Here is a 60948-nt window from a genome sequence, read left to right as displayed (position 1 = left end):
GTGTCTGTGCATATTCCTACATTCTTCTATAACTCAAAGTTTATTTAGCCATTTTACGTTATGAAACATTTTCTGCATACCTAAATAAGCTGCCTATTTACATTTTAAAATTAAGTTTAAAGATATTATTCCTCCTTCGATACTTCGGGTTTTCCTGAATCCAAACTGACTCTGATAATATTATGTCAACTGTTCGAAGATTCGATGACAATGGAAGCCTTTATTTTATGAGGCACTTACCACTAAGCTAAGACTTCGGCAATTTTAGTATTTTAAGACATTCCTCCTTTTAGGATTAATATTATGATGTTTCTCTAGAATCTAAGGACAGTTTTCCCTCTTCACATATGTTACACTTAGGAGTATATAACACACTTCTGATTTCGATTCCTCCGGGTTCGAGAAATTCAGCAGGAATGTTGTCTTTCCCTTGTGCTTTCTTGTTTCTCAGGATTCTCAGAGCTAGTTGATACAAAATAACTGCAATAAATAATAATCATTTAACATGTCATTTAAAGGATCAACCTGATCGTCTAATGTAGTAACTGGAACTATGACTATCTTCAGCACTAATTATACCGTGTAATAAAGAACTTATATCAAGAAAGATTAGTTATCAATACCACCTGGAACAATGTGGTAGCATGACATCAGTTATGAAATGATGGCAAATATGTTAGTTGAAAAGGTGGCATATTCTCCATAACTGGCCCTGACATATCGCCCTGCAGTAATAGCTTCCAACCATAGTACCATAGTGCAACCAGATACTAGCTAGGACTTGCAAACACATACACACACACCAAATCATCATCTTTACCGATTAACTGAACTTTACAACGAAGAATATTTTCTTTGGTAATTTTTGTTTCCCAAATGATGAAACATAAATTATACTCAGCTTTTGTAGACGCTTTATTAAACCTCAGACTAATGAGTCAATGACACAATTTGCACTTCTTATTTGTAACAACCATTTTTCATAGACTGATGTAGCCTTTCTCACTGCATTTACTACTCCTCAAAAACGAAAGTTAACTAACGGTCTGCACTGACGGTATACACTTGTTAGAAAACATGTTTCCTCTACACCACTTCTCTCTCTCATGACAGTTGCTTCACCCTCTCGCTGCAGCCTTACTTAAAATGGATGAAGCTAAAATCCGCGCACTATACTTACTGCTTCTAAAGCACATGATTGCGGGAAACCTTACTTCTGAACTGTTAGAAATCGAACGATTTCAACTTGCCAATGCTTTTCGGATGAAGTGAGAAATGAAGAAATTTCTGGTGTATTGCAAGAACCTTTATGAGATATTTAAGCATACATGATTTATATGTCTCGATTTATCTATCACAGGTGCATGGTAAAAAGTACAAACTATTCTGTATAACAGGAGGATTATGTGTGGAAGATGAGGTTCATACATTCATTTGACTAGCTCTGTCTTCACCACATTGTGTCATTCGTTAATGCTATTATTTGAAAGTAAAAGTTAATTAATGGTAACCTATGTAATAACTATTATACTTTTATGAAGCAGTAAGAATAAGCGCGACGTTTTTTTAAATAATTTAGTATTGTTATCGAAACACAGATAGACACATTTGTCTTTATCCCTCACGAAATTTAATTTTATGCATTGTGAGTGGGGGTAGGGGGTGTAACGGTGCCACTACTGTACACAACGTTGTGTGTTGTGATATTGGACTATGTCAGAAGCTGCCATCCAGCAATGCCGCCACCTTGATGTAATGTTTCTAGAAAGTCATTCCAGACTGTGATAGCAGTTAGTTGATCCCCTGTGGGTATCAGTTCCTGCAGAGAAACATGCTGGATTGGCGGTTAAGGACAGTGTGATACAGATTTCAGGCGTAAAATATCATTTTTTTCTTAAATAACTTTAGAAATCGGAACTTTGTGTTGAATAAATTACGAATTCAGTACTTTCTGACGCTCTTAGTAATCTGATAGATCTCCATTTTGATATTCTGAGCAAATAATTGTAGAAAGAGACTAACGATAAGAGGTCTCTATTCCTTCTGGGGCTTTTTGTACTAGCAAATAGGGAAGTTTTAAGGGGAGATTTTGGTCCAAAAAATCGATTTTTCAAAAATATCATTCTGTTGATCTACACACTTTAATCTATGTTGTGTGCGAATTTTATCGTGATAGCAGTTTTAGAAATGCCTTTATACTGTTAAACTGATTAAATCTGCACTGCAGGCCACTCCCACCTCTCCCGACAATTGGGGAATTGGTGGCTTCAGCGGAATTTTTGTCAGTGTTGAAGCTATTTTCTTTCGATATCTTTGGTTGACATCTATATCTTTGCCTGAAAACTTGGTTTTATGTGGTTTATTTACGTTTTGACAATACTAACACATATTAGTAGGTGGAAAGTTGAATTCGCAAACCTTTATGTGGAAGTCTAGATTTATGCACAATGGGTGGCGGAAAAATTGTGTTTAGCTGATGGAAGTTTCATGGAAATCGGTTCACCAACAAAAAAGAATAAATAGCTAGAAATGAAGAATATAAGCTCTCAGCTTATCCACTGACCAAGCACCAATGCACAATCTGTGTCCGAAAGGCGATTGGTGTAAGTTAAACAACAGAAATGAGACGTATTTACGTAAACACTGATAACCAGAACATGTTATGAATGCATTTAAACCCACATTCAGGTTTGTTGTAAAACCTTCTTTATTTAGGAAGTGTCTTCATGGAGAGACACAAAATGAAAATGAAAGCCTCAATTATTTAATTTGGATTAGATGCTCAAAAGGGACATTCTGTGGACTTGAAGTACTCAAAATAGGTGTCTATTATGCAGTTATATGTCACAATAACGGAAATAATGGCAGAATTGAAGTTCTGAAGAGTGTTGGTATATATCTTGATGTGTTTACAAGAAAAGCATTTTACACCATCGAGAAAGCTAACAGATCAGTGTCTTAGCTGCAAATGCAGGCCAGGCAGATTCGAAGAGGAGAGAAGAGAAACCTGAAGGATGAGGAATATCAGTATGGAGGATTTTAAAATTGAGGTAAGATTATTGCATGTTTAAATATGAGAAGATAAACGTTGAACATCATTTCCTCTGTTTCACAATTTTTACTTTATTAGAAGCCTTTTATCAAAAAGTATATGCTCTAATGCTTTGAAATTTTCGTGAAGTGTTCGCCACGTACTGCTGTCTCCTCGGAACTAAAAAATTCGAGATCCTCCAAATACATTCGTAATTTTAGATGATTATATGTAGAAAAAGTTAATTTTGGATGTGCAAGATTAAAAACTTTCTTAATGACACAGTTTGTGCCATAGATTAATAACTGCGGTTCAATGGTCTTATAACCTTCTTAGAACACTACAATAAAAGTTTCAGATTAATTGCATGGTTAGAATATAAGTTATGGCTTTTTATAAGAAAACAATAAAAATAAAAAATTCAAATTAATTGCAAATTATTAATCCTTCTTATTTCAATATATTTTTCTGTTAAAACGCTGCTCATTTGCTTTATGCACGGTAAATTTTAGATTTCTACATTAATAAATGTGGGTGTAATGATTTTTTAAATAAACATTTTCTGTTACATACCTACTGAAACAGTTTTTTTAATGATTTGCATCTATTAGCTTGTGGCATCAGTCTGACACAGAAAGTATATCATATTGTTGCAAATGGCGTGTGATTGGAAACAGATCCCAACTGGAGGTTTATACAGATTTGATTGTGGCTCATACAAGTATAGAGGGTACTGAATGAGGGCAAAGGACTGCTCAGTGACACCGTGTTCCAGAAGCCCTAACAGTGGGACGAGTTCATGAAGCTGAGGAGGCCATGGCCGTGGATCTGGGTGCCCTGCTGGACGCCGGGGACGGCGCTGTGGTGACTCTGCTGGCCGGGGACAATACGCAGCTGGTGGCTCACAGGGCTATCTTGGCCGCCAGGAGCGCTGTGTTTGCGGGCATGCTCCGTCGTCTCACCTTAGAGGCCAGCAGCAGCCAGCTCGCACTCTCCGACATAGAGGGCCCTGTGCTGCGGCAGGTGCTGGCACACCTCTACACCCTCCAGCCCCCACAGCTGCCCAGCATGGCGCCGCAGCTGCTGGTCGCCGCTGACCAATACGGCTTGTCAGTACTGAAGGTGCAGTGCGAGCAACAGGTGGCCGCGCAGCTGTCTGTCGAGACTGCATCAGCCACAGGTGTTCTCGCGATTAGGCACTCCGCTAACATGTTGAAGCAGGCTGCCGTCGCCTTCATAAAGGCCCACTTGCTCAGTGCGATGGCGACGCAGGGCTGGGATGAGGCTGTAGTCAACGACCCACAAACTTTTATGGAGTTGGTTCACCTGATTGCAGAGACACCGACAGACACCAGGTAAGCATGAGACAAGCTGCTCATCTATGTTACACAGCTCTACGTGTGCCTACTGATAAGCCTAAAATGTCCACGACTAAGTGTAATTAGATGTGCCTGCATCGTAAAATACACTACTATTGATATTGAAACGTCCCCTTAGAAAAATTATACATGACTGTGCTTAAACTGACACACAATATTTTTTTAGCGCAACGCAATCTGACTTTCAAAAATCCCTACAAAAGAATGGCCCTGACTAACATTAACCTATACCTTTCACAAATCACTTACCTCACAAAAATATTCGTTACTCGAACTACTGCAATACAGCGAGCGCCACTACTGCCAGCTAAATAAAAGATTCAAACTACTGAAGGCACTAACTACTGATACGCATAGTTAGCAAATGAAAGATTTAGATAGAGAACAAACAATGTATTTACCTCATTAGTGTTCAAAAGTCATAATGTATATAGCAGTTCATGATATCCAGTATTACAAATTTCAAAACTCCGCCATCTCTCTCCCCACATCCACCACTGCTGGCAGCTCACCTCCAACTGCGCAACGCTACGCGCTGTTAACAGCCAACTGCCCAACAGTACAATGGCAGACAACAATGCAAACTAGCCACAGACTGCACACAGCACAGCCAGTGATTTTCATACAGAGCGCTACGTGGCGTTACCAATATAAAAACCTAAACAGCCTACTTACAATATCCAGTTTCTTGTATACGCTATGTGATGAAAAGTATCTATACACCTGGCTGAAAATGGCAAACAAGTTCGTGGCGCCCTCTATCGGTAATGCAGGAATTCAATATGGTGTTGGCCCATCCTCAGCCTTCATAACAGCTGCTGGAAGGTTTCTTTGGGCCCATTTTTCACGGAGTTCACGGCGTTCCAAAACATCCCAAAGGTGTTCTATAGCATTCAGGTCAGGACCCTGTGCAAGCCAGTCGATTACAAAGACGTTATTCTCGTCTAACCAGTCTGACACAGCTCGTGTATTGTGAGCAGGTGCTCGATCGTGTTGAAAGATACAATCGCCATCCCTGAATTGCCCTTCAACAGTGGCAAAGGTTCTTAAAACATGAATATGGGAGTGTGGTGTGATATTGCCACACAAAAGAACAAGGGGTGCAAGAACCCTCCACGAAAAACACGACGACACCATAACACCACCGCCTCCGAATTCTACTGTTGGCGCAACACACACTGGCAGATGACGTTCACTGGGCATTCACCACAGCCATACCCTGCCATCGGGTAGCCACATTGTGTGCCGTGATTCGTCACACCACACAACGTTTTTTCCACCGTTCAATAGTCCAACGTTTATGCTCCTTACACTAAGCGAGGCGTGGTTCGGCATTAACCAGCGTGATGTGTGGCTTATGAGTAGCTGCTCGACCATGAAATACAAGTTTTCAAACCTCCCACATAACTGTCATAGTTGTCCGCCCCAGTAGCTGAGTGGTCAGCGTGACGGATTGCCGTCCTCTGGGCCCGGGTTCGATTCCCGGCTGGGTCGGAGATTTTCTTCGCTCAGGGACTGGGTGTTGTGTTGTGTTCATCATCATTTCATCCCCATCCGGCGTGCAGGTCGCCCAATGTGGCGCCGAATGTAATAAGACCTGCGATATGGCGGCCGGACCTGCCCCGCGAGGGGCCTCCTGGCCAATGACGCCAAACGCTCATTTCATTTCATTTCACTGTCATAGTACTTGCAATGGATCCTGATGCAGTTTGGAATTCCTGTGTGATGGTCTGGATAGATGTCTGCCTATTACACATTACCATCCTCTTCAACTGTCGGCAGTCTCTGTCTGTCAAGAGACGAGGTTGGCCTGAACGTTTTGTGCTTTATATGTCCCTTCACGTTTCCACGTCACTATCGCATCGGAAATAGTGGACCTAGTTATGTTTAGGAGTGTGGAAATCTCTGGTACAGACGTATGACCATATTCGAAGTCCGTGAGTTCCGCATAGCACCCCATTCTACTATCTCACGATGTCTAATGACTACTGAGGTCGCTTATATAGAGTATTTGGCAGCACAGTGCACCTGATATGAAAAACTCATGGTTTTGGAGGGTGTCTGGATACTTTTGATCACATCATGTAAGTAATGTATTTACAGCTGCAAGTAGGATGAGACTCCAGCTGTACAGTTCTCTGACGACATATTAGAATTTGTGTTGCAGTGGAGCTCGAGCTTAGGCTTGCCACTTTATGGAACAGCTTGCCTCAACCACTTCGGCTGTCCAAGCACGCTTCCAGACCTCCTAACTTCACCATGTGTCCACATCCTGCATTTGCACAAATGCTTTGATTCTCACTCAGAAAGAGACTTACTTATTATTGTCATGGTCTTTCCTAGACATGTAAAAATTTTCCAGTCTCTTTATTTGTTATAGAATATCCTCCATATCTGTGGGAACACACACTGCTATGACCGACAGCTGTATGAAATACAAGAAATGCATTTGCAACTGCTAATACAATGACACGCCAAGTATACAATATAGGGTGAATCACTGGAAACTTGCAAATGATGTAAAAATAGAAAGCACAATTGATGTGCAGTTTCACAAAATTGATTAATAGTGAGGGACTCGTGTTATTCACTTATCAATAGATTGTAATAATACATAGAATGGGTTTTCTTGGTGAAAACATTCAATTCCTTAAAAGGAACAATGCCAGTGATACTAATCAACAAAATATATCAATAGATTGTAATAATACATAGAATGGGTTTTCTTGGTGAAAACATTCAATTCCTTAAAAGGAACAATGCCAGTGATACTAATCAACAAAAAGTAAGGTAAATTAGAATGTCGATGCTGTTTGGTGTAGGATTCTATGTGACTCAATTACGACATATCGTATTTTGAAAAGTCCCCACGCCAAAACTTATAGCTGTGGTCATCATCATCATCATCATCATCATCTTTGGGTTGTCTGCCTTGCAGCGGGTTTTAACTGCCTAGCCCTCCATGCTTCTCTGTCTGCTGCGTTTCTCTTCATTCTTTGGTACCCACCTTGTGGCCCGCAGACATCATTCGGCATCTGAAACCTTCTTCTGCCCTTCCTTGTCTTTCCCAGAAGGAAACGTTCAGTTGTCTCTACTAGAAGGCAATCTCTTCTTAGATTGTGGCCTATCCAGTTTAGTTTCCTGTCCTACATCGCTAGAAGCATCCTCCGTTCTTCTCCAACTCTCCTCAGTATATCTGAGTAATTCCTAACTTTATCAGTCCAGCTGATCTTCGTTCCACGCCATATCCACATTTCACAAGCTTTAATTCTCTTCTCATTCTGCTTTATCAAAGCCCACGTTTCTGCTCCATATAAGGCCATGCTCCATATTAAGCACTTAACCAGTCGCTTCCTTAATTCCCTGTTTAAACAACTAGTTAAGAGTCTTCTCTGCTTTTGAAATGCCTGTTCCGCCCGAGTCATTCTCACTTTGATATCTTGTTGTCAGTCCGTATCTTCTTTAATCCAATTTCTCAAATACTTGAATGCTCTTACCTGTTCTATGATTTCTGACTCCAAATTAATTTTTACTTTTCTTTTCTTTAGGCTTATGGCAATGCTTTTGGTTTTCTTTTTATTAATTGTCATACCATATACTACATTGACTTCATTCAGGTCATTTAGCACTTGAGTCAGCTTCTCTTGATTTTTTGTGAGGATCGCCATGTCATCTGCAAATCTTATACATTCAATATTTTGTCGACCTATCCTGACGCCTCTTGTCGCCTTTCCAGTACTTCCTTCTGACAGATGTTAAATAAGATCGGCAAGAGACAACAGCCCTGTCTAACAACTCTCCCAATCCTGTTGTCTCCAGACATCTCATTATCTATTCGTACCCGAGCTTTCTTATCCAGGTACAGATTTGCCATCAGTCTTCTCACATTCCACTTTACTCCTTTCTTTTTCTAAAGACCTAACAGCTTATCGAACTGCTCTCTATCAAATGTCTTTTCAAGGTTTATGAAGACAGCATACACTTCTATGCTCTTTTCTATGTATCTTTTGCTGATGGTTCTTAGAACCCCAATGGCATCTCGTGTTCACCTTTCCCCTTACGAAACCATAGTGTTCTTCACCAAGTGTTTCTTGCAGTGTTCCATATAGCCTCCTATTTAGAATCCGAAGAACTACTTTTGCTACCTTCGGTATGAGGCTGATTGTCCCATGGTCTTTACACTTTTTAGGATAATTAGTCTTTGGAATTGGGACTATTATACTTACGAGAAAGTCTTCTGCCCATTCACATTTGTCGTAGATGTAGTTGCAGAGAGAGGTCAACTCATTTTTGCCTGTTTCTTTTAAACTCTTTAAGATTTCCGCCGGAACGTCATCTACACCGCATGCTGTGTTGCTTTCAAGTTCTCCCAGTGACTTATTTGGCTCTGAACGTAGGATAAAATCTCCTTTTTAATTTCATTTACTCATTCTTCCTTCTCAATCTACAGATCAGAGTGTCTGTGGTAGCACACAATAAAGAAAAGCAGAAGTGCATACAAAAGTTATGTGGATTCTGGTCAGCAACGAGGCAATTGACCATCACAGGTTGGGTTCAAAAGCAGCACCAGCAACGGCAAAACACAGTTCCGGTCTGGTTTCAACGACCTTTCCATACATGCTAGCATTTCAGCGGAGATGTCCAAGAAGGCTGCAGTAATACGTCGCTGCATATCATCGACTGTAGTCTGTATGTCCCCGTAGACAGAGACTTTCTGCTTTCCACACAGAAAAATGTCTACAGGCGTAAAATCTTGGGAGTGGGACAGCCAAGGTACAGGTCCTCAGCATCCAATCCGGCAATTTGGAAAGAATTCGTGAAGATATACTGCAGTACTTCGTGCGCTATTGGTTGAACAGCCATCATGTTGGTACCACAGGTTCCTCCTAGTCTGCAGAGGAAGAGCAGAGCATCCATGGATGATGGCAGCTGTAATACTTGTTCGCATTCAGATTGGCGTATATGAAAAACGGACCTGTGAACTGGCAGTTCACTATCCCACTGTATGTTTACGTTCCATGGATGCTGACGCTCCATCTGACGAAGCCGACAGCGATTGTCAACAGACCACAGGGTATGTGTCGATGATTTACTTGGCCATGTTTATTAACTGTGGCTTCATCACTGAACAAGATACAAGATACACCTGGAGTATTCTGTCTTAAGGCCCATGTATAGAAGGTAACACGTTTGTCATAATAATTTCCATGCAGTTCTTGATGGAGAGAGAGATGTGATGGTAATGGAACATATGTCGAGGGACAATACATACGACAATTGCCTGACCCATGCCACGTCCTCATGCGATTACACGGCAGCTAATCTGGAACATCAGGAAGCACATGAAATTGCCCCTCTTCTGTCGTCACTTTTTTCTTTCTGTTACGTTGTCTATGTGTTACATTACCTCTTTCAGTTAATGAACTTGGAGGTTGATAAATAATTGCTAAGATGCAAATTAAATTCCTTTCGAACAGGCCACGAAAGCCCAACGGTACCGACCGGCCGCCGTGTCATCCTCATCCCACAGGCGTTACTGAATGCGGATATGGAGAGGTATGTGGTCAGCATACCACTCTCCCCGGCCGTATGTCAGTTTCCGAGACCGGAGTCGCTACTTATCAATCAAGTAGCTCCTCAGTTTGCCTCACAAGGGTTGAGTGCACCCCGCTTGCCAACAGCTTTAGGCAGACTGCATGGTCACCCATCCAAGTGCTAGCCCAGCCCGATAGCATTTATCTTCGGTGATCTGACCAGAACCAGTTTTACCACTGCGGCAAGGCCGTTGGCCCTAATTGCTGAGGTGGCTGATGTTTATTGGGATATCTCTCCACATACACTGAACGAGAGAGAAATGCATTCTTCCTACACTCTCCATACGTCATACAGATGCCGGCATTATCTGCATTGGTAAATCCCGTTATTCACTCACGACCTACTGCTTGGATTCTCAGACACTACCTGAACAGCAAGTCGAAATGCACTCAAGGTACACACAAGCACTCAGTAAGCAAACTTAACAACATTGTACCTAGCAACGAAGCAGGTTGAATATCACAAATAAATGTCAGTGTCGAAACTTTTCGGAATATTGTATCTCGAAAACGACTCGCACCATAATCCTCAACAAACACCAGTGACATCTGATTTGTTCTACTTCTAATTTGTTAATGTCAATAGGCGTTGATCTACACTCCTGGAAATTGAATTCATTGTCCCAGGAAGGGGAAACTTTATTGACACATTCCTGGGGTCAGATACATCACATGATCACACTGACAGAACCACAGGCACAGAGACACAGGCAACAGAGCATGCACAATGTCGGCACTAGTACAGTGTATATCCACCTTTCGCAGCAATGCAGGCTGCTATTCTCCCATGGAGACGATCGTAGAGATGCTGGATGTAGTCCTGTGGAACGGCTTGCCATGCCATTTCCACCTGGCGCCTCAGTTGGACCAGCGTTCGTGCTGGACGTGCAGACCGCGTGAGACGACGCTTCATCCAGTCCCAAACATGCTCAATGGGGGACAGATCCGGAGATCTTGCTGGCCAGGGTAGTTGACTTACACCTTCTAGAGCACGTTGGGTGGCACGGGATACATGCGGACGTGCATTGTCCTGTTGCAACAGCAAGTTCCCTTGCTGGTCTAGGAATGGTAGAACGATGGGTTCGATGACGGTTTGGATGTACCGTGCACTATTCAGTGTCCCCTCGACGATCACCAGTGGTGTACGGCCAGTGTAGGAGATCGCTCCCCACACCATGATGCCGGGTGTTGGCCCTGTGTGCCTCGGTCGTATGCAGTCCTGATTGTGGCGCTCACCTGCACGGCGCCAAACACGCATACGACCATCATTGGCACCAAGGCAGAAGCGACTCTCATCGCTGAAGACGACACGTCTCCATTCGTCCCTCCATTCACGCCTGTCGCGACACCACTGGAGGCGGGCTGCACGATGTTGGGGCGTGAGCGGAAGACGGCCTAACGGTGTGCGGGACCGTAGCCCAGCTTCATGGAGACGGTTGCGAATGGTCCTCGCCGATACCCCAGGAGCAACAGTGTCCCTAATTTGCTGGGAAGTGGCGGTGCGGTCCCCTACGGCACTGCGTAGGATCCTACGGTCTTGGCGTGCATCCGTGCGTCGCTGCGGTCCAGTCCCAGGTCGACGGGCACGTGCACCTTCCGCCGACCACTGGCGACAACATCGATGTACTGTGGAGACCTCACGCCCCACGTGTTGAGCAATTCGGCGGTACGTCCACCCGGCCTCCCGCATGCCCACTATACGCCCTCGCTCAAAGTCCGTCAACTGCACATACGGTTCACGTCCACGCTTTCGCGGCATGCTACCAGTGTTAAAGACCGCGATGGAGCTCCGTATGCCACGGCAAACTGGCTGACACTGACGGCGGCGGTGCACAAATGCTGCGCAGCTAGCGCCATTCGACGGCCAACACCGCGGTTCCTGGTGTGTCCGCTGTGCCGTGCGTGTGATCATTGCTTGTACAGCCCTCTCGCAGTGTCCGGAGCAAGTATGGTGGGTCTGACACACCGGTGTCAATGTGTTCTTTTTTCCATTTCCAGGAGTGTATTTCGAAAAGTGTAATTTTTCACTAACAATACACATCCTAGTTTCTAATACAATCTTTTGTATGGCTAACAATACGAGCCCCGCAGTTCCAGTCCACTGTATGAGAGCAGCACATGAATAGCACTTCCAATATCCGCCATTCTTTTCAGTCGAAGTTTTAGGCGATTCATCCTGTATATTTGCGTCATAGTGAAACTTCTTCCAGACTGAGACTCGAACCCGGAACCTGGAAGTATGCTCGAATAGCAGAGGTCGTTAAGGCGACTGCTCGCATGAAGTGGGATATCCATGTTGGGATCCCAGTCTGGCACAAATATTCATACGTCACCAATAAATTACAGAGCTGGAATGTGATCGTATTCTCAACTTGAACACATTTCGTCTGTTGCTTCAGACATTAATCCTTGTCTGAAGAACATGCTATAGAAGGTTTTTAAACACAGGCACTGTGAGTAGTATTTACATGCCCAGGCAAAGGGCGCAACAACAATAAGTGTGTTTCTTCCTGTGTGAGTGTTACAATGACTGTTCTACAGCAAGACATGGAAACTCACGGTGATGTGTCGAGTTTTGGGTCGGTCACTGAAGCACGCTCGCATAGACAAAGTGGTTACGGCGACCACTCATGTACAGTGGGAAATTCTGATTCCAGTCCAGGTCTGGTATCAAGTTTCATACGTCAACAGTAAACTGTGCAGTTGGAGTGACGTATTCGCCATTGTGAATAAGTTTCCTGTACTTTACACAGCTGTAGATCACAGCAGCATCTGTTTTTTCAGACATGCATGCATGTCTGAAGGACATTGCATAGTAGGCTCTTAAACACAGACACTGAAATTAGCAATAGCATTTTCTGATGGCTCACGTTGCTTTCGTAAAATTCTCGTAAGAGTTTCATCAAATCACCGTACTAAACTGAGTATGTCAGCACGTAAGTTAGCCTCCAAAAATCCTGCAATAGCCAAGACGTTCATAGCTTTGTGAATTATTTTGGTCTTATTTGCAGTCGTCATTTGTATTAAATTGCATGTGTACAGCAAGCTGTTATTTACGTTAGCCTATCAAGTGGTTGAAGAAAGATGAACATTAGCTGTGGCCGCAGCAGGTTCCGTTCTAGTGACGGACACAATGATGGGCTGCTCAGATCAGAGACAGACACAGTGACATGTGCCGCTGACAGCTAGGGCAAGCACGATTTGTTCTTTGAGCTGTACATGCTACCCTAAACCTCTTTATTCAAAGTAACCTTATGAAGCAAGTGTCGATCAAACATGTGCCCCACTCCCCTCCAAGGTCACGGAACGGGGGCCTACCGTGACCGGTTCAAGTTTTCTGGCGTCGCGATGGCATCGGCCTCTGAGTTAGGTGTAGCTTCCACTGTGTGGAGTGTTGGTGTTTGATTACACCGCTTAGTATCCTGTGAGGCTTTCGACTGAAATTCTCTTTGCCTCTGAGCGTTATTCAGCATATTTGCGTTACATTTCTGGCGGCATTCCGCTGTCTGTGGGTTATTTGGTTGTCTGATATTGTTTTGCGTTTGCCAACGATCGGCTGACTGTTGCCGGTTGCTTGTGTCTGTACATACTGTACAGGCTGGCCTTACGCTACGCGCTTGTTGTAGTTGTTTTTGCTAAAGTTTTGCCCATTTCTCTTATATGCGCCTTTACATTTACGACTTTCTCCATTGCCGTTGTGATTATCGTTACCATTATCCGTAAATCTCTGTGACGCTATCGGGTTATTAACAGGCTTAGGTTGTACTGGTATCTCTTCGTTTATCAAATCTATTGAGTCCAGTAGAGATAGAAAGTATTCGGTGTCGATTTACGGGATGTTAATGAGTTTTTCCCTAACGTGGGCAGGAAGACGGCTCTTTAAAATTTTTTGAAAATTTAGCTGGTTCGTCCAGACCTAGTTTTATTCAAATATTTTTCAAAATATCCTCGTAAGCTTCCATACTTGCTATTGAACGGAGCTGGGTTGAATACTTCACGTCTGAGCCTCTCTTGTACGGCCTCAGACCAATACTTACTCAGAAATGCCGTCTCATTCCGTTCATAATATTGGCAACGTTCCGATGCGTCCGTAGCTCACAGTAGAACGTCACCCTGTGTGTATCCATGAAGAAATCTAATTTTCTGGGCTTCGGTCCAGGTACGAGGTAAAACATTTCGAAATGCTCTGATAAAGACCACAGGGTGTGTTCCTTTCCATTCATAAGCAAATATTGGGAATGTCGATGCGTAAGTAATCATTCATCTGCAAGTAATGTTGACAAACAGGCCGCGCTGTCAGTGACAGTCGTGTTTATGGTCGCTTGTGGCGTATCCATGGCAACTGCGCCTGCTCGACAGGTGCAACTGCCGGCAAGTTGCAAGTTGCATTGTGCAACCTTCGCTATTTCCCTTCTAAGGGCTATTCCTGAATTGTTGGTAACCAGTGAAGGCATCTAAGAGCATAGCTTTGTTTTCTGTCATATGCTGATTTGGAATGTCCGTAGTTTTAGCAACACTGCCTCGCAACCTTTCCTCTGCTTCCTATAACCCTAGTCTGTTTTAGCAAGAAGTTGGCTTTACGTCTCTTTTAGAGCTCTAAAGAGCCCTGCAGGATTTACATAAGGGCCACGCGGGGTAGCCGTGCGGTCTAAAGCGTCTTGTCACGGTCCGCGCGGCTCCCCCCGTCAGTGGTTCGAATCTTCCCTCGGGCATCGGTGAGTGTGCTGTCCGTAGCGTAAGTAAGTTAGTTAAGTGTATAAGCTTACGGAGCGATGACCTAAGCAGTTGGGTCCCATAAGATCTTACCACAAATGTACAAATTTTACAGTACCTACATAGATTTTGCATTCTGACACTACCTTTCCAGCAAGGGTGCTGCCCTTCTCCAGCATCCCGGCTTCAGCTTTTTCAGTTACTTCCTTTACATCTACACATAGCATACCTCTCTGTTTTTAGCAAATTCTGACTCTAAAATGATCTACTCTTAGACTCAAGTTTTGTATTTCTGTAGTTAGGTTTTTGCATACGTCTTGCAGCTCGTTGACTTCGTTCGTCACATTTTTTACCGACGCATCCACATGGGATTGCGTGTCCTGAACTTGACTAAATGCTTTACTGAGGTTTTGCAACTCACCTGCAAGTTGTTCCCGATTACAATTTGCGGATCTTACCTTTTCCGTTAACATATTTATATTGCGGGACATGTCGGTAATTATTTCTTGTTTTAGTTGTTTACCGTGCTCTGTGAACTTACCGGATAATTCGTCAGATAATTCAGTGCGTACATTTTTGCCCACCTCTCTCAACTGTTGACTAATACTATTCTTGGAATCGTTAAACGCCTGGTTTTGCTGTGCAAACTGTTGTGTTATTAGCTGCATTAGCTGTGTCAGAGTGTGTGTTTCACTGGTATTTGCATTGCTTTTGTGAACTGTTTCCTGTGCTTGCGTCCGCGACGTCGTGAGCAGATAATCAAAGAAATTTTCGCTATTGCGCACGTCAGATTCTCTACTTTAGAAAACGTTTCCCGGTGAGACCTCAGAAATTGGCTCATAGAGCGTCATAAGAGCGGCATCATGACTAGTTATATTACCAGTATCACAATTTTTTAATAATGGGACGCCAACCTCGTCGTTTTGGTAGTCATTGGCCAGTTCACGAGTTGGTGCGTGACCTTCAAATGTTGACAAGCTCGAATTTCCGCCATCTTGGCATATTGCATTTTGTAATGAATTTTCAACAATGGCCATTTCCTTTGACTCCATTCTGAACAGTTTTTATTAAAATTATGAAAGGAAAATAATTTTAAACATGAAATTTTGTTTGAATCGTATCCTTCAATTAAATGTTGACTTTACACATATCTTCGTCTTTTCTACAGAAATCCACTTTCCGTAAAGGATATTAATTGGAAGGAACAAGGATCTACTGCGAGAGAGACGGCGCCAAGTGGGGCCATATAAGCATACAGCGTAGCAACTTCCTACTTTAACCGCTGAAATTCGCATTCCCAGCACATCTCGTTCGTAGGCAGAATTTCATTTTAATTTGCTCCTTCAAGTTGTTAATGGTTTCAACCTCACGGACGTGTAAAAATCCAACAAAGGCCTCATTAGTTCTTTGTAACGATAAAATCGATTTTTTTTGTTTTTTTACAATCGTATTGACTTACTAGGATCACGTAAACAACTTCAGTTCCTCTTCTTCCATTGTTGTTGTATCCTATTTTTCCAGGATTCCCTCATTTCATCCCCATGAAGTCTCTTCTTTTCTTCTGTCCATGCTGTTCACGATTTTTTATTTCTTCTCCTTTGAAAGCCTTCCACATTTAGTATTTTGTTTTTAAAATGGTTTCTTTCTGCTATTTCTGATTCTTTTATGTTGTTTCTTTCAAGATTTTTTCTTACTTCTGTAATCCATGCTATTGTCGATTTCTTCTTCCAGAAATATAGCAGTATTTGTTTTGTTGGTCTATTTCCATTCTTTCGGTGGAGATGTCCAAAAAAGGTTAATCTTCGTTTGGCCATTACTGCAGATATTTTCTCTATATTTTTGTAGATCTCCTCATTACTTCTTATTTTCCAACCATCTGCGGTTTTCATTGTACCCATTATTTTTCTAATAATCCTTCTTTCCAGTACCTCTAGTTTGTCCATCTTGTAGTTCATCGTTAGGCATTCAGATCCATATAAACATTCTGGTTGTACCACTGTGGTGTAGTGTTTTAGTTTTATTTTTCTAGATATACATTTCTTGTTGTAAATATTTTTGGTCAAACCATATGCTCTTTCCATTTTGTTAATTCTTACATCTATTCCAGATTATTCTAGTCCAATCTGTTGTATAGTTTCTCCAAGGTATTTAAATTTATTTACTCGCTCTATTTTACCTATTTGTGTTTCTATGTATTTTGGTGCATTTTTTGTATTTGTCATGAATTTTGTTTTTTCAGCTGAAATGGATCATTTACCTAAAAAAATTTTTTTCTTCAAGAATTGAAAGGTCTGTTCACATTCCTCTCGGCGCCGTAGTGTCACGGTTGCCATTGAATAGTGGCGGGGGGACTAGAAATGTGATATATATTGGAAATCTGAATAAATATTTGCTGTTTAAATAATTAAAAAGTAAATTTTGAAAGAATGATTGAAAAAAATGGAAGGTACACATATCCTGTGTGAACTTTAACTGGCTCTAATAGAAACAGACCTTCAATATTCAATACATGTATTCAGCATTCAGCATTCGTAAATTTACATACATCCTTTTCTTGTTACCGCTATTGTGCATGAATATTTGTATGACAAAACTGGTTCGGATCGAACCTCCTCTGCTGAAGCGAATTCTTCTTGTTATCTTCGATCCTCTTGATGCAGAATTCCCGGCGCGTCACGGAAAAGCCACAGCGACCTCTGACTGTGTTCCCTGTATGCTTCAATTTATCTGTCAGGCAGCGAATTATTAATTATGGAACAGTGACTCGTAACAGCACACTTGTTTCAATCTGTGTCTTCGCTCTTCTTGGGATTCACAGAATGAATAGCGTTCAGTTTCGAATTGGAATGTCGACACTTTTTATTTCACAGATAAGAGAGACATCAGTAACTACCGACCTATATCACTGCTGATATCATTTTCCAAAATGTTTGAGAATGAGATGTATTCTAAAAGAGTATTACATCTTGGCAACAATAATGTCCTCAGAAAATCAAAATTTGGGTTTAAGAACGGTTGCTTTACTGAGAATGCTGTTTACATGTTCACACACCAGATATTACAAGCATTACATAACAAAATAGTACTGGTAGGTATTTTCTGTGACCTATCCAAAGCATTTGATTGTGCAAATCATAGTATACTCCTTGATAAATTGAAGTTTTTTGGGATTGATGGTATAGCCAACCAATGGATCATGTCATATCTGACCAAAAGAATGCAAAAATTTGTACTTATTAGTAATTCAACAAACAGAATCCAGGGACATAATTCTGGCAGGGGAGAAATCACGTATGGGTTTCCCCTAGGTTCAATCTTACGTCCACTAGCGTTACTCACATATATAAATGATCTACAGTCTAATGTACAACAAGCAGAACTACTTCTTTTTTCAGGTAACACCAGTATGGTAATCACTCCCAGTATACGTGCAGAAATCGGGAAAACGGTGAACAAAGTTCTCAAAAGTATCATTGACTGGTTTTCTGCGAATGGTCCCACCCTGAATTTCACAAAGCCACATATTATTCAGTTCTATACCTCCAGGGGTACTGCACCAGTGATAAGTGTAACATGTTGTGATGAAATAATTCATATAGTGGGAAATTAAAAATTCTGTGGTGCCCATATTGATGAGAATTTAAATTGGAAAAAACACAAATTTCGGAACTCCTAAGACAATTTAGTTTAGCCCCGTTTTAACTTAGTCATAGCAAATTTTGAAGAGATAGAAATCAGTAAGTTTACATATTTGGCTTATTTACATTCAGTAATGTCATATCGAATAATGATCTGAGGTTACTCATCATTAAGAAAGAAGGTCGTCACTGCCCATAAACGTGCTGCGAGAACAATATGTGGTGCTTACCCGTGATCACCTTGTAGACATCTGTTTGAGGAGTAGGGTATTCTGACCATTGCTTCACAGTATATTTACTCCCTTATGAATTTTTTTGTAAATAATCCACTACAGTTCAAAAGCTACGATGAGGTACATAATTACAATACTAGCAGAAAAATGACATTTATTAATCAACATTAAGGTTGTCTTTAGCACAGAAGGAGGTGTACAAAGCTGCAAAAAAATTTTTGGCAGCTTACCCAGTGATATAAAACGTCTAACAGATGGCAAGGTGAAATGTGAAAATAAACTGAAAAAGTCTCTCCTTGACAACTCCTATTCTGTAGAAGAATTTCTATGTTTGTAATGTGTAAAAGATGGTGGGATAACTCAATCTGTACATATTACTTACATTTTGGAGAAAAAATAAGTGTGTGGTGATGTTTAGAGTACAAGTAGAAGTACAAATTAATTTGCGATATGAATGCACCAATAATCTTAGGAACCAACATCCCTCGAACTAACAACACTGCACAACATCGTATCACTGGTATAATTTCCCCTTTGTAATTTGTATCCCATTTCTTCGTGTTCTAGGTTTATTTTCGTATCATTCTTACACACAACAGGGACGAAACAACCGAAAAAGATTTTTAGCACACGTCTCTCCAGATTCTTCCCCCAACAGTCGGATTCGTGACTGCTAAGGGGCGAATGTCAAAAATTTTAGAAAATTGATTTTTCAAAGATATGCGTATTTTGTACCGCATACCTTCCTGAATAGTACGATGTATAAAAAATATACATTTTAGTGATTACAAGCCAAACCCCTTTGCACAGCTTCAATCCTACACAAAGTCACCAGGGCAACAAATACAGAGCAAAGGGTGCTGCAACAAATGTGACACCAATGGCTCAGGACTTTAATGGAAGCCACCAAACCTATATCAGGGACCTTGCAAATGAAAACTTATTGAAGAAATGTGTTCATGGTGGTACCCAAAAACCAAATGAAAGTTTTAACCAATGTGTATGGGAAATATTGCCTAAAACCATTTTTGTTGGACAAAATGCAGTTGCTATTTGTGTTTATGACGCGGTTTCATGTTTTAATGATTGTGTGCAAAGCAAGAAATATGTTTTAGAGAAAATGGGAATAAAGACCGGAGTGAACTGCATCAAAGCTTTGTATGCGATAGAGAGTGTGTAGTGAAAGGAGATAAATTATTTTTGGAGGTGATAAAATCAGGAATGTGAAAAGAATGAAAACCGACTAAGAAAATGGAAAAGAACTTGCTTATGGTGCTGGACAGTTCTAAAGGAATGATACACACAAGCAGAAACTTTAATGGCCATTTTCCGCAAAACAGACATTTCTTAACTTAGGTGCATGTAACATTCATAATAAGTATCCTATTACTTTCAGACTTGGTATGCTCATTAAACACGAACTCCTTAATGTAAATCTCTATAATTTTGCAAGTCGATTAAAAACTGTGCTAAAAATTGAGGTAATATAACTATAAAACTTGAGTTTTCTCTAAAGATGAAGTTAAAAATGCTACAGCACATTCATTTTTCATAAATTAAATAAATTCTAGAGTTTCATGTACCTGTAAGCATGGTTTGTATGCCGTGCAAGATTCATCGAAAGATCTCTCTTACTTATGAAGAAAGGTGTACCTATAGCGACAGCTGCAGCCGATAGGAAGAGGAAAAATTATGAAATTTCACATGTAAAAAAAATTTTTTCTTTGTGTTTTCGCAGTTCCACTGCTATGAGTGTGAATACTGAATCCTTCCTGGACATTCTGACGAAGTTTTATGATTTTATTTGTAAAAGTATAGACTGTGGAAACTAAAATGTCCTCTGGTGTCTCTCCTGTTCCAAGTCGGCCGGCTTGACTTCCTACCCCCCATAACACACGAGCTAGGAACACCATCCCATAACGACAGCACTACATTAAGTGCATTGGAGGGATACTGTCATTCAAATTTCTTTGTGATTTATATTGTTATGTATTGAAACTATGTTGACTAATAGTTGTCATAAGCATATTTGTTGAGCTTAGTATGAGCCTTTCATTTGTGCTTTATTTTGCACCAAATACTGTGTAGTATGCTAGCCTACAAGTATGAGAAAATTAGGAGATGCAATGTGTGAAGTGGTTAGCTGAACGCCTTAGTTGTCCCACTACTGTCTTTGGTAGTGTGTGTTCCATTATCTGTGTGGGGACAGTACCTCAGCAGTACTGTCTGTGGTAATCTGACCACTGGCTTCGATGTGAAAACCCTTCTCGAAGCAGTGTTCCTTCTGCGCAGCACGCCAGGCGCTGGAGAGAGCAGGACCGGCCCCCCCTCGCAGCCACACAGTGGCCACAGCGACGACGGCCGGAGCCCAGCCACAGCTGTGCCCCCCACCACTCCCCAGGCCACTCCACAGCCTGACGACGCTGCCGTCTATCACCTGCGGTGAGTTCTGTCACAATAACAGCGTTACGCGTTGGGCAGTTAGCCCAGTGTTAAAGTGAAGAAGTCGAATGTTGCTATTTTATGTTTTGACGAAGCAGATGTTATAGTTCTGGTATTAAGTTATTTCTTTTATAAATTATGCTGTTTGACGAGGCAAGGATCTACAGGTCTGCATCGTGACGTATTTTCAGTTCCTAATACAACTGAGCCACTTAATGCAGTTACTTGTGTAAGATACTTCCCCAAAGATAGCGACTGTGTTGGTGAGTTAGAGGCAATTTGTGTTTTCGGCGATGATTTGCTATATTATGAATTAATTCTGCAGAGACTGGATCTTGTTTGTTTCTTCTGACTTGCAACCACGTTCAGTATTATTCAGTATTGGGCTGCCTCACCAAATAACCAGGAATCTCTGAAACTCCCACCGTCACTTGCATTTCCGCGATTACTCTCCCAACACTATAATGAGATATTCTCTCAAGGGTCTGTGGGAACCTCTCCACTGGGGGAGGAGAATCAGTTGAGATCCATGTCTTACCCTACTACGAAAGATGTACGTGAGAACCTCTAGCGGCAGTTTTTGGAAATCATTCGTGACAACATCAGCCTCTACTAAACTGTCGCTGATTAACGCAGGCATGTTGGATCAATAAAAATCAGGTCAATTGTAATGCGTGGGGATCGTTGAGTGGAGATGGACACAGCAGCCATATCTCGCCAGCTGTAAAACCCTTTGTGGCTCAGGGAGTTTTACAGCTGACATTGCAAAAGTTTTCTTTTTATTCAGTGCAGACCAGCTTCAGCGTAAATTCGTCATCACGTCACTTTTCTTCTTTGAAATTATTGATCTGTAGTGGTAGTCACAGATATTTGACTGTCGCTTCGTGAAACAATGATAGTCTGATAGTGAACTGATATTGTTGCAAAATGCATTTCAGTGGCTAGCTGAATTCTACAGGCCCAAAAGTGGCAATTCAGAATATTCAACATGCTTTTACAATTAATCAGAGTAGAATCCAACAAGTTATTGGACAATAGAGGAGTCTGTGCCTATTCAAGGGGAAATAAGGAAGGTTACCCAGTATTTTAACGTTGAAAATGGGATAAGTAATGTTTCAGGTGACTTAAGAAAACATTTCTCTCCCAGTTATTCAAGGATTTCGGACTTTAATTACCTTTTATGGTCAGCCACAGATGTACAATGTCATTAGATTTAATGTCTGTGCCAAATTGAGCAAATACTTATAAGAATACTTATCCCAATCTGAACGCCTTTCGCAGCACAAGCAGTCAACAAAAGTTCATCCATGGGTCTGATAATGTTGAACGATACAGAGAAGGTATGGTGAAATTATGTAAATAAGATAGCCTGACGGGTATTTACCTAATTTCTCGTACACAAATAGCATCAGCCATTCAACATAAGAAGACAACCGACGATAAGGAAGAGTAGCAGGAAAGACTAAAGATAGAGAGCACAGGGAAGAATACTTTGTGGATAATCCAGAAACTCATTATGCAGCATAATTAATAACGCTGAATGCAATTTCAGGGATAGTCTTTAAATTACGTTGCACATACTGGACACGAAATTAGTACAATCTCAGTAGAAAAGCAGCAGACAACAAAGTAGAAAATAAATTATTGTGGTTGACTTAGAAACAAGACATGGAAGGGAAGAATGTTTCAGCATAAAAAGACTGACATAAAAAGTTGAGAAAGCTGGCTAAAAATCGAGAGGGAAACAACAGCATGCGGAAATAAAACATAAAGAGCAGGAAATGAAACATATTAACAAAATACTTGATAATGGAGTGAAAAGTTTGTTGACAGAGAGTTAAGAAAACCAGGCTGGGGAACAGATCGAGCGTAACATGGTACTGATGTGAATAACAATGTACAGTGAAGGCTTCCTTTTTTCTTGGGCATCAGACAGTTGTGGTGACTAATAAAAGGTCCTACATAAAAAAATACAGTCTTTCGAAGACTAAAAGCGACAACTACTTTAAACAAAAATAGTTTACAATCATAAATACACTGATAGAAAAGAATCACAAAACCAAAAACTTGTCAATACAGAGTAGTGAAACTTCAAGGATACATTTGCCAGGGTAACATATTTAACTGATTATCATTGCAAGATCGCAGGTCAATGTAGGTGTGAGATGAGCCACTGGAAACGTGAAATGGTCATACACTGTGAGAAGGTCGAATTAAAACATGCAGACATGCATGAATTGTGTTGCACAAGTATCGGACGAGAGTTTGTGGAATGGAGTTCGATGTCAGATGCACTTGGTTGATCAGTACAGGGACCGTAATGCTGTTTGTGAATGATGCTGGAGTTACTGTATGATGATGTCCCATATCTGCTCGCCTGGGAACGGACCTGATGATTGAGCATGCCAAGAGACATGTCAACACTCTATAGAGCATGTTGGGCTACAACAGCGGTAAGTGAGCTAGCGTTATCCTGTTGGAAAACTCCCCCAGGAATGCTGTTCATTAATGGCACCAGAATGGGTCGAATCAGCAGATTGAAACAGATATTTACACTCAAGGTGTGTGGGATAACAACGAGAGTGTTCCTGCTGTCATATAAAATCGCACCCCAGACCATGACTGCAGGTTTAGGTCCAATGTGTTAACACACAGACAGGTTGGTTGTAGGCCCCCAACTGGCCTCCTTCTAAATCAAAACATGGTCATTACCGGCAGCGAGGCTGAACCAGCTTTCATCAGAAAATACAACAGAGTTCGACCATTCCCTTCAGTTTGCCACCACTGAAGTGCCAAACGGTGTGATGTGGGATCAGTGGAACACACGCTACAGAGAATCTGGCTCGGAGCTGTCCGTGAAGTAACCGATTTGTAATACTTCATTATGTTACTTGGTGCCAACTGCTGCTCAAACTGCTGCTGGAGATGTATTACAGTGCGCCAGAGCCATACGGTGAACACGATGGTCTTCCATCTCAGTAGTGTCACGTGGCTGTCTGGAACCCAGTCTTCTTGCGACGGAATATTCTTGGAATCACCGCAGCCAGCAGGCCTGCATAGTGGCTACATGCCTGTCAAATATTTATGCATCACGGTTGGAACATCCAGCTTCTCATAGCCCCTATTACAGATTTCGTTTAATCTCTGTGAGATGTTCATAACGGCGTCTTTGTCGTGTCGAAGGAAATTTTGACTAACATCAGCTTCCTGCATCTAATCTCAAAGGTAACTAACGCTCACGCTCGTTACAGCGTGTAATTACAACAAGCTTGATTTGCTTCCTCATAATGGTACTACTAGCGCCACTCTTAAGCGACACGACTGCCACAGAGTCATCATCATTCAGATGTAGAAACACATGTACCAACTTTCGTTTCTGTCACACTACTTCTTCGTGCTGCAATATGTTTCCGTCAATGTATATACCACTGCAAAGGGAAAAGACGTTTTTTAACATTGTCACCAAGAATCTCAAAAAGCTCTTCAACAACTTACTTCACATTTTTACAACATAGTCAAATAAATGCTGCGACAGTGTTTCTGTTATATACCAATGGTTTAGGAGTGCGCCATTGATTACTAATGAAAACATTCGAACACAGACGCTGCTTAACCTCTGAAAAAAATTAAGAGCAGTGGCAGCAGAAGTCATCCAGTATAAGAAGTCGCCATCTTTCTGACAAAGGCCAAAGAATGTGTGTGTGTGTGTGTGTGTGTGTGTGTGTGTGTGTGTGTGTGTGTGTGTGTGTGTGTGTGTGTGTGTTTGGGGCTACAGGTGCTCATCGCCGAGGTTATCAGCTTCCTGACAACCAATAATAGAAGGGTCTAAGAGGGAGGAGGAAAGGATAGAGCTTCAAGGAACTTTATTGCCCTTCAGGTAGTAAACTGCCCCTAGAAAGCTGGAGAATCAAAAGTGATCAATGCCATGAGGATTCAGAAGGCAATGGAATCTAATAAATTAAAACCACGTAACTTGCATCCACAGGAAATATAACAGTAACAGGAAAACGGTTATGATGCCATCTGCAGTGTGAAAAGATTCCAGACAAGTTACCCTTTTGGATCTCTGCAAATTGACTGCCAAGGGGGAAGTGACTATGAAATAGAGACGGAATAAGTTATTGTGGGATAAGATTCTATGACTTGGAGCTTTGAATTCAGAAGTTTGATTGTAATTGGAAAGCTAGAGTCTAAAAACGGAAGTGCAAAAGCCCAGTCTAGATACATTGGGGGTCACTGATGTGAACTAGGAAAAGGCTAAGCATTTATCTTAAGACACATTGAGGTATATCATCAGCAGCAGGAAATGGTATGTTGGGAGCAGGGTTCGTTATGAATAGGAAAATAGGGGAGAGAGCGGACTACTGTGAACTTCTCAACGACAGAGTTTCTCTCACCAGATTCGACATCAAACGAATGCAGACAGCGACAGTTCAGGTACACATGCCAATGACACAAGTAAAAAGGAGAAAAGAAAGTATGAAATTAAAATGCGGTTGCATGGGAAGGAGAAGCAGAAAGGGTCATCAGCTATATGGGATTGGCATTGGGATGACAGAGATGAAAGTCTAATTGAGTTGTGCAACCAATGTGAGATGGCATTTACAAATACTCTGTTCAGGAATCGTGTGACGAAAAAATATACTTGGAAGAGACCCAGAGACACTGAAAGAGTCCTGCTGGATTACATCATGGTCAGAGATTTCGAAATCAGATATTGGACTGTAAGGTGTACTCAGATGTAAATACAGATCTAATAATTATGAAGAGTAGAGTGAAGTTCAAGAGAATTGTCCAGAAGAATCAGTGTAGAAGGATGTATCATTATGCAGTACTGAGAAATGATGAGATGTATTTGAAGCTTACCAATGATGTGGATATGGCGGTAAGGAACAACACAGTAGGCTGTTCAGTTGAAGACGAGTGTACATCTCTAGAATGTAAAATCACCGACGGTGGACAGACAACACAGATAAAGGGAAGCTAACTTCGAAGAAACCTTTAGTAACAGAAGAAATACTGCAACTGATCGACGAAAGAAGAAAATATAGAAATGTTCAGAGAAAGACAGCTATACAGCTACATTCACTGATGTGGCAAGAGACGTGGGATACCTCCTAATATCGTGTCAGGCCTTCTTGTGGCCAGGGTAGTACAACTGGACGTGGCGGGGACCCAAGAAGTTGTTGAAGTCCCTTGTAAAAATATTTTCCTGTGCTGTCCCTGGAGCCACCCACTACAGTGAATGTGTTGCTGGTGGAGGATTTTGTACAGGAACTGATCTGTCGATTATGTCCCATAAATCTTCTATGGGATTCATGTTGCGCGATACAGATCGCCAAATCATTTACAACAGTTGTCCACAATGTTCCTCAAATCAGTTGCGGACAGTTGTGGCTCATTATATAGTTGTTTGAAAAAATGGAGTAAAAAATGGCTGAAAATGGTCTCGCAGTAGCCAAACATAACCATTTCCAGTCAACGATTGGTTCAGTTGGACCAGAGGACTCAGTCCATTCCACATAAACACAGCGCACACCGTTATGGAGCCAACACCACACTGCCTTGTTGTCAAGTAGGGTCCACAGCTTTGTGGGGTCTACGTCACACTCGAACACCACCATCAGTTTTCACCAACGGAATTCGAGACTTATCTGACCAGACCAAGCTTTTCCAGCCGTCTCGGATCCTACCATTTTGGTTACGAGACCAGGAAAGGAGCTGCAGGTGATACCATACTGTTAGTAAAGGTACCAGCATTGGACATCTGTTACCACAGCCCATTAATCCCAAATTTAGCCGCACTGTCCTCACAGATACGTTAGTCGTACATTCTACATCGATTTCTGCATTTATTTCACGCAGTGTTGCTTGTCTATTAGCACAGACCACTATGGTAGACAAAAATGTTCTTCGTTTTTTTTTTCAACTTAACAGAACTGCACACTCAATTCGACTACTGGTTTAATGTGCTCAGCATAGTTTGTGACCGCCGGTGGCTGATACAACCCTGACAACAGCAGGGCAAGCTGCGAATGAAGTCATCACTCTCATGTGGAAGCAATAACATCATTCTTCCTGCAGAGCAACTCAAAAGATTTATGGAATTGTTTGTGGATGCTTATGTGATGCAACCCGTCTCCCTAGTGTATCCGCAACATGCTCAATGGGATTCAAATTCGGATCTCCCATGTGTGCAATATCTTCTATTTCCAAGAAAACGTCAATCACCCGATCTGTATGAGGCATATCCCTATGAGGCCACAGCACCTCGCAACAATGGCATATCAGTTCCCCAGATGTTACGATACCTGACAGGAGTTAACCCTTGCCAATTCACCCATACAGTGTCATGAAGAGGTGTTCAAGTTGTCAACGTAATCGCTGCCCACACCATTAAAGATCCTTCTGGATAACAGGCTTGTTCCTCAATGTTTGGGCTCCAAAATCCTGTTCCACGTTCCCTCCATATGCAAATCTGTCGATAATCACTCTCCAGTCAATACTGGGATTCACCTGTGAAAATAACATTGACCCATGATTCGGCCATCCAGTTGGCATGTTGATGACTTTACATATTACTTTCTGTGGAGATGTGTCAGGGGTTCATATACAACAGGTCTCTGACTATATAGGCTACTCTGCTGAGGCCTTCTGTATAACGTTTGCCTTGATACAACACATCCAGTGCATGCTGCGAGGTATGATGCCAGTTGCCATGTAGTTGTAAGGCAGTACCGTGATGCCCTTTTAGCCAAATAGCGGTCCCCCCTTTCTCGTATCACACGTGTTGGATCCTGCCCTCGTCTGTGAGATAAAGTTTCTGTCTCTACAAACTGTCCCCACATCTGAGAAACAACAGTAAGATCAACATTGAGCCACCAGGCCACTTTGTGATTGTGCTGCTTCCATTCTTCCTATCGCCCTCCACTGCAGAGACCCTGGCATGCGTCTTCTCTGTACCATACTCCACCGTCTGTGACTGTGCCTACAGAGATTGTGGATGTGGGACTACCCGGAAAACACTACCCCATTTTATAGGTGCACTGACTTCATTGTGAGTTTGGTTGTCTGTTGACTGGAATGCTGTCTTCCGTGTAGAACACGATGGTGCTGACATCTGTAGACAGTATGCATGATCACATCGTGAATTAGACACAGGACAGGGAAATCGCAGTTTGTTGCTTTAATTTTGGACACCAGTGTATTGTGGTAACCTTCTTGGGGAGATGAGTTCTTGGAACTCATCACAGTTCTGCTTCTGCGATAGTGTTTCGTCCTCAGACGTGTGTCTTTGAAGAAATTTGTTAGTATTGTCCTTTTGTTGCAGAAATGTATCTGGAGACATGAAGGGCGAGATGCTGATTGCGGCAGCTAAGGAGGGGTCAGTGAGCAAAGTGCGAACGTTGATGGCAGTGGGGGCGGACGTGGAGGCGAAGGACGAGAACAAGCGGACAGCACTGCACTGGGCATCAGCCATGGGGCATGGGGAGGTGGCGGCCCATCTGTTGGAGGTAGGAGCAGGCGTTAACGCCAGGGACCGCTGGCAGAACACGCCTCTCCATCTGGCTGCATGGAAAGGCCATGCAGCTGTGGTGCGGCTGCTGGCAGCTTCCTCTGCCGACCACAACGCCAGGGATCAAAGTGGAAGCACGCCACTGCACGATGCAGCACGGCGTGGCCGCACAGAGGCGGCGGCTGCACTGTTAGAGGCAGGGGCCGACAGGGAAGACAGGAATTATGGTGGGGACACGCCGCTGGACCTAGCCGAGCGGAACAACCACCAGTCGCTCATAGACATCCTAAGATCAAGCTGAGTGTAATGCAGACGACTACGGAGTAAAATAAATAAAGCTTTCTGTGTAACCTCTGCTACTTTTAAAATAAACAATTCAGAAAAGTTAATCCTGCAGTCTTGCTTTGCACCCATATTTACGTAGTACATACAACGGATCCATTACTGTTACAACTAGAGTGAGAACTGTAGGTAGAAGGAGGGTGGAATGTGTGTTCTTATAGGACAACTATCCACGGATTTCCGCCCAATAATATCCAAACAGCAGACTTTGTACACAATTTATTAAATTGCCAATACTAAACTCTTTTAAGTAACAACATATTCATGTAACTTACAGAGCTTAACAAATAGTTAAAACAAACAGCTTTAAAAACAATAACGGCGTCTTGCCACCATAAAATCAAACAACCTTTTACAATAGTGCCTTTGGAGTTTACCCAAGAGACAAAATCCACTAATATGTTAACTTGGCATTACAATTTAAAATCATTTATATAAAAAAAACCTTGAGAAAGATAATGGCACTATAAAATCGAAGAAGCGCAACACACAACCAATAAATATAACAACAAAATAATAATTTGATATAACCAAAGGGCAAGGCCAACCCCCAATGGAATCACAAACGAGCGAGCTCTCAACACTTCAGAGCCTTCCCACTAGAAACAGTCCCCGAAATAAACCACTGAGAGCTCCCCGACATGCCTCCCACAACTGCCCACTACTTATGCACCTTGGTTATGTTCTGTAACACACGACAGATAACATCAACACAAGATAAAATTTAAAAAATCAAATAACAATATAACATCCCGACAGCACATGATAACCACGGCGCCGTTAACTGGGGCGCTCTTAACAAGTGCCGGAAGCCAACACATACAAATATTAATAAGCAATTCTCGCTTCTTAAAACAAAACAATAAAAGCCTAGCACACATGAACAGTAAAACCACAGTCTTAGAAGTGCCTTAACGATACCAAACACGACTATTCCACCGAGTTAATAATAACACAGCGAGAAAAAAAATACAAAACATACCACTAAATTCTGTTACACAAACCAAATTGACGAGATCATGTTGTTCAGGTCGCAGAAGACCACATATACCAAGCACCAGTAAATCAGTATGCATATACTTTCCAAAAACGCCTTTCTTAGGCAGACTTTACCTAAAACATCAAATGCCAAATATACATGAACACAACTCCGGGTGGGTAACAGGAACCACCTACGTGAATTACTTCAAAAAAGGAACAAACAGATACCACCAAAGGTAACGCTGAGCAGACTGGGTGGGCAACGACCCACTCAGCGGGATAACCAAAACATACTCCAGTTGAGCAAACAAATTAGTAACAACAAATATCGTTACGTGCCACACACACACACACACACACACACACAGCACAAACTTCCAGCAACGCCGTCCCACATCAGAATGAAGTTCAGAAACCGGTTCTGGAGCTTCCAGCGGAAAATTTGACTAAGTAACCGAGCTCACATTCCAACCTAGCAGACGACTCCAAAATTCAGCAGCTAGTTGTCTCTGGACCAGAGTATCACAGGACCCCACCCGACCTCCACATCAGACAGGTAGGCTGAATAAGTACACCAACTCAGATTAATCACCACCGCATGGCCGGAACAGCGGCGAGTCGCCTCCGCCCCAGACCACCTTGCTCATATTGCGAAGCACAACAACCTTAGCGCTAGTCACCAGCAGGTCAGGCATAGCGAACTTCACGTTCCGTGCAGTACCCGGAAACCGACTACCCTGTCACTTTCCGCCGGCCACTGCAATTACACGCCAGTGATGTAACAGCAAATCACCACTGCAGTGCCACTCGCACCAGAACAGTGAACTATAATCGATTATAGCGTGTGCTGTAAACATCACAGGATAGCGGCAGGCGCCATATCAGAGGGAATCTCCTTTTGCTGAAAATTCAAAAGAAATTGAATAATTCTCGATTACTAATAAACACCAGTTTTCTCACAATATTTATTAATAAATACTTGTTCGGTAAATGTTTGATGCTATTGGAACTTGTATAAAACTCCACATTCCTGACACAAAACTTCTGTACTTAAAACACGTGTTCATTTAAGATCTTCGACCGAATTTACTTCTGTATCTAATGTGCTGACGATCCCACATCTTTGGTGTGTAGTTTCAAAGTGGTATTATCACCAGTACTTACAGCACATTAGTTTCGATTACACGCTGAATTTTGTTGTATCCTGCCTATTTGTCGAATATGGTGTGTCTAGGAAATCTGCTTCTCGGACTGGTAAACAACAACTCAAGCAAAACGTATAAAAGACTTTTATTACAGAATGAGTAAATGACAGTACCTAAGTCTGACAACAACACAGAAGTGTCGCAAGCAAAGGGTGACATTCAAATAACAATCTCGTCAGCATATACAATTCCTAAATCGGTGGTCTTAATGTACCCAATCTCGATGCTGCTATAGAAGTGGCCGCTACCAGTCAGCAGCGGCGCTTGTGTTCTCTTCGGCGAGAGGCCGCTGCTGTCAGTCGGTCAGCGTGCTATTGGCTGACGTCCTCTTCACAGCCCTCTCTGCTCTAACGTTCCCGACTGGCGTGCCGGCGCTTGGCTTTCTGCCGGAACTTTCCTCCCCTCCCAAATCGATGGACTGCCGTCTGGAGGGGAGGGGAGGCAGGGTCGTGGTCGCTGCGATGGACTTGAAGCTGTGGCTGCAGGGGATGTCAGGCTTCCAGTGGTACCCCACCATCCGGCCTTCACTCTGGCGGAGACGTCCCCCAGAAAACGACCAGAAGGATATGCATCCACCTCTGGAAGCCTATAACCAGATGTAGAAGGCGTCAGATGCTGCGGCGTGGGTGGTTCCAGCGCCATCGGTAGGACTAGAGGAGGTGAAGGCACCGTCTCCATCACTGCGTCCCAAGATGTGATGACACCCACTGATGGCTGCTGTGGCTGCACTGTCCTCGGGATACAAGAATCTTGGGGAAGAGGCACAGAAGAGTCACTGTGCACTAACAGTGGCGAATTTGATTGCTGTGCAGCTGGTCGCGGTGGAGGTTCGAGTCCTCCCGCAGGCATGGGTGTGTGTGTTTGTCCTTAGGATAATTTAGGTTAAGTAGTGTGTAAGCTTAGGGACTGATGACCTGAGCAGTTAAGTCCCATAAAATTTCACACACTTTTTTTTTAATTTGATTGTGATGTCGGCCCTGCAATCCATCTCAGCCTGAAATCAGATACATGCAAGCGCCAAGTCGACGAACGATCTCACCTCGCACCCATCCTCTGCGTCCTTACTTGGGCGCCGGATGTTGAGGAGGGTGGAGCAGTGTCCGCCAGCGATGTTCCATCTCGTGGACGTGAACGATAGGAGACGAGAAACAGTTGCATTGCTCGATGCCTAGTGTGTGCCTTGCGATGTTCAGCCATCTGCTGGTTGAAAGTTCTGACAAAACGTCCCACCTTCCAGTTTGACTGTGGATGGAACAGTGCACTAGTTAGTTGCTCTATGCCATTGCGTACACAGAATGTTCTAAATTCATTTGACATGAAATCAGGGGCGTTGTCCAACCCTAAGACAGCAGGCAAGCATTCGAGGCAAAACATAGACTTTGTGGGGTCTTTCTGAAACACTCGTTGGTTAGTTGTGGTATACGCTAATAGCAAGTTTCCTTTAGCTGTGCCAATGAACTCGACAACATCAAGTAGCACAATTCAGGTGTTGTCCTCTTAGGAAAATATTGTGTGGAGTGACAAATCATAGTACACATCGTGGTGATTCGATGGCAGGGTGTGTATTGGGCGAATGCCCAGTGAGCGTCATGTGTAAGCATGTGTGGTGCCAACAGTAAAATTCTGAGGCGGTGGTGTAATGGTTTGGTCGTGTTTTTCTTGGAGGGGCTTGCCCTCCTTACTGTTTTGCGTGGCACTATCACAGCACAGGCCTACATTGATATTTTAAGCACCTTCTTGCTTCCCACTGATGAAGAGCAATTCAGGGATGGCGATTGCATCCTTCAACATGATCGAGCACCTCTTCATAAAGCACGGCCTCTGGCGGAGTGGTTACACGACAGTAACGTCCCTGTAATGCAGAGAGTCCTGACCTGAATCCTACAGAACACCTTTAACATGTTTTGGAACGCCGACTTCGTGCCAGGTCTCACTGATCGACATCAATACCTCACCTCAGTGTAACACTCCGTGAAGTATGGGCTGCCATTCCCCAAGGAACCTTCCATCATCTGATCGAACGTATGCCTGCGAGAGTGGAAGCTGTCATCAAGGCTAAGGGTGGGCCAACACCATACTGTATTCCAGCATTATCGATGGTGGGCGTCAGGATTTTGTAAGTCATTTTCATCCACGTTTTCGGATACTGTCGATCACGTAGTGTATGTTCTCACAATCGCATGATTGTAGCACAGTGAACGCTACAGTTCGTGTATGTGAGTGATACATTGCAGGCAAAGTACATTTTCCGAGAACATGAACGTCTTGTCCATTATAGGCCATCAGGTGCGTGCTAGTTTTAGACAGGCATGGGGAGCCAAAAAGTTCACATGTGTTACGATTCAAGTACGTTACAGAGGCACCCATGTCCAACTGAAATTTCACACGTTTTTCACTAATATGCAAATTAACAAAACGTTTGTGGTTGCTAGTTATGCTAATACCTGCAGCAGGCTTTGAGTACACTGCATTGATTACATGGGTCTTATGACTAGAATTTTGTGAGTGAACAGAAATCTCATGGTTGTTCCGTTGCAAACATACTGACAGTTTGTGACCTTTCTTTCTCCAGGCATACCACTGTACTCGTCTAGAGTGGCAATCTTGGCGTTTGTGCTGTGAAAAGCACCAAGGGCATGACTCAACTCTCATTACCTTATAGAGAGCTGCTTACACTGAGTAGAGAACTGTTTACGAGGCGTGGCGTGCGCTGGCAGCCGCCGCCTGATGGGCCGCTCCTGAGCAAGACACTCAGCCTGACAAACCGGTGGCCGCTCAGATTTATCAGCCGACATGGCACCTGAACTGCACTGATCTAGTATTTGCACTACTTGCTGAAATGGTGGATCGGCCAGTTTCAAAATTTGTTCTCTAAGTGTGACATCAGTTACATTGTAAATGATCACATCACGCAACATAACATCTAAATATAAAGCACCAGAAGCACATTTTAATTTGAATTTCTTCATCATACCCTGCAAATCTGTTAACCACTCATGATAAGTTTGTTCTGACCGTTTCTTGCAGTGAAAGAAGTGATACCTAGCTTCTACAATAGTGACTTGTTAGTCATAATAGTTAATTATCGAATCTACAACTTGATCTCAAGAAAGTTCTCTCAGAGCTGTGGTGGGGAATAATCTCTGAGTGAGGCGAAACACAGCACTTCCTACTGCTGATAAGAAATAATGGAGTTTCACAGTACCTGGTATTCGTGACCAGGTATGTGGGCTTCAAACTGTTGCAACCATTCGAGCCCTTCCTCTTGTTATTAATTGAACTGGCGAAAAGGCAGTACGGCACTCGAAGCTAGAGGGCGCGTATTTTGGGCTGCATTAGTGACTTGAGCGGTGAGCAGCTGCTGTACTGTAGAGTTGCGATTTGCTGAGTCTGCAGCTGAAACATTTGTGATCTGTGTCAGCTGCGTTGCATCTATAACTTGCCGCTGTGGCCCTGGAGCAGGGGCTGGGAGAGGTGGGTTGTTCATTTTGGAAGAGAGAAATGCAATAAACAGACAAAGCAAGCAAAAAAGTAAGTACAAAAGCAAAGAAAATTTCCGCAACGCCCTCCTGACAACACTGATTAGCAGAAACACTATAAGATACACTATGGAAGCATGTAAACACGCCTCTGCAAAGAAAAGCCAATGTAGATTTAAAGCGGCAGCAAAACACGAAAGAGAATCAGTGGCCGTCATGCACTGGGTTCCTCTTAATACTCATCGCTCATGTTGTATCCTCCCTCGATGTCGCAAATGGGGTGCCTAGGAAACCTGCTTCGGGGGTTTCTAGACAGCAATTGAAGCAAATAGTATTAAAGAGACTTATTACTAAATGAATCAATGACAATACCTAACTTTGACAAAAACACAGAAGTGTGGCAAGGAAAGGGCGACATGCAAATAAGAAATCTCTTCAGTATATACAATTCCTAAGTCGCTGGTCTTGATGTTCTTAATCTCGATGCTGCTGTAGAAGTGACAGCGACCAGATGGGCGCGGCGCTTACGTTCTCTTCGCCTAGAGGCCGCTGCTGCCGCGTTGTCGTCCTCGAGAGGCGTGCTATTGGCTGACATCTTCTCCACAGCCCTCTTGCTCTACCGTTCCTGACTGGCGTGATGGGGTTTGACTTTACATCAGAACAAATTTACTCATGTATGTGAAAACAGATGGTTCAGTGATTAATCTGCATAATTACAGTGTGGCAACTGCAGCAATAATCAGTTATGTGCTGATCATTTGAAAAGCGCAATAGGTTATCTTAAATTAAAAAGAATTGTAGAACGACATATAATCAGAAATAAAACTCACAGATGTAATACTCCACTTAGGAGATGTATTACCAGGTATCATGTAACATTGATATCACATTACAGGAAGCCAGAGAAATTATTCTCTTTTTCCACATATTCCATTTGGCCGTCCTCAGTGCATTTTCCTCTGTCAGGCATCACGTCTACAACGCGTCTGCAGGGGCCGCCCTGCTACCAGCTGCACAGCAGCCCTGGCCAGACAGCCGCCCCTGCCGATAGCATCTCCATTGCCTCAGGCATCAGTCTGCCCAACTACTGCTTGCAGGAAATGTACATGTGAATGAGGAATTTGTGTAGGCGATTGTGTCAGAAAATTTAACATGTCAGACGGTGTGCAAATGCCACTCCACTCTCAAGGGGTAAAACCTGAAACCACTCAGGCTATTTAAAAAAAATGGCTACAAAGCTAGAGAGATCTTTCGCTTTCGCCAAAACAGACAGTAGAAGATTACAGTCAGCAGAGTCAGTTCTCAAACAGAGGACTGCCCGGGACTGTCAGTTAACAGCTAACAATCTTTGATATAATGACAATGTAATACAATACTCTTTGAGATTGAGTATCCGAAAGCAAGTTATATTCAATGAAATATGAACAACAGATAAATTTCGTTTAGAGTAAAGAAAGGTGAAGGGGTGACGAGATGCACTAATACAGCCGTGAATGAAAGACGGCGCATGCGAAAAATAAAATTAGTATAATCTTAATATTGTCCTGCCTATTTTGTGCCACCAAAGTACAACCGTCAAAAGAACTGAAGTTGCACTTCAGACAGAAGGCAGACTGTCAACTATGAGCACAAAACACCAACACATAGTTCACAATGCTGGACACACGCATCAGCCACAAGGGTGCAATTACGGTTGCAGTTAGAGTACTTGCAATAAAATTCTCTACTTTGGCCTATAAATCAAGTACATAATTGAAATTAAGTAAGTGTTTCAGTAATCAAATGAAAGGTCGATACGTTTATTGATCGCAATTATAGAGTGGCTCTGACTGTTGCAGGATGCTAAAGCAAAATATTTCTTCTCAGTTTTTGTAAAAGTTAAGGTATCCAATACGGCTCCAAGCAAAATCAGCTGCAGTCTATGAATGTCTCATACTACTCTATGTAAATGTTGTGTAAATTATACCTTCCACAATAATCAGTCAACCATTCCACGTTCAACAGTGAATAAGGAGATTTCATTGCAAACATGTTTTGGAGATGTTTATCTGCAGTATTCATTGATAAGTATGTACAAAAAATTAACCTAATCCATGTCAATTTGCATCGACTTTGAAGATACTGGTCATAAAAATTCCAGCTCACGGTTTCCTCGCAAGATACCCTTAAGACCATGGATAAAGGCAGTTAGGTGGAGGAAGTGCACAAATCGTAACAACTTGATAACGTTTAATAGCGGTACAAAAAGTGGCAGCTTGCTTTAATTGATCAGAAATATAAAACTGTGCATTGTACAAAATTCGAAAATGTTGTGTTCTATGATTTGAATATCAGTGAATAAAATCTAGAATCAGTCAACCCATACAGATACCTAAGGATAACTGTTTGTAGGGATATGGCCATACGACCACAAAAGCACAGTCATAGGTAAAGTAGATAATAGACTACGATTCTTTCGCAGGATATTGGGAAAATGCAGTTAGTCTACAAGAAAACAGCCAACAAAACCCCTTTGTATCCATTCTTGAACGTTGATATAGTATGTTGGACTTGTAGAGAATAGAACTAACAGGAGATTTTAAAAGCTTACGAAAAGGACATCACAAACAGTATTTCACTGTAGTATTTAAATTTACCATTCTTTCTGTGTTCCACATGGGAATGGAAAGAAAACAGAAGCTAAGAGTACCATATGGTACAGTTGTAATGGTCCACTGCCACCTACCTGTAGGGTTTGTACAGTGTGAGTATTGTTGTAGATGTGTTGAGGAACCCAACAGAGCAATGCACAGTAAATGGCAGACTGGTGTAAGGTGATTATACATGTACAGCCTATGTTTGCTAGATAATTTAAGTAAACACCTTGAAAAATTGCTGTGTCTATCCTATAAATACAGTAACAACTACTGTCACCAGATTCTTACTGAACAATAGGCACACATTTATAAAACCGCTGCTGGGACTCGCTGCTCCGCCGATCTCTCGTCTGCTGATGCTCTTTGTCGCTGTATTTTAACTTCATCCGCTTGTAAACTATTGAGGCAATAGTGTAGACAAATAAGAAACAAATTATTAAAAAAAAAGTTTGTAAATATCTCTAACAGTGGTATCACACACGTGGAGGTTTCTCAAACCTTCTTTGTAAATCTTACCGCACACGAAAAAGAAAGAAACCATGAGCCATGTGTCATAGTTTAACAGTTATGTGGTTGGTATTGTTGCCATTAGCTTGGAGATAATCCATAACCGCCTTTTTAGCTTTCTCTATGGTAAAGTGGCAAACAGTCAGAAGGCGTTGATTTTAAAACAAATTTGAACATGTTGGATCATGGTATGAATCTCCCAGGGTTTTTTTCGATAATACTTCTCAAAGCTGCCCGTTACTAAAGTCTGCGGTTCTTCAATGAAAACAGACACTTATATATCGCGTGCTGACACTTAGAAATTGCAGTGCAGATAGTTAGGAACACGAAGCTGCTACTACCATGTACTGTAGGGGATATGTTAAAATGTCAGCAACTAATGTAACATCACTCAGAATTTTCTTATGTGTCTGGAACAAGAACAGCTGTTCATCTTTCCTGCTGTCCTGATACACTGTTCCAAGTCGTTTCCTTAGTCTGCAGTAGGTAGCGTGCATGTTACACAATGGTCTGTTCTGCACAACAAACTGATTCTCTCAGAGACAATACGCTCAAACTGGCCACTTGAATACAAGGCCTATTTCCTCAGTCTCCTCAACAACAGCAACAGTAATATTGGTAATGTCGTGTACTTGGCTGTTGGCAGCACTGTCAGCGAACTTCAATCGAAACGAATTTCAGGCTGTGGCAGGCCCAGCTGTCAGGCATTGCGGTGATCTGACGGGAAACTGTGTAACCACTGCGGCAAGGCCATTGGCGCTCTCTGCGCACTCCAGATGAAAATAACATACTTTACCAATACATTACATACTGTAGTATGCTGTGGGATACTGCAAATGTTCTTGTGTTGGGTGAAAACTTGATACGAATGTAAACATACTGTGTTGCAAAAATGTCTAGTAAATATGCTGTTTTCTCATCTGTCTTGTATAAAAGTACATGGTGAGCCACATAAGCTCTTTGTACAAACACACAGGCCATGACGCTAAAGTGCTAATACATATAAATGTGCCTAAGTGATAAATCCATGTTTCGTTATGTTTCATTTCGAATTGTTACCTGATAACTATACATTCAATTCATCAAGTATAAGTGTATGAGTTCAATATCTGAATTGAAACTGTAATAGAACGGAAACAGTATGTTTCCAGATGTGGTTTCCTATTCAAGATATTATGAACTCACCTCTGTAAGTCCTAGATTTGTAACGGATATTTCCAAACACCCTGTATGCATACGAGTTATATTTCTGAGAGAAGAATCAATAATTACTTACCTACCAACACAACTTATTAACAGAGTTTGTTGAAAAATCAGACCAGTTCTCATTACTTCAACTCTTATCTACACAAAAGTGAGATATACATTTGATGAGGCTGCAAAACCATTTTAATTAGTTTTGTGCCTTTACAACGCTGCATGGGTCATAGCCTTCTCAACAATTTCCTCCCATTTACTTTCCTTCACCATCCTCCGATTCCTAGGGTTCTGATGTTTCCTTCCACATTATCCCTTGGTATCAACATCATAACAATAGAGCCACGTCACATCACAATTATGATTCTCTTAAAGAACATCTCGTTCTCATTTGTGAAATCGAAAAAGTCTTCAGAGGCTACAAGGTAAAGATCTTTCTTGTTTTGACTCATGAGCTGTGGGACGAACATGGCAGCAACTAAGAGCATTCCAAGATGCTGTGTCAGGATTTCGTGACATGATCCAACTGAAATGCTACATTCTACTGCAATCTCTCGGACAATCAGTCTTCTATTGACAGGACAATTTCGTTCACGTTCCTGGCAGCGTCTTCGGTAGACGTCGAAGGGCGTCCTGAACGAGGGTCATCTTCAACTTCTGTCCGGCAGGTTTTAAACCATGTGGAACATTCGTAACGCCGAGTACGGCTTAACTACTCATCAGCGTAGGCCTCCCGCATCACTTGGTGGGCCTCTGTAAAGGTTTCCTTGACTTTCACGTAAAATTTAATGCAGACGCCGTGCTCCTCTAACTTTGCCATCACGAAATTCGCACAACTTTCTACTCACTACAGCATTGAACCATAACTAACGGAACTTCCGGTAGTTACAAGTTAAAATGTAAATGTAGAGTGACTAGGGCCTCCCCTTGGGCAGACCGTTCGCCGGGTGCTAGTCTTTCGATTTGACGCCATTTCGGCGACTTGCGCGTCGCTGGGGATGAAATGATGATGATTAGGACAACACAACACCCACTCCCTGAGCGGAGAAAATATCCGACCCAGCCAAGAATGTAACCCGGTCCCTTAGGACTGACATTCTGTGGCGCTGAACACTCAGCTAATGGGGGCGGACAGTTACACGTTAAACACAGGCGTTTTCAGGGATACCAACCCAATTCGTTCCAACACACCATTGGTCCGAAATTACGAATGCTCAGGAAATTTTTTAACAGACCTCGTACACTATAAAATAACAGAGAGCGACAGCTCAACAGAACCCATGTCCCACTGTGTGTGTGTGTCGGAAGACACTACAGAAGAACCCCTAGTTATCTCGACTCACATAAACCATGTGTCAGGCAATGTGGATTCTCAGCCCCCCAAATGCGTCAGTTTTTCTTATTGACGAACCCAAGCAAATGAATTGGGCTTCGTTGCTAAACCAAATCGGCATGCGCATATTAATTCCCATCTTGCCCGGAGGCCAACGTCTTAAAGCAAACCGTTCAGAAGTTCTGACGATTTTGTTTCATGTAGTCCAGTAAGTGTCACCCTCTACCTATATTTCCTTACGTGTCGACTATACGATTTCAGACGCTTTTTCAAGGTCTGCAAGTCCACTGAAAATCTGCTGTTTAGCTCTAATTACTTTCCACTACTAAAGTAAAAGCCCGAATTTCCTGTGTGGTACTTTTTATCTGTCCTTTAATAGTAAATTGTATAGATAAATGATTTTTAATCAAGAATTGGAAAATGGTCGTTGGATAAGCAGCTGGCAGCGGAAATCTCGAAGAAAACTTATGGGCAACTAACTAATGTTGGTGTTGGCTCACTCAAACGCATAGAGCGCAATCCCCGGCTATACGGATGCGCTGTGCAGCCTATGCCCGACAGCAGAGCACCGACCCGAGCGTACGAGAGTCATATGAATGAATGAGTGGCAGAGACGGAGAACATTCGATGACGAGTCGCGCGTTTCGCCACGGGATCGTCCACTCGACGCAGGAATCTTACAGAGATTTTCAGCAGACAGCAGTGGCAGTCGTTACAAGACAGATGCTTTGTACCATGGAGAGGTCTTCTGCTGAAACGAGAGCGTGCGATCAAAGAAGAGACGGGAAACGCATCACTTCCTCTCACATGTGACTCGTGAAACCAGCACAACCAGAAAATCAGAGAAAGCAGGGCCAATGCGAATGTTTATAGAAAGCCGTTCGGTCCACACCGTTCGAGAATGGAACAAGCGAGGGGGGGGGGGGGGAGGAGGAAATCACAGTGGTAGCAGAAATACCCTCCGCCACACACCGTAAGCAACTTACGGAGGGCAGATGTAGATATGGAAAGGCAGGCGCTGATCGCATGGAAGCTCAAGACAGGAAAATCTGCCCAGGCTTTGACGAAAACTACAGAGTCCGCAAGCAAAGCACAAACGCATGTAATAGAAGCAGCCTCATCAGTCACTTCAAACCTGCTAGTGACCACAACTCATCTTACTGAATTTGCTAGTATCACGTCGTCATTTGAAATATGTATGTCAGTTTGACAAAAGCACTTATTAAATACACATATGGTGCCCGTTCTTTAGGACATGTCTGAAAGGACGGACACCACATATACACTGAAGCGAAAAAAGCAACTGGTATAGCCATACCTATTGAAACACAGAGATATGTAAACAGACAGAATACAGCACTGCTGTCAGCAACTTCTACACTACTGGCCATTAAAATTGCTACACCACGAAGATGACGTGCTACAGACGCCAAATTTAACCGACAGGAAGAAGATGCTGTCAAATGCAAATGATTAGCTTTTCAGAGCATTCACACAAGGTTGGCGCCGGTGGCGACACCTACAACGTGCTGACATCAGGAAAGTTTCCAGCCGATTTCTCATACATAGACAGCAATTGACTGGCGTTGCCTAGTGAAACCATGTTGTGATGTCTCGTCTAAGGAGGATAAATGCGTACCGTTTCCGACTTTGGTAAAGGTGGGATTGTAGCCTATCGCGATTGCGGTTTATCGTATCCCGACATTGCTGCTCGCGTTCGTCGAGATCCAATGACTGTTAGCAGAATATGGAATCGGTGGGTTCAGGAGGGTAATACGGAACACCGTGTTGGATCCCAACGGCCTCGTATCACTAGCAGTCAAGGTGACAGGGATCTTATGCACATGGCTGCAACGGATCGTGCAGCCACGTCTCGAACCCTGAGTCAATAGATGGGGACGTTTACAAGACAACAACCATCTGCACGAACAGTTCGACGACGTTTGCAGAAGCATGGACTATCAGTTCGGAGACCAAGGCTGTGGTTACCCTTGACGCTGCATCACAGACAGGAGCGCCTGCGATGGTGTACTCAACGACGAACCTGGATGCACGAATGGCAAAACGTCATTTTTTTCGGATGAATCCAGGTACTGTTTAGAGCATCATGATGGTCGCATCCGTGTTTGGGGACATCGCGGTGAATGCACATTGGAAGCGTGTATTCGTCATCGCCATACTGGTGTATCACCCGGCGTGATGGTATGGCGTGGCATTGGTTACACGTCTCGGTCACCTCTTCTTCCCATTGACGGCACTTTGAACAGTGGGCGTTACATTTCAGGTGTGTTACGACCCGTACCTCTACCCCTCATTTGATCCCTGTGAAACCCTACATTTCAGCAGGATAATGCACGACCGCTTGTTGCAGGTCTTGTACGGGCCTTTCTGGATACAGAAAATGTTCGACTGCTGCCGTGGCCAGCACATTCTCCAGATCTCTCACCAATTGAAAACATGTGGTCAATGGTGGCCGAGCAACTGGCTCGTCACAATACGCCAGTCACTACTCTTGATGAACTGTGGTATCGTGTTGAAGCTGCATGGGCAGCTGTACCTGTACGCGCCATCCAAGTTCCGTTTGACTCAATGCCCAGGCATATCAAGGCCGTTATTACGGCCAGAGGTAGTTGTTATAGTTACTGGTTTCTCAGGATCTATGCACCCAAATTGCGTGAGAATGTAATCACATGTCAGTTATGGTATAATATATTTATCCAATGAATACCCGTTTATCATCTGCATTTCTTCTTGGTGTAGCAATTTTAATGGCTAGTAATGTATATAATTTTATTAAACATTGAAAAACACTTGTGCACTGGTACAGATACATATATATATATATATATATATATATATATATATATATATATATATATTGATTAATTATTCACCAATACAATAAGTTACTCAAAGGAATGACTTTAATCATTAGGCCAGAAAGGCCAATCAAATATAACCACAAATGCTGTTTTGATAATGCTACATGAATGCAAAACCAACAGTTAATTTACTTCGTCCAAAGGAGCAGTAAAGACAAAATGACAAATTCATATCCCAAAGGTGTTTTTTTTAATGAAGCAAGCTAACAAGATAAAATTAATAACCAAAAAAAGGGTAGTGACGTCGCCACTCGGCCTGAAGGGCCTGAATATCAGTAGTAATAAATATTTGAGGATGGTTGAAGCTGTGCTAGGTTCAAATGATTCAAATGGCTCTGAGCACTATGGGACTTAACATCTGAGGTCATGAGTCCCCTAGAACTTAGAACTACTTTAACCTAACTAACGTAAGGACGTCACACACATCCATGCCCGAGGCAGGATTCGAACCTGCGGCCGTAGCGGTCGCGCGGTTCCAGACTGAAGCGCCTAGAACCGCTCAGCCACTCCAGCCGGCCAGCTGTGCTAGGACTGCCTGCTTTAGCAATATGGCGCAGACCAGCAGAATAACTAGAAACTTCACCTACGTGGCGAATCGTTCACATAGGGCATCACAGCAACTCTCTATAACACATAAAATAAAAATTACTAAACATTGAAATTCATGGTTCAAAATATAACTCCTATGTAGGCAGGAACTGTTGATGACGCCCACTGGCCTTCGTAAATCTTCATCTTAGTAAATGTGACAGCCAGACCTAAATAATAATACCACCCAACAAATTGTAAAATACAAGATCGTTATTGCACTTGGGTCAAAATAAAATTTCAACCACAGATAATATTTTAGGTTCAGTTATTAAGGCACAGAGAGTTAACACTCTTTTCTAGTGATAGTTGCACTTGACAATGTAACAGCAGATCACTGAATCGGGATTCCGGACACGCCTGAGCCTACTAAAATTGCGAAACACCATGGCACACGCCCTTAGAGCAAAACACACCCGACGACACGGGCAGAAATTGAGTGAGACGCCTCAAGTCGAGAAATTCTCACCGTTAGTCCGGAAGGCAGACAAGCATTCGGCGACAGGTTGCAACCAGCACCAACTGGAGTTATGTCAATCGCCCCAGTTCCACCATAGCAACGTGGACCGCCGCGTCAACAGTTGCCACGCCCAGCTTCCTTATCACACAGCCCGTCCAGAACGACTGCCGCCGTCCCGCGTACACACACTCGCAGCAGTCACGTGCGTTCGCAGGAAGTTGTACCACCTTTCCCGCAACATTGCGCTGGCACACAACCGGAAACAAAACTCCCCGTCTCACTCCGGCAGCAGCACTCGATACTCTCGTCGTCACCAGGTCTGTCCTCGCACGCAGCGCCCTCCGTAATTTAAAAGCAAACGGACCAATCGCGGCAGAGCAAAGCCGAGGCTCCGGAAGACGACACACCAAACCTAGGCAAAGATGAAGATGATACGGTTCAATCTCCCCCCCCCCCCCTTAAAGGCGGAAATGGGGCTGGAAAACCTGCGTTTGCCCCCTGACATTCTGAACGGCGATCAATCGTACTCAATTTGAGCTGACCCCTGCCTTCACCCTTCTTTTTGTTTTAAGGTCCTGCAGTAGAAGGTTCACCAGTGAGAGTATCTTAATAACCTTATATTGACCCACAAAGCTAGGCAGCAACTTCCCAGTGACACCTTGACTGGCCTGACTCTGACCCCAAAAATTCTTAGGCTGCGTTCACACTGCCGGCCGGGCCGAGCCGAGCCTGGCCGGGCCGCCGCCCGCTTCGATATCAAACACATGGTTTTGAATTGCGGTGTTCACACCGGCGGCCGGGCCGCGCCGACACGGCGTGAGCCTCCCGGAGCCGAGCCGACGACATTCGGAGTGTTTAATATTGCCGGCGCGAGCCGACCGCAGGCGCGAGCCTGTGGAGCAGCACTACAGCTTCTGCAGTACACGCATCACACGTCTCCCTTCTGCTTTCTTCACAAGTGTGACTGCACACGTCTTATTTTAAGATGTTACCTCACATTTCACAATCAGTGAGGAAAAATTACGTTTATTATGATGATACATGCGAAATTACTTTTATTTCATTTATTTAATCTACCGTATTTGCATGCATTTACAACAATAGCTTGCCAGCGATCGCGGCATTGCCGCCACTGAATAGTTCGCATTTACTTGTAAACGGAGACAGATATGAGTGTCACTGAGGGACGGAAAGGTGTCCCTACCAGATGATAATGCATTGTAAAGTCATGCTGTGGCAGTTCCTTATCAGTGGAGATAGAACCACTGAGTCAAAGGGCATTATCTCAAAACTCTTCGCCTATCAATCTGTCTATCTTACAAGGTAATGAAAAGAATTCTGTGAGGTCATCAGTGGCTCCACATGATGAACCATCACCACTGCCAAGCGCTGCATCATGAAGAAAAAAGAAGAAAAAAGTTGGAAAATTCTGAAGGAGTATTTCTGCGATTCTTCGTTGAAGGCACAGCAAGACATTACCCAAAATGACGAAGCTAATTACTTCCTAATGATTCTCAGGAGTCCCATAAACTCTCTTCCCCTCAGAGGTTAGTGTTTGTGAAATTTAAAATACAAAAGCATGACTACAATTAACTGGAGGTAGCGAATGCTGTACAAAGTTCTACTACAAACCAAAAAGTGTGTACTAACGAATCTTACCTTATCGTTATACACAATTTTTCTTCTGCTGTTATACTTCTGCGAAAATTTGTGTTCTGTTTAGAAATTTTGTCTTGAATGTTCTGCAGCACATACTGAAATGTATGATGATTCATTCTGTAATTTGAATAAAATTTTTCAGGATAGTTTTTAAGTTCTTCATATAAAGAGAAAAACTCTCCTAAATGCAGAGTCAAAACAATACCAATAAAAGAGTGAAGACATTGTTCTACACAGCACAGACTAGGTAAAGGCGAGCAGCTGTTGGCTGCAGCTGCGTTTTCTACTGACTTGCTTGTCAGCTGTCGAAGGGTGGGGATTTTTTAAAATTTATTTATTTGGCCTCCGGCAGCTGACATCCATTTAGCCAAAGAGTGGGTATTATCTTGACAGTGCAGCGCAGCCCGCCAAGGAAGAAAAAAAAACAATGAAGAACAGTGAAACGCACATCTGTGTCGATGTACAGTAGTTTCATTAACTCTCCATTATTTTTTCTGTCAAAGTAGACAACGAGACTACAGAATTGCGCTTCAGTTTCTGCAGTAAACGTATCACAAATCTCCAGTTTGTTTTTGTGATTAGTTTTACACCACTGATCACTAGTAATTAGTTTTTATCTGTCCTGCATTATATGACTACACTAAACCAAGCTGTAACCGCTCGAACTCCGTGGCTTGCGGACGCGGCACTGACGCCACTGAGTAGCTCTCATTACTTGAGACCAGAGACAGATATCAGTATCATTATCATTTCAAAATCTTTTTGGTACTTTTAGCTACATTTCATTCCCAACAATGTATGGTCTAAAACGGATCTAACAGTAAGCTACCCGCTACATAACTTTTTCACTACAAGATTCGTAAATCAAGTGCACAACGTTGACAAATAGCATCATTTCACAATGATTGTTAAGAAATATGGAAAGATAAATGATTCAATACGAAGCTAAGATGTTGCACTACCACGTGTACAAAAATCAGATTCTTTAGCCGCATACTTTCTTCAAAATCGGTTGGGAAGCGTTACGAAACTAAGAAATCACGCGAAACGAAAAGTAGACTTTTTCTTTTTTCACGACGTAAGTAACGCTTTTAAGGAAAAAATAAGTTCATAAAACGATGTGGCGAAGTCTTATATACCGCTAAGAATTTTTAAAACATGAAAATCGGAGAAGTGGATTTTCCCCCATTTCGCCGTCCCGGCTCGGCGCGGCGCGCAATGTGAATGCACTACACGTCGGCCTGAGCTGGCTAGGCACGAGCCGAGCCAGTACGCGTCAGCCCGGCTCGGCCCGGCCGGCAGTGTGAACGCAGCCTTAAGGTACACATCCTGCCCCATCTAGACTTGCGCGGGTTGCCTACCCTTACTGTAACGCAGCTGCTCCCGGCGATGTACCAGCCAGATGTTTCTGCGTGCTGCCTCCCAGTTGACTTTAATTTCCTCCGGGTTGACCTGCTCTGGTAGCAGATCATTAAGCGAACACAAGTTGGACAAGGGAGAATTCAACGGGAAGGCAAACATTAATTTAGCAGGAGAAAATTTGTGCGCTTCGTGGTGAGCGGTATTAAAAGCAAAAGATAACCAGTGGAGAGAGAAATCCCACCGTTGTTGTGACCCAGAATGGTACGCAATGAGCGCGGACGTTAAATTCCTATGGACTCTTTCAGCGAAGGACGGTTGGGGATAATAAGGTGTAATGGTAATATGAGAAATACCCCGGTCAAAAAAGAATTGTTTAAACTCTTTAGAAACAAAAGCGGGGGCGTTATCGCTCACTAGCAACTTTGGCGGGCCAAGGCTAGCGAAAACCCTTTCGAGATGTTGAATACTAACACTAGCAGTAGTCCCGCTGCTAGCAATTAACCACACAATCCTGGTGAAGGTGTCTACCATGGCGAACACGAAGCGATTGCCTCTCTGGGTACGCGGTAAGGGACCCAAATAGTCAATATAGATTTTATCTAAGGGTCGAGATTCTCGAGTAGATTGCAAGAACCCTTTCTTGGGCCCAGTATCCGGCTTCGCCATCTTACAAGCCTCACACCCTTTAACAAGCCTTATTACATCGCGGACCAATCCCTTCCAAGTTAACCTTTCGCTCACCTTGAGCAGGGTTTTATGGAAAGCTAAATGTCGGGGTGGATCAGTTTGGATTCCATAGAAATACTGGAACACGTGAGGCAATACTGACCTTACGACTTATCTTAGAAGAAAGATTAAGGAAAGGCAAACCTACATTTATAGCATTTGTAGACTTAGAGAAAGCTTTTGACAATGTTGACTGGAATACTCTCTTACAAATTCTAAAGGTGGCAGGGGTAAAATACAGGGAGCGAAAGGCTATTTACAATTTGTACAGAAAACAGATGGCAGTTATAAGAGTCGAGGGACATGAAAGGGAAGCAGCGGTTGGGAAGGGAGTAAGACAGGGTTGTAGCCTCTCCCCGATGTTATTCAGTCTTTGTATAGAGCAAGCAGTAAAGGAAACAAAAGAAAAATTCGGAGTAGGTATTAAAATCCATGGAGAAGAAATAAAAACTTTGAGGTTCGCCGATGACATTGTAATTCTGTCAGAGACAGCAAAGGACTTGGAAGAGCAGTTGAACGGAATGGATGGTGTCTTGAAGGGAGGATATAAGATGAACATCAACAAAAGCAAGACAAGGATAATGGAATGTAGTCGAATTAAGTCGGGTGATGTTGAGGGTATTGGATTAGGAAATGAGACACTTAAAGTAGTAAAGGAGTTTTGCTATTTGGGGGGCAAAATAACTGATGATGGTCGATGTAGAGACGATATAAAATGCAGCGGCAAGGAAAGCGTTTCTGAAGAAGAGAAATTTGTTAACATCGAGTATAGATTTAAGTGTCAGGAAGTCATTTATACCGGCCGAAGTGGCCGTGCGGTTAAAGGCGCTGCAGTCTGGAACCGCAAGACCGCTACGGTCGCAGGTTCGAATCCTGCCTCGGGCATGGATGTTTGTGATGTCCTTAGGTTAGTTAGGTTTAACTAGTTCTAAGTTCTAGGGGACTAATGACCACAGCAGTTGAGTCCCATAGTGCTCAGAGCCATTTGAACCATTTGAAGTCATTTATGTATGGAAGTGAAACATGGACGGTAAATAGTTTGGACAAGAAGAGAATAGAAGCTTTCGAAATGTGGTGCAACAGAAGAATGCTGAAGATTAGATGGGTAGATCACATAACTAATGAGGAAGTATTGAATAGGATTGGGGAGAAGAGAAGTTTGTGGCACAGCTTGACGAGAAGAAGGGATCGGTTGGTAGGACATGTTCTGAGGCATCAAGGGATCACCAGTTTAGTATTGGAGGGCAGCGTGGAGGGTAAAAAACGTAGGGGGAGACCAAGAGATGAATACACTAAGCAGATTCAGAAGGATGTAGGTTGCAGTAGGTACCGGGAGACGAAGGAGCTTGCACAGGATAGAGTAGAATGGAGAGCTGCATCAAACCAGTCTCAGGACTGAAGACCACAACAACAACAAAATGTCCCCCGCACAAGGTCTGGTGAAAATATTTGAAAACTCCAGGCACTAAACTCCGGGGTACGTATAATTTAGGAACCTTATTGCGGTTAGCGCGAAAGCAGAGAAACCCCCGTTGCAAGGAGTAACCCGGAACAGTTTCCCCGGCACTACGTCTGTATACCACAGTTCGCAATTCGGGGTCCTGTCATTGTTCCTCCTTAAGTTTAGTGAACAGAGATGGAATTTCAGTTAACACAGCCATATTACAGGTGGCTAGCTCGAAATGATCGTCCGCTTCCTCGACTTGAGACATGCGACTGAGAACGTCCGCCACTTGATTCTGTCCCCCTCTAATATGACAAACACCGAACTGGACGCCGAGATTCTAACGGCCCAACGCGCTATTCTTCCTGTCTTGCGTGGCCGAGCAAGCACCCAACTCAGGGCCTGATTGTCTGTTTCTAAACGAAACTGACGATGTCCCAAGTAGAATTTATATTTTTCCAAGGCGAATATGACCGCCAAAGCCTCTAATTCGTACACTGAGTACTTGGCTGGTGACAAAGCTCGTGATGCGTAAGCAAGAGGACGACTTTCCCCGTCCCTCTCCCGCAGCAAAACAGCCGCCACCCCTACGTTCGACGCGTCGGTTTGAACACGGAATGTACGATTGAAATCAGGGATCCCTAACACTGGAGCGGTGCTTATTGCAGCTTTCAAGGTGACAAAGGCTGCCTGTTATGAGTCGCCCAACACAAACCTTTCGCCTTTCCTGCGCAACTGGTTAATAGGCGTGGCCAGTTGAGCGAAATTCGGTACGAACTTCCTAAAACAATTCACCATGCCGGCGAAACGCGCGACAGCCCTTTTATCTTTAGGAATCGGAAAGGCATGAATAGCATGCGTCCTGCTATGATCAATAGTTACTCCCTTGCACGACAAAATGTCCCAAAAAGGATATTCCGTTCCGGGCGACTTACCGTGGACGGTTTAACGGTTAGACCTGGCTCTTTCAATTGTCCAAAAACCTGACTTAGATGTTCCAGATGTTCATCGAAGTTCGCGCTATGTATGACACATCGTCCAAATAATTGAACACAAAGTTGAATTTAAAGTCGCCTAACACCGAGTCTAACAGGTGTGATAAGACTGCCGCACCTGCTGCTGGTCCGAAGGGCACTCTATTAAACTCTAAAAGGTTGTAATCGGTACTAAATTCCGTTATCGGTTTAGATTCCTCAGCCAACGGTACCTGATAGTACGCTTGGTGCAAGTCCAGGACAGTGAAAACTTTGGCTCCCGCGAACAAAGAAAAACAACTGTGCAAATCCGGGAGAGGAATAGACTCCAGGACAACCTTCTGATTTAAAGCACGTTAGTCAACCACGGGTCTAAACCCTTCCCCATGGGGCTTGGGCACAAGAAATACAGGTGCTGCATAAGGTGATATGGAAGGGCGAATGACACCATTCTCCGGTAGTTGGTTAATGATTTTACGGAGTTCCTGCATTTTGGGCGGAGATAAACGATACGGAGTTTGCCGCACCGGAATCTGATCAGTAAGCTGAACACGATATTCGATCTTATTAGTGACCCCTTGCCGGTCGGTCAACACCTCCGGAAATTCATCCAACGCCTCTAATAATAACCTAGCCTGTTCTTGAGTAAGATGGTCAACATTAACCTTGGCCGGCTGTGCCTCGACTCTACACAAACCAGCCCCCAACCCATGAGCACAGAAATGAAAACTAAGCTCTGGTCTAAACTGGAAGTAAAAACTTTTGTTCGCATAGTCTATCACACACTGAGTTAATTTCAAGAAATCACAACCAAAAATAAACCTCACAGATAAATTTTTAACCACCAAACAGACAAGTGGCCAAGAGAACCTTTGAATGCCAAGCTTGTAACGTGCCTTGCGACCACTTCAAGGGTTTACACACCAGTGGAATAACACACATGATTAACAGTGCTTAATTTCGGCAACTTAGCTAAGCCTTTGTAACGTTCTTACCAATCATGATCAATCAATGAAACATTACTGCCAGAATCTAACAAGGCGCAAATAGGTTCACGCCCTAGGCTAGCGCAAGCATATGGGAGCCGCCCGCCTTTCACCGCACGTACTCTATGGCATCCAGGAGGGAATGTCCTGACCAAGGCGGCACGCTCCCATTTACGCTGGCCACAGCTGTCCGTATGACAGCGCTTCGGTACGGTACATTGCTTAACCAAATGATCGGACATCCCTCAACGGTAACGCAAGGCCTTGCCCGCGGAAGTTACTTGGCTAGACTACACTTTACGCCACGGACGTATCGTCGTTCAATCTCAAGTCTCTCCTGTTACAATCAGTGTAACGCACACTTTCAATAACAACCTGCAATTTATTTAAATCAGAAAACGATGTTCGTTTCCTTTTCTTTTTTTTTTTTATTCAGATATTTCAGCACACAATGCGAGTATACAACGCCGTACCTCACTGACCTTGCCACCCGCGCCGCCCCCGCCAGTAGGCCCGCACGCTAATCGATTAAAAAAGAGATACAAACAAACGAGCATAAATGATACTGATTCTGTTATGTAAGCGTTGTGTGTCTGTCCGAGATTTGACTCCCCTACTTTGCACACGCTGTACAAAATATTTACTTGTCTACCTGCATCTGTTGCTACAGTAGAAAGAAGTTTTTCAACACTGTGGCATACAGAGAGACGGCAGAGGGCGACGATGGAGGAGGATCGACTTGACGGCTCAGCTCTCTTGAACATCCACCCTCACAGTGATTGTCCTGTTGACGACGTGATTAACCAATTTGCCAGTAAGGATAGGCACATAGAATTCATCATTTAAGGAAGACAACCACAACTGTAACCTTTTTACGTCATAAGATGGCATTGTATATGTGTATAATCAGTTTAAGTAAAAGTTTCTTAGACTTTGCACGGGACTTGCTTATTTTTTATTACAGTAAAAGTAAAGGTAGCTCAAGATAACTTTAGCGCCCCCTCCTTGAGGTTTTTTCTGTATTCATCGTTGAATTAAGGTAACACTTTTTCTCACAGAATCAAGTGGTACGGGAAACTTACGTCTGCAGATACTTAATAAAAATTACGAGCAGAGTGCCCTTTAGGAATAAACGCCCAACTCTCATTTAATACAATGACGTTCAGAAGAAAAAGAAAGAAAAAAAACAGAACAGATGAACGACTACAGCTAGGGCGCTCATATTCACATGACATGTTAATTACTATGTTCTGCAGAAATGATTAGCATTTGAACCGTGTCGGCCCGCGGGTTCCAGGTCGACAAAGAAATCACAGCGCGACACCACCTGCCGGTACAGTACGCCTGCGGCTCTGGTTGTCGCTCTGAACCGGAGGCAGTGGCTCAGTGTGACTCGGGCAGACGTGCAGGAGGCCTCGCAGACGTATGCGCCAGCCGCACCGTCACATCAGTCAGTTTGAAAGAGCGCATGAGAAAACGTGATGCACCCACACGGGAAATTGGTGCTCGTGTGGCACGAAGTGTTTCGGCAGTGGAGCGGGTGTGTGCGGAATGCTCCACGGAGGGCCGTGAAGCACGACGAGTGGGTCAGGCCGCACCACCCAGACCAGCCCCGAGAAGACCGACACCTGATCCTAACGGCTGTAACACAACAAACTGGTAGCCACGATCGCAGGAATTCTTCTTGTTCCGCGATTACCGGTTTCGGTGAAACTAAAGCCGCCATCTTCGGGTCTTAGGACACATACAGGTTACAACATCGAGGCAGACATCCTAACGGTGTTGCAGGACAGAACTGGGTGACACATCATACAGTATCAGGGGTGACAGTCCATCGCCGTTTATTACGGCACGGGTTACGTGCGCGTCGTCAATTTCTTCGCCTACCATTGACGAATGTGCATAAACATGGTGGCGGTAATTCTGTTCGTGTAAGATAATAGTGTCACTTTGATTTTTGTGTGTTATCGCTGTGGATGTCAGGAAGAGAGCCAGTTATGTTACTGTTAACGAGTCTTCGATCTTGTACTGGTACTGTCTTTGCCTCAGAGCAGTCTGATATATTTTCAGTTGAAGGGTGGAAGGAGATGGACGTACTCGGTAGTGCGTTGTTGACTTCTAATTTTACCAGTTAGGTGAAGAAAGATTTGTTGTAAAGGACAGCAAGGATGAATATGACATATATACTGGAAGGCGAAAAGAATATGAATTTTGAATAATGTTATTATTTTTTAAGAGAAGAAGTTTGAGCTAAGACTGCAGCACTGCGCATCTAGTTTGTCCAGATAATTCTTGTCAGCTAGTTATCTTCCTCAGAGCTGAGAGAAACACCACCGCACTTCTCTGAGTCATGAGTTAACATATAAACTGATTTGATTTTATAGAAAATCTCTACTAATACTGTACCCTTTTCATATATTCACTTTGTTATGCATACTATTGTTCAGATCAATATTATGTGCTAAGAGCACGCGAAATTTCACTCTGTCTTTTTTAATACTATTTCATACAGTCAAAAAAAGTATTTTTAATTATGTTCCCATAGATTTTGTTTTGACGTGGCACAAACGCGTCTTACCTGTCATACTCTCTGTTGTGATTATTACTGTGTATTTTCATTAAACCGTTGTCACTCTCCAATCCCAGTTCCTGCAGTAACGTTTGCAATGCTTCTAAATCGTCATTACATGTAAAGGACAAAATTAAATGTCTCAAATGTGTAGGTTACTTACTTTAACAATGTGAATTACTTCTGACGGGCTGTATGAGTTTTATAAGTACTGATTTCTGCGGTTCATGTCTTCCAAATATTTTACTGGAATACAGAAGTCAGAGTGTTCAAAGCTCCCTAACATCTTAATGTTACACACACCTCAAGAAAAGTTTTGTATCACCCTGATTCCCAGAACAGAACATAGACGTTGACTGTGGATATTGTATCACAGACATAGACCCTTTGACTGTACTAAACCCGCCCAAAGATAGAAACAACCATGTGTGAGCAGTGCCTATTAGATGGAGGGGGTCTGACAGCCGATCAGTTCCAGTCATTCCACCAGGAAGGAGGTACACAGCTCGTGTTTTCTGTAGTTCAACAGTGCCTAGACGGTCAATACCATTATTCTATCGCATCCGCATTGTTTGTGCCAGGAAGCGCTCTCAACAAGGGAAGTGTCGAGACGTCTCGGACTGAACCAAAGCGAAGCTGTTCGGACATGTAGGTTATACAGAGACACAGGAACTGTCGATGACATGCCTCCGTCGGATCGCTCAAGAGCTATTACTACAGTGGATGACCACTACCTACGGATTATGGCTCGGAGGAACCCTGTCAGCAACGTCACCATATTGCGTAATGATTTTCGTTCAGCCACAGGACGTCGTGTTACGACTCAAACTGTGCGCAATAGGCTGCGTGATGCGCGCCTTCACTCCTGACGTCCGTGGCGAGGTCTATCTTTGAATCACGACACCATGCAGCGCATTACAGATGGACCCAACAATATACCGAATGGACCGCTCAGAATTGGCATCACGTTCTCTTCATCCGTGAATGTCGCATATGCCTTCAATCATGCCATCGCCCGGTCAGGCTGAACGCCTTAGACACACTGTCCAGCTAGTGCAGCAAGGTGAACGTTCCCTGTTTTTTTGGGGTGGCGTTATGTTGGGCCGACGTACGTCACTGGTGGTTGTGGAAGGCGCCGTAACGGCTGTCCGATATATGATGGCCATCCTCCGACCAATAGTGTAACCATATCGGTAGCATATTGACCAGGCATTCGTCTCCATGGACGACAATTCGCGCCCTTATGGTGCACATCTTGTGAATGACTTCATTCAGGATAACGACATTGCTCGACTAGAGTGACCAGCAAGTTCTCCAGACCCGAATCCTATCAAACATTCCTGGGACAGATTGAAAAGGGCTGTTTATGAACGACGTCACCCATCAACCACTCTGAGGCATCTACGCTGAATAGCCGTTGAGGAGTGGGGGCAATCTGGACCAAAAGTTCCCTGATGAACTTGCAGATAGTATACGACGACGAATACAGTCATGCATCAATGCGAGAGGACGTCCTTCTAGGTATTACAGGTACCGCTGTGTACAGCAATCTTGACCACCACCTCAGAAGTACTCGCTGTGTGGTGGTACAATATGCAATGTGTGCTTTTCATGAGCAATAAAAATGGCGGAAATGATGTTTATATTGCTCTCTATCGCAGTTTTTCGTACAGGATCGGGAACTCTCGGAACCGAAGTGATACAAACCTTTTTTTGATGTGTGCATTTCACCCGATCTTGCGTGGCTTGCGACCAGTAGTCTAACAAAACTGCTCGGTAGAAATCAATTACGCTTTTTTAGTGTCTCACTAGTGAGTGCATTCTTGGTGCAGCTTCATTTCCCAAATAACCACAGAGAAATTCCAATTTTTGCTCAAGTGGCCCATTTGGTGGTAAAAAATATAGGAGCTGATAAATCCAAGCTTGGGGGTGAATTTTGTCGCTGTAATTCCTGAAAACTTTGGATTTACTTATTGTCAAAAAGTTACCGTTTTTGTGCACACCAGAGTGTTCTCTCTTCCACCACGTAGGCGATTCATTGTCGTATCTGGATATGTTGTACTGCTCTCGTGGAAAATCACATAAACGCCAAAGTTTCCTGAATATGAACGTAAACGGTCAAATTCGTCCTTTTCGTCTTCGCGGTTAAGCTTTCTTTCAACACGCTCGCTGTTTCATTCATAATGTTCCTATAACGCTTGTTTTCCCAATTAATATCCTCCTGCACGTTTCCTTCCATTGGGAAAGTAGGTGCACTCAGCGACTGTTATGTGACTTATAGATTACAGGGTGTAGCAATCAGGCGTCCTTTTTCAGATTTTATTAGGCAAATCCAGATTTCGGATAGTAACTAGCCCAACTTTACCTCCCACTCTATAAAAGTGTACCTATTACGAAAACTATGTCCCCACAAACTGTTACCCAACTTATACTCATATGCTAACCTTTGACTAAACAGAACATAATTTGAACTGTAACTCATCTGAATCCAATTTTATATTAAATGCGCAACAGAAGTAAAACATTTATCTGGCCCTTATCAAAATTTCCACTTACAGAGTAAAATTTCACGTAATCTTCACACATTACATTGGTCTGAATAATACTATGCTTAGCGAGGTGAGTAATGAATTGAAAAGGGTAAAATGTTAACGCAGAATTGCTATAAAAAACCAAACAGCTTAATCACTTCATATGTTAATGCACGAGTCAAAGTGGGGAAGTGTGGCGGACTTTCTCTCAGCTCTGAACAAGGTTGACAATAATTATTCCCACAAGCTAGCTGCGCAGTGCTTCAGTCTTACTTCAAACTTCTTGCCTTCAAAAATAATAACTTTCTTCAAAATTCATATTCTTTTCGCCTTCCAATATATAGATCATATTCATCCTTGCTGTGCCTTACAACAAATCTTTCTTCATCTAACAGATACAATAACAAGTCAACACAGCACAACTGAATACATTCATCACCTACCACATTTCAACTAAGAATGTGTCTGACTGGGCAGAGGCAAAGACTGTACCAGGAAAAGACCAAAGATTGTTTAACAGTAACATAACTTGCTCTCTCCCTGACATGCACAGCGGTAACGTACAAAAATCAAAATGACATGACCACCTTACATATAGAACGATGTCACTGTGGACAGAAATGGCATGAGGCACTTTTGTCGGACGAATCCAGGGCCTGTCTTGTTTGAAAATGATGCCGCATTTTTATACTGTACAGACAGAGGGAGTGACATCTCAGTGACTGCATTCGCGTAAGACATAAAACGACAACTGGAGGCCGTTGGTGTGGGGTGCTGTTGGTACAATCACGAATCACAGTGGCCATGCGGTTAAAGGTGCTGCAGTCTGGAACCGCAAGACCGCTACGGTCGCAGGTTCGAATCCTGCCTCGGGCGTGGATGTTTGTGATGTCCTTAGGTTAGTTAGGTTTAACTAGTTCTAAGTTCTAGGGGACTAATGACCTCAGCAATTGAGTTCCATAGTGCTCAGAGCCATTTTTGAACGAATCACAGTTGGTGCCTGTCCAGCACACTGTGATCGGTATGACCTACGTATCTACATCTACATCATACTCCGCAATCCATGCCATGGTGTGTGGTGGAGGGTACCTTCCGATATCACTATCAGATCCCTGGAACTGAAACCCTGTTCCACTCGCGAATAGTGCGTGGGAAGAATGTTTGTCGGTAAGTCTCTGTATTGGCTCTAATTTCTCCAATTTTCTCCTCGTGGTCAATACGCGAGATGTATGTGGGGGGAGGTAATATGTTGTCCCACTCCCCTTGAAAAGTGCTGTCCCGAAATTTCAATAGTAACTCTCTCCGTGATGCACGATGTCTCTCTTGTAACGCCTGCCGGCTAAACGATTCCGTGACGAAACGCGCCACTCTTCGTTGAATTTTCTCTATCTCCTCTGTCAGTCTTAGCTGACAGGGGTCCCAGATAGGTGAACAATTCTCAAGAATCGAGCGAACAAGCGCCTTATAAGCCACTTCTTTCGTGGATGAGTTACATTTCCTTAAGAATATTCGGATGAATCTGAGTTTGGTATCTGCTTTTCCCAATATCTCTTTTATATGCTCATTTCACTCAAGGTCGCTCTAGATAGTTACGCATAGATATTTTACGGCAGACGGTGTCTCCAGCTGCTTGTCATCAATAGTGTAGCTGTACAGTAGTGGATTTCTTTTCCTATGTATGCGCAATATGTTACATTTATTTACGTTCAGGGTCAAATGCCAGAGTCTGCACCACTCATCAATTCTGTGTATGTCGTTCTGCAAATTGTTACTCTCTTCTGGCGTTGGTTCTTTTCGTTTAAACAACTGCATCATCTGCGAATAGCCCTTAAGAGCATCCGACGCTTTCTACTAGCTCATTTATATATATATATATATATATATATATATATATATATATATATATTGTAAAAAATTATTAGAATATATTAGAAAATTTAAAAAGGGAAATGGATAGGTTGAAGTTAGATATAATGGGAATTAGTGAAGTTCGGTGGCAGGAGGAACAAGACTTCTGGTCAGGTGACTACAGGGTTATAAACACAAAATCAAATAGGGGTACTGCAGGAGTAGGTTTAATAATGAATAGGAAAATAGGAATGCGGGTAAGCTACTACAAACAGCATAGTGAACGCATTATTGTGGCCAAGATAGATACGAAGCCCACAGCTACTACAGTAGTACAAGTTTATATGCCAACTAGCTCTGCAGATGACGAAGAAATTGAAGAAATGTATGATGAAATAAAAGAAATTATTCAGATTGTGAAGGGAGACGAAAATTTAATAGTCATGGGTGACTGGAATTCGAGTGTAGGAAAAGGGAGAGAAAGAAACATAGTAGGTGAATATGGATTGGGGGACAGAAATGAAAGAGGAAGCCGCCTGGTAGAATTTTGCACAGAGCACAACATAATCATAACTAACACTTGGTTTAAGAATCATGAAAGAAGGCTGTATACATGGAAGAACCCTGGAGATACTAAAAGGTATCAGATAGATTATATAATGGTAAGACAGAGATTTAGGAACCAGGTTTTAAATTGTAAGACATTTCCAGGGGCAGATGTGGACTCTGACCACAATCTATTGGTTATGACCTGTAGATTAAAACTGAAGAAACTGCAAAAAGGTGGGAATTTAAGGAGATGGGACCTGGATAAACTAAAAGACCCAGAGGTTGTACAGAGATTCAGGGAGAGCATAAGGGAGCAATTGGCAGGAATGGGGGAAATAAATACAGTAGAAGAAGAATGGGTAGCTTTGAGGGATGAAGTAGTGAAGGCAGCAGAGGATCAAGTAGGTAAAAAGACGAGGGCTACTTGAAATCCTTGGGTAACAGAAGAAATATTGAATTTAATTGATGAAAGGAGAAAATATAAAAATGCAGTAAGTGAAACAGGCAACAAGGAATACAAACGTCTCAAAAATGAGATCGACAGGAAGTGCAAAATGGCTAAGCACGGATGGCTAGAGGACAAATGTAAGGATGTAGAGGCCTATCTCACTAGGGGTAAGATAGACACCGCCTACAGGAAAATTAAAGAGACCTTTGGAGATAAGAGAACAACTTGTATGAATATCAAGAGTTCAGATGGAAACCCAGTTCTAAGCAAAGAAGGGAAAGCAGAAAGGTGGAAGGAGTATATAGAGGGTCTATACAAGGGCGATGTACTTGAGGACAATATTATGGAAATGGAAGAGGATGTAGATGAAGATGAAATGGGAGATATGATACTGCGTGAAGAGTTTGACAGAGCACTGAAAGACCTGAGTCGAAACAAGGCCCCCGGAGTAGACAATATTCCATTGGAACTACTGACGGCCGTGGGAGAGCCAGTCCTGACAAAACTCTACCATCTGGTGAGCAAAATGTATGAAACAGGCGAAATACCCTCAGACTTCAAGAAGAATATAATAATTCCAATCCCAAAGAAAGCAGGTGTTGACAGATGTGAAAATTACCGAACTATCAGCTTAATAAGTCACAGCTGCAAAATACTAACACGAATTCTTTACAGACGAATGGAAAAACTAGTAGAAGCCAACCTCGGGGAAGATCAGTTTGGATTCCGTAGAAACACTGGAACACGTGAGGCAATACTGACCTTACGACTTATCTTAGAAGAAAGATTAAGGAAAGGCAAACCTACGTTTCTAGCATTTGTAGACTTAGAGAAAGCTTTTGACAATGTTGACTGGAATACTCTCTTTCAAATTCTAAAGGTGGCAGGGGTAAAATACAGGGAGCGAAAGGCTATTTACAATTTGTACAGAAACCAGATGGCAGTTATAAGAGTCGAGGGACATGAAAGGTAAGCAGTGGTTGGGAAGGGAGTAAGACAGGGTTGTAGCCTCTCCCCGATGTTGTTCAATCTGTATATTGAGCAAGCAGTAAAGGAAACAAAAGAAAAATTCGGAGTAGGTATTAAAATTCATGGAGAAGAAATAAAAACTTTGCGGTTCGCCGATGACATTGTAATTCTGTCAGAGACAGCAAAGGACTTGGAAGAGCATTTGAATGGAATGGACAGCGTCTTGAAAGGAGGATTTAAGATGAACATCAACAAATGCAAAACAAGGATAATGGAATGTAGTCTAATTAAGTCGGGTGATGCTGAGGGAATTAGATTAGGAAATGAGGCACTTAAAGTAGTAAAGGAGTTTTGCTATTTGGGGAGCAAAATAACTGATGATGGTCGAAGTAGAGAGGATATAAAATGTAGACTGGCAATGGCAAGGAAAGCGTTTCTGAAGAAGAGAAATTTGTTAACATCCAGTATTGATTTAAGTGTCAGGAAGTCATTTCTGAAAGTATTCGTATGGATTGTAGCCATGTATGGAAGTGAAACATGGACAATAAATAGTTTGGACAAGAAGAGAATAGAAGCTTTCGAAATGTGGTGCTACAGAAGAATGCTGAAGATTAGATGAGTAGATCACATAACTAATGAGGAAGTATTGAATAGGATTGGGGAGAAGAGAAGTTTGTGGCACAACTTGACCAGAAGAAGGGATCGGTTGGTAGGACATGTTCTGAGG

At 42.9% G+C, this 60948-nt stretch overlaps 1 protein-coding gene across 1 annotated transcript; it reads left to right on the top strand.

The window, feature by feature from the left end:
• Positions 1–4314: 4314 nt before the first annotated feature.
• Positions 4315–28935, top strand: LOC124554171 (poly [ADP-ribose] polymerase tankyrase-1-like). The gene is made up of 3 exons (XM_047128242.1): positions 4315–4386; positions 20881–21030; positions 28361–28935. The coding sequence occupies exons 1-3, from the start codon at positions 4343–4345 to the stop codon at positions 28845–28847; spliced, it is 681 nt and encodes a 226-aa protein (XP_046984198.1). The 5' UTR covers positions 4315–4342; the 3' UTR covers positions 28848–28935.
• Positions 28936–60948: the final 32013 nt, after the last annotated feature.

The sequence above is a fragment of the Schistocerca americana genome, chromosome 11 (assembly GCF_021461395.2).
Source record: "Schistocerca americana isolate TAMUIC-IGC-003095 chromosome 11, iqSchAmer2.1, whole genome shotgun sequence".
In the NCBI taxonomy this organism is placed as follows: Eukaryota; Metazoa; Arthropoda; class Insecta; order Orthoptera; family Acrididae; genus Schistocerca; species Schistocerca americana.
Note: the sequence above shows the minus strand (reverse complement) of the source record. Positions and strands in the feature narration are given on the sequence as shown.

What these genes read in the sequence shown, in the direction of transcription:
- LOC124554171 (XM_047128242.1), top strand. Translation starts at nt 4,343, where the DNA reads ATGGAGTTGGTTCACCTGATTGCAGAGACACCGACAGACACCAG. An exon ending in GAGACACCGACAGACACCAG is followed by an intron (nt 4,387 to 20,880) that starts GTAAGCATGAGA and finishes CCTTCTGCGCAG; the next exon opens with CACGCCAGGCGCTGGAGAGA. An exon ending in GCTGCCGTCTATCACCTGCG is followed by an intron (nt 21,031 to 28,360) that starts GTGAGTTCTGTC and finishes CTTTTGTTGCAG; the next exon opens with AAATGTATCTGGAGACATGA.